Source organism: Notolepis coatsorum (assembly GCF_963971535.1).
Source record: "Notolepis coatsorum genome assembly, chromosome: 14".
Taxonomy (NCBI): domain Eukaryota; kingdom Metazoa; phylum Chordata; class Actinopteri; order Aulopiformes; family Paralepididae; genus Notolepis; species Notolepis coatsorum.
In genome coordinates, this window is record NC_140178.1 from 30,941,519 (window position 1) to 31,012,121 (window position 70,603).

Sequence of the window (70,603 nt, forward strand, 5' to 3'; positions counted from 1 at the left end):
TACAGTAATAACAACGACTTCTCACATCTCGCCTTGAAGTTACACTTGTGCTGAAAACGTGAAAAAAATCTCATTGTGAATCTAGCTTTGGGCTGCCATTTTCCAAAGGTAGATGGCCTTGAATGCTAGTTTCCGAGCTCACTGAAGCCAGATGTAAAGAGCTTAAGTTTTCATTGGTGTAAATGGAGCCAAAGCCAGATTAAATATATTCTTACTCGATTTGGAAATCTCTTTGGCTAGAGGTCTCTTCAAAGCCAGATGTGTGAAGCCACATTTATTTTTTCTTACCAGCGTCTTAACCCTTTCACAACCACACTACAGAAGGTTAACCCTTTCACCATCTGTAGTGTGGTAGTGAAACTTCTGTAGTGTGGTTGTGAAAGGGTTTGGTTAACCCTTCGTCATGTGGCAGTGAAAGGGATAACCTTCCGTATTGTCACAGTGAAAGGGTTAACCCTTTGGTAGTGTGGTAGTGAAAGGGTTAAGACAAGTGAAGCCAGTAATGATGGCAAAGGTTATTGCAGAATACATGAACATGGCAAAGCAATGGTAAACACACAGTGAACAGTATGGTAGCGTATTTCAAATAGATGGTTATTTTTATTCATCATCGAATTCCAAATAGACTAAAAACGCAAATTCATTTGTCGTTTTTATGCATCTACAAAACAAAACAAAAAAAAGGACAAAAATAACAGAAAAGAAAAACTATTTCACATCCATGATTGTGTTTTCAAATCATTGGTTTAAAAAAAGAAAAAAAAAAAAAAATTCTAACAAACCCATATACTTGAGGATCCATCTGCACATATCCAACCGGCGCCGCCAGTGTGTGGCACGTGCCGTTACTATTTGACCGTGCAACTTGACCCCCCCCCCCCCCCCACACGCACAAACCTCTCAAAACAGGATGTACAAAAAGCTTGTGTTTAGCATTAAAACAGTGCAGGGCCTTAACGTCAACAGTTAAGGCTCCTCTCTTCGCCCCTCCCCATCCTCCCCAGTGCCCAGGTGTGTATTTACATCACTGGGGGGGGGAAGGACCCATTTCATTTATTCTACAAAGTGAAAGGATAACAGAGCAGGGGGGGGTACAGGAGAAACATACACACGGAATACAACAAAACCCCTTTCTTTCAAGCTTTCACATTCACACACACACAAACATATAAACAGCCAAACAAACAGTTAAAAATAGGTTCAGAGAAAAAACAGGATTAAACCCTGGGTACTGTTTGCTTTGTTGCCGTTTGGTGGAGAAAGAAGTTGGGAGGTAGAGGAAGAGTATTGGGCCGACAGGGGTAGCTGGTTCTGGGCGGTGGACCCAGTGGGTGTTATTTCTTGGCTTTTGCACCCTTGGCTGAGTTTCGTGGCGGAGTGACCGGCCTTCCGGAGCCCATTCCACCACCTCCGCCGTAAGAATATAGCTTCTTATCTGCTGGCTTGAGAATCTGCGGAAACAAAAAAGCACTTTAGTTAAAAGAGACGTCTACAAATAAACATGCACCTACGTAGAGTTTTTTTTTTTAATACAATGCAAGACAGACAGGACAATGAAAGCAAATGCGTGGACTGTAGGCGGTGAACACCCTGCTCAACCAAGTTAAAATGCCATAGCAGACCATAGGTAGGATTAAATCACCATACATTTACAGTCTATGGTAAATGGTGCATTTATATATCGCTTTTATCCAAAATGCTTTACAATCTTTTGTTCCTCACTTTGTCACTCACAACGACCGCGGAGGCAACCATGCAAGGTGCCGACCTGCTCATCTGGGGTTTTAAGTGTCTTGCTCAAGGACACTTCGACACGCTGCCGGGAGGAGCGGGAATCTAAACGGTAACCTTCCGATTACCAGATGACTGCTCTACCTCCTGAGCCACTGTCGCCCCCCTTTTACTTGGTATGATCATCTTTACACTGCAAAGAAGATCCTGCGAGAATAAATATTCCTGCAACTATGCCTCATGGCATCCGCTTCGATTCTCCAGCTTTACTTTTACAGAACAAATAGCGGGTGAGCATATATTTTTTGTTTACAGTAGCTCATCGCCAGCATCAAACATCTCACGGTGCATTCAAATTACCGGCAACAAAGCAGCAGGAATTTTCCAACGGACGTCGGCGAAAGCAAAGTTGCAGACTTTTTACGCACAAACCTCCTTTCTCCCGTTTCTCATCCGTTGCGTTTCCAGAGGTCAGCATCTCCATTATATTTATATAAAAAAAAAATTATATATATATTTATAAAAAGAAAAAAAAAAAAACTTGCCAGAGACGTGCTACTTCTCGCTTCGGAGGCGCAGTGCGTCGGTGCAAGTTGATTAGGAATATAATGGAGATAACCGACGTCTGTGATTACAACAGACGAGAAGCAGAGAAAGGGGGCATAGGGGGGTAGATAAAGGCCACCAAACAAACAGTTCAGACCAGTGCCGTCTGATGCAACAAGCCCGTGGTAAAATTAGGTTGTGCGTCTACTATCTTTTTATAGATAGTAGCACTGAAGAGATGCTTGAGAAAGGTACTGGTCATCATGGCTGCTGCTGCTGCTGCTGCTGCTCCTCCTGCTGCTCTGTAGTGCAGTATACTTTCATGCGTGTAACATTTCCAACTGCTAGCGCTCGGGGGGCTCAGAGCACTGAAAACATGCCAAGCTCTCAGCGATGTTCCATCGAATAAAAAACGAGGTCACCCGAGGACACACCTTGAACTTCCCCCGAGGGGATTAATAAAGGAACGCTTGACCTGAGGAAAACGAAGCCAGCACTAAAAAGACACGTCCCCGGTGGCCATGCGGCCTCATGCCCACGTTATCCTTCAGCTTCTCTGGTCGGACGTCTTCATGAAAGAAATCAAAACCAGGGTCAGATCTACCTATAACCCCATAAAAATTCTAATGTTTTACACTGAATTTTTACAGGGTTATAGGTAGATCTGACCCTGGTTTTGATTTCTTTCATGAAGACGTCCGACCAGAGAAGCTGAAGGATAACGTGGGCATGAGGCCGCATGGCCACCGGGGACGTGTCTTTTTAGTGCTGGCTTCATTTTAATTTGTTTTTAAATGGGACGGTTTAAAGCTTAACAGATTCCCGGCCAACCACGTATATATACGTGATTCTGCGCCAGCGCTTGACGGCCAACCACGTATATATACATGGTAAACTCGTTTTTGCTTTTATTGCATTTTAATAACCTACTCAATGTCACGGAGCGGCACTGCAGATATACCCTACTCTTGAGATTCGGAAAAGTGCATTACCGGCCAGATCCTGGTAGTGGCGCTGTCTCGAGAATGGAGTACTCCTTGTTTTCAGACCAGATGTAATTTGTTTTTCATTCTGGCCTACTTTTTCTGTTAGCCTGAAGCTATGCCTTAATCAGATCGCATGGAATAGTTTTTGCGACACCAAATTCAGTATGCAATAAAGGAATATAGCATCAGCCAATGGACATATCGATCTACCAGATGGCGATCAATAACTGGGAAATCCTTTTTGGGATCCAACCGGCCAGAGGTAAGAGCTATTTCACGTAAATTACAGCCCGATCAGGCTCTTATAGCCAAGCCTCTCATCAGTGTATGAGGCTTCAATAACGAATGCCGTTATTGGTAATCAATAATCATAAACGACTTCCCCCACCCCCCGCTTTCATGGTGGACCATGATACCGATCATATGCATTTAGATTTTTATCTCTAGCTTGTGTAGGGCCGAAAAGCCAATCGATTTAACGTTATTAGCTTAGCGCCGTGTAACTCGTTTTGCAGGAATTAGCCTAGACCAATCAGATATAACGTTCATATTCATGACGCTATAAAATGGGAACGTATTGATGAAAAAATTATTTCTTTATGGCATATTGAAGGGAAGGTTTATAGTGTCAATTGACAATGAGAATGGACACATAGCAATAATTAAAAATATAGATTTAGCTCTACAAACACCCTCACGCATAGTTAAACCTTGTTATGATAAGCTGGCTTTATAGAGTGGGGCCCGTCTAATCCCTGTGGCAGTCAATGTGTTAAAAAGGAAAACTCCAACATTTTGGGAAATTAGCTTATTTGCCATCTTCCCTGGAGTTAGACAAGAAGATGCATACCTTTTTTGTCTCTGTGCATGCATTTAGCTTAGGGAACAGCCGCTCCGTTAGCGTAGCTTAGCTTCATCCCTGGAAGTGGGTCAGATTTGTAGCCTCAAGTTTCCTACAGTCACGAAATACACACCAAATACAACTCTAAAACGTTCCTGTAAACATGTTGTGACCGGTGTATTTACCACATGGAGAAATAAAAAATAATTGAATTAGACAATTACGTTTTCAAAGCAAATATACTCTGAACAATTTTTTGCCTAACCACTCGTCTCTGGGCGCAGTCAGTGATTTCAACGTGAAGCCGTGTTTGTTGACATTCTCATTCATTCAAAGGATCCGAACCGATTGAAGTTTATGGATACCATGATGACTTAAAATCCTCTTACCTTGACGATTAAAAGCCTCCCCAATTTAGAAAACAGTATTCCAATGGCTGGTCTTGATAGGCTGCTAGATAACGGAGCTAACCAACAAACGCAGAACCGGGCGGACACTAAAGTAGATAACGAGAGCAATGACTTCCTTTCTGGGGGGTTTCAAAATAAAAGAGCGACGTCTATAACAGCGGAATACGTTTATTTTGTACATTATCTAACGTTAACACGAACCTAAACTAACGTAACAACTAACCTAAAGTTAGTTTAGGTTCGTGTTAACGTTAGATAATGTACAAAATAAACGTATTCCGCTGCTATAGACGTCGCTCTTTTATTTTGAAACCCCCCAGAAAGGAAGTCATTGCTCTCGTTATCTACTTTAGTGTCCGCCCGGTTCTGCGTTTGTTGGTTAGCTCCGTTATCTAGCAGCCTATCAAGACCAGCCATTGGAATACTGTTTTCTAAATTGGGGAGGCTTTTAATCGTCAAGGTAAGAGGATTTTAAGTCATCATGGTATCCATAAACTTCAATCGGTTCGGATCCTTTGAATGAATGATAATGTCAACAAACACGGCTTCACGTTGAAATCACTGACTGCGCCCAGAGACGAGTGGTTAGGCAAAAAATTGTTCAGAGTATATTTGCTTAGAAAACGTAATTGTCTACCGGTAATTCAATTATTTTTTATTTCTCCATGTGGTAAATACACAGGTCACAACATGTTTACAGAAACGTTTTAGAGTTGTATTTGGAGTGTATTTCGTGACTGTAGGGAACTTGAGGCTACAAATCTGACCCACTTCCAGGGATGAAGCTAAGCTACGCTAACGGAGTGGCTGTTCCCTAAGCTAAATGCATGCACAGAGACAAAAAAGGTATGCATCTTCTTGTCTAACTCCAGGGAAGATGGCAAATAAGCTAATTTCCCAAAATGTTGAAGTTTTCCTTTAAAGGGAAAGTCAGCTTGTACAGACAGGAGCTGCCCTTGCGTTAGTTTGCGGTTAAAAAGCCAGAGCTAGTATGAGGACCAGCATGGATCTGAGAAACCACTCTACCGTTCAACAGCGCCATCGGTTAAGCAGGAAACCAGAGCTAGGGTTGCAAAAATCCAGAAATATCCCACTAAGACAGCGGCTCTCAAACTACGGGTCGCAACCTAAAGTGGGGTGGCGGATTGGCAACTTAAAAAAATTATATAATATTTATGTTCTGGCAACATATTTTAGCTAAATATGCCTAATTTTATAAAGGTGTATACAGAAACAATTTCGTTGCCTTTGTTGATAATATTCATTCCTTATTTTCACGTTGAAATTACACGATACAGTAAAAAGAAAATCCTAAATAAAATGGGGTTGTGGTATAAAAAAGTTTGAGAACCCCCGTCTAAGATAAGAAGGCAAGACACTGAACAGCAGGAGGATGGGGGGGGGGGGGGGGGGGTGATGTCGCAGTGTCTCATGTACCTGGAAGGAGCACATGAGGGTCTCGTCGACGCTCATCATGGCACCGGCGTTGTCAAACTCCCCGCAGTAGTTGGGGGCCGAGAACAGAGTAACAAGCTGTCTTTTCGCAAAGAACTCATAACCGTCCTCCACCACCTTTTAGACAAGAGATTTAGAGAGATGTCATAACTACATACAACAAAAATGTAAGACTTAAAATAAAACATTGACCCCCCCCCCCCCCCCCCTCCTCCAAAAGAAATAAATGTACAATTGGCCTCTCAAAACCCACCCTCCATTCCTGATCTTCTAATCACGATGTTGCTTCCCTCAGTGTTTTAGTTTGCCCGGAGGGAAACCACAGTTGTGATTGGAAAATGGAGAAACGAGCGCAGGGTTTGTGATGGGTACATTTTAAAATCTGTGTTCAATACGACTGTAAGGTACCTTTGATTTTAGGAAACTGAAATGTAAATGTAAAGCTGGAGTAGGCAACCTCGGAGAAATAGGCAAGCTCTGCATCACAAGAACTAGAATCCCAGAGGAACCAGCAGCTTTAAGCTGAATTAAAGAAAATATATATTTTATTTTATTAATATATATATATATATATATATATATACGGTGTATATATATATGTTGATTTTAAAAATGTGTATTTTTTATGAGGAATGCAATGGTTGTCTTGTTTTCTGATGAGATCCCTCGAACACCACTTGGCAGGCCAAAAACATCCGATTGTCCAAAAACAACAGCTCCCTGCACCAATAAGATGTTTTTGGGTCAAACCTGCCGATCATAGGCTGGTGCCTCGGAGTGGAAAACCTTTGTTTGAAAAGTGATGCATTTTTCTGCTGGGCAGGTAAACACTCACTCTTGCTAATATGTCCGAAGTTGCCTACTGCAGTTTAAAAAAGGTGCACTGTTTTGATTAGTTGAACAGAGGACCTTATAGACTCAACCACGCATAACATTTTGTGAAATAGGCATGGGATTTAGTGGTTGAATCTACACAATCCTCATTCAACACGGTCAAGCAAGGGCCGTGTAGACTAAAATAATGGCTTATTTCATGAAATTGTGTGGGTGGTTTCTACACTGAAAGAAAATGACAGCGTAAAAAAAATAAAAATACATTCTTTTTCTACTCCTATTATCAAGTGACCCACATGTATTATAATGTGTCTAATATCAAGGGTGCCATTGCTAAGTTTTTGGGGAAATCGGGTTGCACAGGGTAATAATACACAGGGAAAAGGCCATTGTAAAGTGTTAGCAATAATATTAATATTCTTAATGATATGACTAGCCTATATTCAACTGTCAACAGTTACATATATAGAGATATTATCACATTATTCAATGGTCAACCCCCACCCCCCAATTTTCAATTAATATAATAAACAACATAAGGAATATTAGCATTATTTTGAGTGGACTGAAGGAATGAGTCAGTGTTAATAGTTTAAAATACAGATTTATTAAAACATATATATTTAGTGTAGGGCTGTCCCAAATACCATTTTACAGGCTTTGAATACTCCTTGGTGTTTCTGAACACGTATTCGAATACTCTCTCAAATACACTATTAAAAACAATAAGATTAACATTTCATAATTAACCACAAATCAAGTGTTGGCTACCATTCTGTTCTATCCAGTAGCAACCCGAGACCGTCACGTCAAATTGCGTTGGCAACATGCATTCTGATCACAGTTGTACTACCAGTATGCTTCTGCGTGTATAGACAATTGTGTGTACGTACATCCACACAGGGAACCGATCTTTTTCGTTTTCATTTAAAAGAACGTTTCGGTGTTTTAGACTTCACTCTTTTATTTTGAAACACCCCGACTGGAAGTATTATTGTTGTCATCGCTAGCTAGCGGAACAGTCGTCCGGTTCTGTGCTTTTGCGCTAACGCTAGTTAAGCTAGCTAATATTTGTCTTCCTTTGACTTGTTGAAAATGTCTAGGATACAAATGTTGAGATTGTTGGTGAACAAGCGACTAACTGCAGCTATGTTGCAGTGTGCACACACACCGTCGAGTCTTGACTTTAGGCACAAAGCGGACATTTACGCATATAACGTAGAACATTTGCACATACTGCTCAGTTAAAAAATAGTTAATAAAAGTTGAGACGTATGTAGTACCTACTTACTGGTCACAGGAGTCTTCAATAACGTTTGTTGAAACAACATATTTGTTGGCAGACGACTCCTTATAAACACTGCTAACTGACGTTAGCAAGCTAAGCGCGCAGAGCTCGACCTGGCTGTGTAACGTTAAGTAACTTGTGAAAGGCTTGGGGAAGACCGTTCATCACTGCATACAATTTGAAGTAAGCGGTGAACTCCTCTCATGCTACGAACGGACACACACACGTCACGTATAGAAGCGACTGCTGACAAAGAAGCTATTTCTTTTATGAAAATTCAGAAAGTTGGCTCCCAATTTTTGTACACGCCTGGATGGCGCGTAGCCTCCGTAATTTACCAGCCAAAGAGTAAATCTACACGCCATTGGCGCTTGGCGGGTGCTTATTTTGTTCCCTGCGTCCGAACGAACACTCATCACCATGCGTCGGTGTCTACTGCGCATGGGCTTTGGGCGTGAACAGCTCCGTATCTGGCTCGCGCATATTACATGGCACTGTTGCAGGGGAGTTTTGAAAATGAAAACCCCCTTTGAGCGTTGCCGCTAGGAAAACAAAATTGCCTGCCAAAACGGCGTTGCCTTTTAACTTAGACATGCAAACAAAATAATTTGAAAATGAAACGTTAAGTGTAACCAGGGCCTGAGATGGGTCAGAATGTGCACATGTCTTTACCTGATGTGCTCTGCATATAAGGTCCATGTCATGCTTGTGCAAAAATTTGGCCACCACATCTGCCCCGAACGTGAAGGAGACACCGCGGTCGTTCTCTCCCCAGCCCAAGACATCCTTGTCTGGGTCGGCCCACAGCAAGTCACACAACAAGCCCTGGTCAGGCACATCTGTGGGTCGCATTACTCTGCGCACCTGCTCCATAGACTGGAGGTCCGGAGATAGACCTGGATAACGGGCACACGGAGGACAAGTGTGAGTGAAGAGGGTTGTTGAGGGACTTTGACAATACATCCATGCTTTCATCTCATCTCGTTCGGGTTACTCTAACCACTCTTCCCTACAGACTTTTACCGTACTAAAGACACAGGCCAATATAAGCCCTGTGTGTGTCAAGTCTTCTTTCTCTGGTTGGCAATTATTTTATCAACAATTATGCTGGTAATGTTCAAATAGAACAATATCGCTAACGTTCAATGCTCAATCTAGAGAAAGACTATTCCTCCTGCCTCTCCCCTGGCCCCCTCCCTCGATGAGCTCTCGGATGCAGCGACCTATTGGCCTGTTTGAACTACAATTTCCAGCCTTTCCTTCATCGTTAGCTGATCCCTCTTCTACCTACCCGACACTGTCCAAGGAGGGTGAAATCGAGGGGATATCACTAATTGTACCGTGTCAAACATAGTAAGAGACAATTTGGCCGCATTTCCATACAATTTTGTCCAGGAACACCAGCCCAACCATACATGCAACATACACCCATCTCATTGGACAGCTGACTTAGCCTACATTTATTAGCCTAGACTCCGCCCAGTGCGCCCACATAGGTTTGTACTAACCTATTGTATCCTGGTCTGACCACTTTGCTCCGCCCCTCCCCCTCTTCCCCACACCCGAGTGTATGTCATCAAGTACCAGTGAACAAACAATGACAACTACCGGTATATACACGCCACACGGACCTAGTGACCGAGCGCTTCAACTTGAATAAAACAAACACATTTGTAAAGGGAAAGAGTGTCGCGCTTCATCGCTTCTATTATTAAATCATGGCTAAAGGTGCTCTGGCTTTTGCCGTCACAGCCCCCAAGGTGTGGCCTTTTTTTCTCAGACAACTTTTGCATCCTTTTAGTTGCACTCTTGTTATTTTTTTTTTGTTGATCTTTTCCCCCCCTCCTTTTTGCCGTTTTTCTCCCATCCCAATGTTAGTCGTTATGCCAATTCCCAATCCCCTTCCTGGTCGTTGTGCACTCTAACCCTTCCGTATAAAAAAAAGAAATGTTATCCAAGAAACGTGTAATATCACAACCTACCTCCATGGCAGCAGAAGATCTTCTCATCTACAATGGCAGCCACCGGTAAACAGTTGAAGCAGTCTGTGAAGGTCTTCCACAGTTTAATGTTATACCGTCGCTTACCTAAGAATAGGAGATTGGGGGGGGGGGGGGGGGGGTTAGCAGTGGTTAAAACATTTGTGCTATTGCTTTGTATGCGTGTTAAATGTTAAAAAGTGTTGTTTGTTTGTCCAAGGCTTTCTCCGCCACTTACACTCATCATAAAAGCCGTAGATGCGGTTTATAGAGGCGCATTCATGGTTGCCACGCAGCAGGAAGAAGTTCTCTGGATATTTGACCTTGTAGGCTAGCAGCAGGCAGATGGTCTCCAGGGACTGCTTCCCTCTGTCCACATAGTCTCCCAAGAACAGGTAGTTGCTTTCTGGGGGGAAGCCTCCATATTCAAACAACCGCAGCAGGTCATAGTACTGACCGTGGACATCACCTGCAGGGGGCAGCAGAGAGATGCCATGTAAAAAAATAAAATAAAACACCGGACATGATGTAATAGTACTGTATGCACTGTGCAGACTAGACTACTGACTGAACAGACGGAACTGGCACTCCCAGATAAGCAGACTAGCACATACTGCTGTCGCAGAACTCAAAAGCGCTGCTTAATTTTCTCTTCATGTTGTACTGCGCAGCATTTCTGCTCAGATTAAAACATGTCACACCAAACTAAGCCACTGTGGACAGGACACACTTTGGTCCCATTCTTCAGGACTTACCGCAGATCTTGAGCGGCGCCTCCAGCTCCAGCAGTATCGGCTGGCTGAGGAAGATCTCGCGGGATTTCAGGCAAAGGCCACGGATCTCGTTCTCCGTCAGCTGGACATTCTTCCCAGGCCGAGAGCCCTTGACTGGAAGAGAGAGAGAGCTGCGATTAAGAGTTGACGGGACCACACGTAAACGTAATAGACATAAGCGGCGTGTCACGGAGACAAGGGAGAGACGTAGGCTCAGAATTTAAAGCATAAAAAATTAAGAAGAAAGACATTAGATGAAACGGGCAAGTGCGCAGGGATTAAAGCAAAAATCTCCTGACTGAACTTTTTTTCAGGCCAAGCCATATTCTTATTTTAACCTCCACTGTATTTATTTAATAGCGTTTTAAGGGAGCCTACTTGTTTCGGTTTCGTCGATAATCCAATGTACAGTTACCGCCCCCCCTCCACCCAACCTCCTCCAATGTACAGTTTCTTCGTCAAATGTATATACTCTTTTTTTAGACTCTTATTGTATCACAAACAATACTGTATTTGTAAATCTGGTATGTCATAAATGTATAGATGTAGCAGTATTGTCTATCTGTATGTCATGTATGTCATATATGTTATGATGAATTGAAAATGGGGGACCCTGATGTAAACAAGACGAAAGTCTCTCTCTGGTCTGCATCCCCTTAACAATTGTGTGTATTGAGCTGTACTGTTGTACCCATTCTGCAATCTGTTAATAACAATCAATCAATATTTAACAGATTGCATACACAAAATTGTTAAGGGGATGCAGACCAGAGAAAGACGTTTGTCTTGTTTACATCAGGGTCCCCCATTTTCAATTCATAGTGACATTTATGACATAGGGACATACTACAGGTATATAGTAATTAGGGCTGACCTTCGAAGCTTTTTTTGGCAATCGAAGCTTCGGGCCGAGCTTCGATTTTAATTCGAAGCTTCGATTTTTTTTTTTTTTTTTTTATAAATTTTTTTTTTTTTCTTCTTCTTATGTTGTGGGACTTGTACATCACTTTTGTAAACGTTGTTGTTTTTAAATGTGCTCTATAAATAAAGTGGGTTGGATTAATTAATTAAGTAGCCCCTTTCGTGACTGACGCATCCAACAAGGTTTCACTCGGCTGTGTGATTTAATTCAAGGTGGATCGCTGTTGTCGTTTGAACAACTTCAGATTTCATGGGAACTACCAATCCCCCAAATCAAGAATGTTTAAGATGAATGAAGTAAGATTTTGATTATTTGAAATATGGCCTGTGTAGACTAAACTATGCACAGAATTATGTCAGTCTACAAGGTCCGGATTCTACATGGTCCGGCAATGTAGACCTTGTAGACTCCACTACAGACCAATTATCAGTGAATGTTCATGCATTTTTAAGAAGGGCAACTTCCACAAAAAAACAAAGAACTCACCAAAACATCTCAGTAGCACCTTATCTAAATGTTATATTTCAGATTGAGATTCATATTTATTTATGTATTGCATGCATTTCTACATTTTATTTCCTATTTTGTTTATTCATCCCAGTATCTTTCTTTCTTATGTGTGGAATTCTACAAGGTGCGCGCACACACACACACACCTACACACACACACTTACATTTAGTCATTTAGCTGACGCTTTTATCCAAAGCGACTTACAAGTTCTGTACGACAAGACAGCAAGAAGGGTACAACTCTATCAGCTGAGTAACAATGTTCATCAAAGTGTTGCGTGTTACAGTGTAGGTTAGTTTATTAGGACAAGTGCATGACAGTAAGGTTAGTCACGGTTAGATTTTTTTTTTTTTTTTTTATCATTTCAGATAATGGTTGAAGAAGTGAGTCTTTAGTCGACGGCGAAAGATTGGACGGGATTCGGCTGTCCTAACTGGGATGGGTAGTTCACACACATCGAAGTAAATTTTTTATTTATATTTTTTTTTTTTTAACTTCGATTTTTTTTTAATGTTCGAAGCTTGTGCCATCGAATCGAACGTTCGAAGCTTCGAAGCATTTAAGACAGCCCTGATAGTAATGTTACATTTGTGACATATACGATATGCAAATATACAGTACTGTTACCCATAGATCCTAACAGAGATTATATACATATGGGGAGGAGACTGTACATTAGGAGGGGGTACTGTGAAGTAACACGACAATGACAAATGTGTTGCTTCCGTTTTTCTTTTTGACATAGTTGCGGCACAACTCACCACTACAGACAGCCCCCAGTAGCCTATGCTCTACCTAGCCAGTCTCTTCAAACTTCCTCTTGCAACTTTCTTTTATTAGGCAGGGCTGTACGCTAAGCTTTTTCACTAGGGGCACACTTGCCCCTAAATGAGAAATTTAGGGGCACAGAATATTTTTAGGGGCACATTTTTTAATAACAATTTTACCATTATAGTGCAAAAAAATATGTTCCTCCTGCCTCATTACTGTGGTCCTTTTATTTAACATTTAAGTGCGTTTGTTTTCAGGTTTGTATCTTTTATAATGAACCAACTGAGAAAGTGTGTAAATCACTAATAGAACAAGAACAAAAACAACAAACTGTGTGTGTGTGCGCACGCTTGTAGTGCTCCTTGAATGAGATCACCACAACACACACACACCATTGCATTAATCAGGAGGACAAGAAACTCTGCATACCTTTGTTTCACAATAAAAAGTGCTTTATAAATAAAATGAATTATTATTATTGTAAATAACCCCATGAAAGGTTTAATATTTTTATGGGTAATTACCCGCTTCATATTTGTGATGTTACTGGTTTCAGGGTGTGCCTAAAGTGATCAATGTGTTGGGCCGTTTATAGAGATATATGCCAATTAATGTTTATGCATATCCGGGACTTTTTTTATAAGAATCGAGAGGCCTACTACGGTATGTGTATATGTGACCTTTATTTTGAAAACCGTGTTGCAACGCAACCTTGTTTAAGTTTGCGCTTTTGACAGTGAAATGTTCAGTTCAACTTAGTTCGAAGGAAAGACTCTAATCAAAAAGGTTTAATGGACCTGTATGAGGCCATAGATCTTACGGTGGGACTTTATAGAAGAGGAATGTAATACTATGCAAAACGAGAAATAAACAGTGATTTTACCAGCAGTAAGTTGCAAGCCACTTTCATACGGGGAACCGTGACAATTATTAGTATTATCTTATTTGCCTATTGTCTCATTATTAGATATAGGTTGATACTTTATTGATCCCCGGAGGGAAATTTAAGTAGACAGTATTTAAGTATTGACAAATGTCCTAATAGTGGGCTACTCACCTAATACATGGCTGAACGCTAGAAGTGTCCGTGTCCCCGTCATTGTAATCATCACTGCCAGATCAGACTTAATTTAATCGGCTATGGTCTCTTATCATCTCCATATCGGACGTGGTTGTCATAAGATGGACTGATATCCGCTTCGTTCTTCTTGCAGAGCAAAATTAGCGGCTTAAACTTATTGAAAGGAAGTTCGGCGATGCCACATTCATTTTCGATTCGATTGTTCGCTAGGAATTATGGGATTTGGTGTTGGATGTATGGACTCTACGCAGACATGGTATTTAATCGCACTATAGACTACAACTACCAAGTTGAATAGCGTGGCACAGACTCACTTCACACGCAAATCTTTTTTTCACACAGGCTATGGCTGCTTGGCGCGGCAGGAAAAAAAAATTCCCTTTTTCATGATATTTGACGCCTCTGATTGGCTCAGGTTAAAAGCTGTCACGACTCCGAATCAAATGACGGAACTCCAAATCAAATGGACGGATATCGGTCTCAAGACGGAACGCTTTAATGCCCGAGTGTGTAAACCATCTTCAAAAGCACTCAGCGATTAACAAGTTCAAAAGTGTGCACCCGGAAGCCAGACCAGAGGTCAGAGGTCAGAGGAAAGGACTAAAAGCATGGCGTGTGTGAAGCTACAGTAGCAACGGCTGCAAAACTGTATATATAAATATAGCAATCCATCCGTCAGTACACGCCTGCACAAAACCCCTTTACATATCTGTAGGTACTGTATACATCCTTTACCTATTCTTACGCTGCTGGCCAGTACGACTACCATACATATTACCCACATTAATATTACAACTCTGTACACACATCTTATTAGTACTAACTACACCCAGTACAGTAGTATTCATTTATATATTTTATAACCTGTACATTGTATATTACTATTGCACTTTACTGTTACATTTGCATTGTGGTTGGATGCCAAATAAATGTTTGCTGTACTGTACATACAGTCTAATCTAAAAGCACATCTTTTCTGAAATGTACCTGCAGGAAGCGGCAGGGGATGAGGAAGACAAACAACTTGACGCCAGTGAACTAATTCACAAGACCATCGCGAGACTATGAAGAAGTCAACACTCTTCACACATTAGCTACAATAAGTAAATACAGTTAGAACTGTGAAGATGAGGGTTACGAGCCCCTCCTGCCCCCTTCCAAGATCCACTGACAGCGTCTCGAGGCATAAGCGGGTTTGTCAAGCTGCAGCTCCCTTGCTTTCATCAAACGAGACGCAACAAACGCGGAAGCTTCTTCTCTTTGTACGGTGCGATTAACCTGCTTGTCAAAAAGTGAAAGCGATGTGCTTTTCAAACAAATCACAACAAAACTGATATGGTTTGACTTAAATAAATACTTCCAACAAAATTGGGAAATAAATGAGGAAATTTAGAAAAACTATTTCTGTGTGCGCTCGCGAAGCACATCCCGCCTGGAGGTTTCCATTTGTTCTATTTAGACACATCTATTGAGCGCCTGGAGGTTTCTATTTAGACACATCTATTAAGCGCCTGGAGGTTTCTATTTGTTCTATTTAGACACATCTATCGAGCGCCTGGAGGTTTCTATTTGTTCTATTTAGACACATCTACTAAGCACCAGAAGGGCTCTCGAGGCCCAAGTACATACAGTACATATTTGTGCACAGTAATGAGCAGAGGGGGGGGATGTCCTTCTAGCTTACATACGGGGCATTCATTCTTCCGATTACTCACAACTTTCCTTTTCTCCAGAATTAACTTGCATCGCCACACTGTTGAATCATCAAACAGCGTTTGTTTCACTTGAACGCAATGACATTTTCAATGATGAAAAGAAAAAGTTTCTTAACCCTTTCACTACCACGCTACAGAAGGTTAACCTTTCACTACCACACTACCGCCTACAGGAAGAGGAGACAAACAACCGTGCATATGGGAACACTTTGAGAGACAGAGTATACTTTTACCAAAATGAAAAACGCATCATGACGGATCTTCCAAATGAGGGAAGATACGCATTTCCTTACGTATTCCTATCAATTATCAAATGATTGCGTTTTCTGTAGGGATGGGCGTCAGTAATCGATTACTTGAGTACTTGCCAGTTTCAACTGAACAAGTGGTTTTTGAGGGTGCTTGTTTTTTTTTTATATATATATATTTAAATAATAAATAAATAAAAATAAATAAATAAATAAAAAAACAAAAAAAACATGCCGTTCCATGAGCAGAGAGGCCTCTTTCAGACAGTGGAGGTAATGTAATTATTACAAATGGTAACAGACTGTTTTGACTGACAACATTAACACATTGGGTGCCATGCAGTATGCCCATCTTTACCACTCTCTGGTATAATATCAGACAGGGTCCAGCTGGCTCCCAGAGGCTTCCTGGATGAATTATGAATGCGAATAAAAGAAATAACGATCATAAAACTCAACGCATGGCGGCCAATAACGAGATATTGGCAATTAATGTGTTAAGCATCGGGTATATTGCTGTGCATCGTTATGTCCGCGGAGAGAGACATAATAAAACCGGTAGCGTGCGTTTGTTTCCGTGCAATATCGTTATTACTGCTGCCATGCGTTCTAAAAATAGATTCCCCTTAACAATTGCTCAAGCACCACTAAAGTAATTCATGAGTACTCGATCTGGAGCTGAAGGAGCTCTGCTTAGAGCGTTTGGACACGAGAGCCTTTCAAATGAGTTTACAGTGACTTCTCCATGAAAGCGCGCCAGGTTTACAAGGCACTACAAGTGGTTTTAATTTCTGCAGCCATGATGTCAGCCGCACCGCCGTTGCAAGGTGCATAATAAAGCCAGGAAACACTGGTGTGTGTGTGTGTGTGTTTTAAGTATATCCGACTCTGAGGTGCCAGCTAGGTGGATCACAGTACTTCAGAGAAAAAAACTGTTTTGTGTGACCTTCTTTCCGATTTAGCATTCCAGTCAGGGCTAGGCGATGAGGAATAAAATAAATAAGCATAAGCAGTATAATATTAAGGACATCTTTCAATAGATATACTGTATATATATCGCAATATATGTTTAGCAATTGTGGAGGAATCCCTTTAGCTTGAATCTCACACCTAGAGAGACAATGTCCCCAAACGTAACCCCTACCCTTCTCTATCCACAAGAGAGCTGGATCCCCTTCTCCACCTCAGTGTTCTCCCAGCTGGCCAGGATGAGAACACTCCTCTTAACCCAAGCTCATTTAACCTACATGTACTTTGTACTAAGTGTTTCACAATTAAATCTATATTGGTCATGAAGATCCGTCTTACAACCATAATTGATGAGTACGGTTCCACGACACTATGGAAAGTAGGCTACATGTTAAATAATTCAACGGATATATATATATATGACATGTGGCGCACCTGTATTGAACCCCGGTTCTCCTGCATGGTGATGGGAAGTGTGACACAAGTTTTGAATTCTCAATACAGGATATATTTAAGAAACAAGTGTGAGAAAAGTGACTTAATATTTATCATTAATTTCAAAAACTAAAACTAGTGTACACAATTCACACAAAAAAACAAGACTATAAATATCAATGTATTGCCAGCCCCAATTCGAGTATTGTTTTTAAAAACGGACCTACATCAACACAATAAAAGCCTACCGACGGGGACACATCATTAACGTTTTCTGTGTTCTCATTTCAAACATTTTAGTGGAACGGCTGTGTCTCTCAAGGTCATATCATGCAACACAAATCATAAGCGATGCTGCGTGCGTCACGGGGCTGTCACACTGCCTCCCTCTCCGACACAGAGGCGATGGAGGAAACCTGGATGCTTGTTACATGTGTGGTCGTCAAAACACAAGGATGTTGGTTTTTCAAAACGCTCACCATTTCATCATTCCAACATCTAATTTTGTTCTGTATTCGGTTCATTAAGAAGGGCGAATGCTGCCGATTTTCAACCATGAAAAGTGTCTTGTGCTTGGCGATAAGCAAAAATATAAGTCCGACTCTGTTCCAGAGCGGAGATCCAGAGTCAGGTCACATAAGCTGCTTATGTACCTGGGATGCTACTTTGTCACGCCTCCCCTCTCCCTGTTATGCAAAGTCAGGAGTTCAGAATCCAGATGCGAGCTGCGCAGTTTTCGAGGGCAAACTTATTTAACTTATTTGAGTGTTTCCTGGGCCACAGAAATCCAAAGACATAGGCCATGTGTCTTGCAAAAGTAAGTGTCAAAAGACCCACCGATATTTTGTCTTCACTCAAACAAGTAGGGATGCACCGATCCGATATTGGTACTATCGGATATCGGCCCCGATAAGACTAAAATAGCTGGACCGGGTATCGGCAAAAAACATATATAGGATTAATTTTTTTTTTAATGTTTAATAATAATAAATTACAAAGTACATTTATATCCATGTAATTTGTTACATTTTGTTTCACTAAGTTAGTTAAGTAATGTTTTAAGTCATGCCTGATGTTGCCTTGCACAAAAGAATGATCCCAGTCTCTTCCACACAGTGAGGCATACAGTTTATTAATTGAACAATGGGTATCAGATCGGTACTTGGTATCGGCCGATACCCAAAGCCCAGGTATCGGTATCGGGACTGAAAAAGTCGGATCGGTGCATCCCTACAAACAAGCTCCCGGTTTGCCCTCAGATCGCACAGCTCACTTCTGGATTCTAAACTCCCATTGATTTTGCATTGCAGTGAGGAGGAGGCGTGCCAAAATAACCGCCCGGGTACGTAAGCGCACCAAGCAACTCATGCAACCTGATTTGGTGGGCTAACGGCTCTCTTCCCTGGAACGGCCTCGAACTTTCCCCTTATCATAGTAGTAAAGTAAATACCTATTTTAAGTGTTGAAAAATGAAAACCTTTAAGATAAGATAGAACTGTATTGTTCCATGTATTGTGGATCACATCGAAGTCTCACAATTTAATAGCATCTGGGAATTGCTTGTGGATAATCTAGGCTCCTAATCACAGGAGATTAACCTGTGAGCCATCCACTCCACAACCACCCTTCTCTCCATCCCCCTCCTCATCCACTCCACAACCACCCTTCTCTCCATCCCCCTCCTCATCCACTATACAACCACCCTTCTCTCCATCCCCCTCCTCATCCACTCTACAACCCACCCTTCTCTCAATCCCCCTCATCCACTCCACAACCACCCTTCTCTCCATCCCCCTCCTCATCCACTCCACAACCACCCTTCTCTCCATCCCCCTCCTCATCCACTCTACAACCCCACCCTTCTCTCAATCCCCCTCCTCATCCACTCTACAACCCACCCTTCTCTCAATCCCCCTCCTCACCCCCTACTTTACTTACTCCCATCTCTGCCAACCCGCCCCGCCCTTTCCCTCGTCATGTGTATTCGTTGTTGTCCTTCATTGTCCTTAGTTGTAATTTGTTTGTCAATGTCTAGTCCGAGTTACCCCCCTCCGAGAGGGCAATGAAATGTCACTATTTTACTACACTTTTTACTTTGCACTGTAAATAGTTAAAACGTATAATAAGTAATAAAGTTGTCCCCCGAAGAGAGGGAGGGGGGGTGGAGTGCGCTCAAAAAAGGCAAAAAAGGAACAAAAAAAAAAAAAAAAAAAAAAAAAATGTTCCTGGGGGGGGGGGGGGGGGGGGGGTTGTGGCAGAATGTACATAGAGCTAAACAAAGAAGACAAAATTTACCTATTTCAAACCACGCCCTCTTTTCTTGATCCAACAATCGAGGAGGATCAAGGAAAGAGGTTATCTGCTAATAAAATAATGTATAAAATATAGAGACAGACGCAGGTTTAAGCGCTACAGCTAAAGATTCCACAGCAGGGCTCCACACACCCACTAACACTATTTGCGAGATAGACTCAAATGAAAGAAAGGTATATTGTTTAGGTATCCCGAGTTGTTTTAGCTGGCACGCAAGTAGGGCCAAGCCACATGCAGCTTCAGTCGCTGCCATGGTAGTCGACGTCAAAAGCACTATTCCAACACTTCCTTTTCTTTGTTTTCCTTTTACCCTCCAAACGTGCCGGTCAGCACAACAAAAAATCGTATAGGGGAAAAAATAATCCAGCGTTTCATGTTGAGAATCAGTTCCTCTCAGACAACGACATCATATGAGCTTTCAGAAAACCCGTCTACACCACAGCTCTGAGTCTACCCACTGCATTGAAACCGGTGTGTGAGAAGAAGAGGAGTATTCAATGACATTTACTACTGAAGCTTCCAAGCCCAAATAAAATGGTATTGACAGCCCTAGCAGCAACGATCAAATAACTACACCAGACGAGGAATAATGTGAGATTAATTCTACAGGTTCTTCCATATTTGGTCAGTAAGCTTTGTTAAGTCACCCAGTACGTTCAATCAGCTGTCAACACAGGATCCGGTGTCCTGCTTATAAGAGAGCTGGTTTATATCATGAAGAAACGCAGGGGGAAAGAGCTGCCTAAACTAAGAACATGAGTTTAGTTTATGATATTTATTTATAGACATGCTGCAGCCTCAACCCTTAAATCCTTGGACTCTGTACATCACTCTGCCCTCAGATTCATCACTAATGATAGATATGACACTCAACAGTAACACTGTGTCCTTTATGAGAAGGTTGGCCTCGCTGATGGAGAGGCGCAACAAACACTGGTATTTGTTCATTTTTAAGGCCCTTATATCATAATTGCAATTACATTTCGGAACCCGTTCTAATGACCTTAAGGTGCTTAAGGTACCTGGAGTTTGCACGGAACAGGGCAAATCTGCATTTTGCTATGATGCCCCTAACTCATGATGGAATTAACTCCAACAGTCCTTAAAGCTTGAGATTCTCCCTTAAACTAAGTATCCCTAGTTTAATACCTCGATCTACAACTTTTGTCAATCAAGTTGTACATGTTTTAAATTATTGTTATCCTTACTAGTCTTTTATTTTTTTTTATCTTTCCCCCCCTCCTTTTTCCTCCGATTTTTTCTCCCATCCCAATGTTAGTCGTTATGCCAATTCCCAATCCCCTTCCTGGTCGCGTGTTGCTTTCTAACAGCGGAGGAGTGCAAGAATGTGACAATTTGACCATGTGACCGCGGCAACGCGGGAGAGCGGCAGTGCGGAAATAGGCTGTCTATTGCCATTCTCTAAGACAAACGCTAACCTTAACCAGCTCGTTAACAGCGCCTAAACTTAACCGTTCTAACCTTAACCAACTCCGAAACAATGCCTAACCTTAACCATAGAAAGAATATTGCCATTCTCCAAGACAAACTCTAACCTTAACCAGCTCCTTCACAGCGCCTAAACTTAACCGTTCTAACCTTAACCAACTCCGAAACAATGCCTAACCTTAACCATGCCTAACCTTAACCGGCGAAAGACCTTAACCGGCGAAAGAACACACGGTAAAAATTTTTTTTTTATGAGATTCGAACTTGTCAACAACGGACCGCAGGACCGCTGCGCTGCCAGGTGAGCTGAGCTTCGAATGAAAATCATGGCGGATTAGGGCGGTTACATAATGCCGCAAGCTCTGCCGCGCCGCTCAGCTCCGCTGCTCTGCTCTGCTCTGCCGCGCGGCGTGTCGCAGCCAATCAGGGAAAACGCGGAAGCAACGGTAGCACTGCTCCGCTGTTATTAAGCAATAGGCTTCCTGGTCGCTGCGCACTTAACCCCCACTCGACTGTGGGGGGTATCACGTGCTTCCTCCGACACACGTCTAGCCAATCAACCGCTTCTTTTCACCTGGCAGCGCGGACTCTCACTGAGAGGGTGTAACGTGTGGAAGGATCACACTACCCCCCTTAGATCCTATCCGCGCTGAGCAGGCGCCCCGACCGAACTGTAGGAGTCGCTGTTTACAACGAGCCGGACCCACCCCGCCAGCTTTCCCACCCTCTAATACAGCCAATTGTATTAGTGTGAGGCCTAACAAAATTAATAGTTGGTTTCAGGTTGCCGACCGACCCTGCCGATTTAGGTGCGACCCAATATATTTTATGAGTTTTTATAAAAAAATATATATATATATATATATATATATATATATTAGAATAAAGTTTCATAGAAATCTTAGTCAAACATTTAGTATTATGGATATTAAACATGCTGGCAGAGTACATGCATCCATGTTGTTGTGAACATTTTAATTAAATAAAGAAATTCCCTATCCATAGTCGCCGTGGGAAAGAATAAAATAAAAAAATAAAATAAATTCCCTACCTACCCATGGCCAAACTGACAACCAACCTGAAACCAACTATTAATTTTGTTAGGCCTGAACGGCCAGCCAACGCCGGAGCTGTGAGCTGGATTCGAACAGGCGAATCCAGCGTCTCCGGTGTTGGTGACAAACGCAATCTCCGCTACGCCACCTGACCGCCCTCTTACTCGTCTTATTTTAATTATGTTTATATGGCGTGCGATTTTATGCCTTTTTTCTTTTCTTAATTCTGTATGTAAACTCGATTGGGAAAGAAATCCCAACCCGAGCATGGCATAAGAGCAAAATTTGGTCGATGCACTGCTATATATTGAAAACCTTTTGCTGCTTTAGTAGGTCAGACTGTTGGAACTTCCACTTAAAAACACTCATCCTAGAGCATTATGAAGCAGTCAACCCATTGTCAAATAAATCATCCCAAGACTATTATTTACTACAAAGGAAATGCCTACCATTTGGCATGACAAGCATGGGACATGGAAATACCAGTAGGCAATTATATGTCAATGACTAAGGGTGTACTAAGACTTACGACAAGCTTCAGAATGGAATTGGGGCTTGTTTGCATCATTTCAGAACCAATCCCGCCCCTTTTCCTCAGCCCAATCTTGCTTAAAAAGATGTAAATAAAGACCTTATCAAACACAGGAAAAGGGTACATAACCTAACGTATGTTATTGCTGTGTTTGTATCAGGGCAGGTGGCTTGGTTTAGTGGGGAGCGCACTCATCCCCCAGCACACACATAGATAGTTCGAGCCCGGTCGGGGGTGGTTTATTTTGGACTTTGGTCCAATTCGAAACGTAAATATATTATACGTATGGATAAGACATAAAAATGTTTCCTGTGGTCAAGATTAGTACTTTATATACATTTCCTGATGAGACCGTATTGCTTTCCTACATGTTCCGCAGGAAGCCAGAACCACTCCAAACAACACTAATGAGGGACTCATTTTTAGTTCACACCAGCATCCACATATCAGTTTAAAACCCCACCGCTGGAAGACTTGGAAGGAGCCGTATGTTAGCGATAGACATTGACCTTTACTACCATGTCGACTGGTACCGAGCAGAGCTCGCCCTAACAAACATGTGGGTGGGATTGATTGAACAGCTGTCAGACTATCAACAATTCATATGCAGCGGAACGCTGGCGGCAGAAAATGCCAAACAAAACACGGCAACGTAGACATTAAAACGGACGATAACACTGAGACTAGTCTGAAGGTGGTCTGTGGCGCTCTCGTTAGGGCCAATGCGCTCTCGTTAAGGCCAGCGCGTGGTCCGTGGTGCTCTCGTTAAGGCCAGCGCGTGGTCCGTGATGCTCTCGTTAAGGCCAGCGCGTGGTCCCTGGTGCTCTCGTTAAGGCCAGCGCGTGGTCCGTGGTGCTCTCGTTAAGGCCAGCGCGTGGTCCCTGGTGCTCTTGGTAAGGCCAGCGCGTGGTCCGTGGCGCTCTCGTTAAGGCCAGCGCGTGGTCCCTGGTGCTCTCGTTAAGGCCAGCGCGTGGTCCATGGCGCTCTCGTTAAGGCCAACGCAGGGGGGCCGCCATCTTGAAATGTAGGGGTGTGGGCCGGACTTTTGGCAGCGTCCAAGAAGAGCAGCCCTAACGAGGGAAACGTGGGTATAAATAGTGGAGCGCAGCTAGTCACTTTAAACCTGGATTATGAGCGGCTAAGCCCCGACAAAGCTTACTCTAAAGTTAGCCACGTAGCCAGTGGGCATTGGGCAACAGTGAGCTTAGAGCGGGAGCGTGGGAGAGGAGGAGGAGGGGGAGATTCGGACAAAGGGCCTTCCGCTTCGTCGATTAAGGGGCAGAAAAAAGAAAAAGTTGGGGCCAGCACAATAGAAAAGCCGCTGGGGAGAGCGCCGGAATCAACAGTAGGTTTTGGCCCGGGTACCTTCCATGCCGGGCGCACCGTAGGCCCGGCTGACATGATGTCATGCTCCCCCAGCACACACACACACGTGTGCCACGAGCAACACAGACTAGGGAGGGTACACGGAAGTGCGACGGCTCGGAGCTAATCTCGTTGGAAGTCCTCGCCGCTGTCCAAACACTTAATTGGCCCGGTCAGTCTACAAACACAAATCAACAGGCGGGTGGGTTGCCAATGCCATGCTATCTGGTTTAAAGCCGGCGTTGGACAACATCAATGTAACGATGTAGGAACCTGGAGTAAACCGGGCCGTATATATACCTCTAGCAATAAAACAAGCCTACGAAAAGGTGCATATCGTTTTGACAAAACAGCGTGTTTACAATGCAATTAGTTTTTTTTTTAAACGTATTAAGCGACGATTTGATGAGTGATTCTAGCCGCCGAACACTAATAATAAGGTGCCACTGTTGGGAAAGAGAAGAAAACTGTTGGGAAAGAGAAGAAAACTGTTGGGAAAGAGAAGAAAACTGTTGGGAAAGAGAAGAAAACTGTTGGGAAAGAGAAGAAAAAAAGGTCAGCCATGTTGCATAAGGGGATATAAATACTGCCATTATCGGGCTCGTTTGTTTTCTGCTGCACTCGGCAGACAACCTTATCACGGCCCAAGTAAAACAATCCCGTGTACAAAACACACTCCTGCAGCCCTTAGGACCCAAAGTCAAAGTCAAAGTCCCAGGGGCACCGGGTATTTGTGTATAGTCCCCATCATTTCCACCAACCGCACATGGGCCAACGATACAGGGCACTATATTTAGGAACGTAAACAAATAAAAGGCTTAGGCCAAATGTATTAAAAGCCAGAGGCTCAAGTTAAACCTCCATGCATGCACCCTACGGGATAAACTAAGGAAAGTATAGGAGGAACGGCGATTAAACCATCTTCCACCCATCTTAACAGCCTACGATCATTCATATAGACGTTTTGAACTAATGGGAGGCACAACTGTTCTAAATCGAGACTAAGAGAGACTGCTTTGAACATTAACCCCCCCCCCCCCCCCCAAACCCAGGTGAATGGTGCGTCTTCTTGTATGATGCAGGCAAGCGTAGACCGTCCCATGACAACAAGTCACAGAGGCATAGGCACGGCACAGGTACACGTGTAAAAGCAGGCTGGCGCGGCATCCGCTCTGCAGATTATGAAGAGGGGAAACTTAATTGAATGTACACCGCCGCCGTTCAGGACCTTGTTCCTCGTGCTCTTTATCGGTTTCCGAGTGATTAAGACCCAGGGCTCCTGTTACACAACCATCATGCTGATCTGAAGATAGAACAGCCACGGGTTCCCCCATAGACACAACTGCAACCATAACAAATCTGTGTGTCTCGTGTACTGCGGGCATCCAGACATGCAACACCTACTGGTACCTCTTGTGGCTGCTTCGACTGGGATTTTTTTGTAGCCAGTATAGAGAGCAAATCAATACCAATTCTTTAATATAGCCATAAATATGTTAAACCACCACACAATGGTGTTCTTGGTTTACTTTCAGAAGATATTTCTAGGCAAGTTGCCCAACGACAAGAGGAAAAGGACTCGTTCCTTAAAACAGATAGCTGCTCTCACGGCTGATAATGAATGACATGTGATATGGCCTAGCAGCAGCTGATGAATATTATGCAAATGGTTATTCGGTTTTCTACATGGACACAAATGAGATTAAGTCAACATCTGCCAATAGAAATAGGAGCATGGTCGATGTACTCAAGTTTTCTGTGAGCAACATGCTGTAGTTAAAGTGTAACAGATTTTGATTAGTGAAACTACACCACTGTAAGCAATAGTGTCCTGCTGGGAAAACAACAAATCTGAGGGATGACAAATTGGGGTGTAATAAAACAGATATTTCATTCACAAATTGCCCAATCTCTTCGTATTGCACAAACGTGCACTTCAACAATCATGATTCATCACGTCACGATATTATAACTGACACACTGGAGCAAATCAAACAAGAACGAATGACAGCAATCCTCTCGGATGGGGTAGACGAGCCACAAACTGATAAAAATGGAGGTCAGCAGCTTGGTTTGTACCAATTCCGGGGTCCTTGACAAGAAAAAGGTTGAGTCACTGACTCAACACTGTATGCCCTTGCTACCCCGTGGGCTAGGTAATGTTATTTAACACAAGAAAGTATTCTGCAAACACAAGAGGTAGGTGGGGTAAGCTATTACTTCACGCTACATCGCTGTGGACATATTTCCCAGTCGATCACAGCCAAGACAGAACGCGAACCATCACTTAATTATAATAAATGTTGTTCATTCCCGCCCCTTACTGTCGGGCTCATACTACTTCTGTGTACTGTAACTGTTCCGTTTCAAATTTGTGATTAAGGGTTCAGTTTTTCCATATTATATACTTTTGCTGCACGATGCTACGCTAATACGAGCTAGCTGGTGACATTGCACCCCGTGTACAGGCAGACCTGAACTGTCAAAATCTGAAAAGTTTGTAGATAACAGAAAACTGCAATTATCTACAAACATTCCTGATTCGACACTTGCCCTGCCCGTACATGGGGTGTAACGATACCCGATGGTCGAGAAGACGGAAATCTAATTTACATTTATAATAACACAATGTCCCGTTTGCGTGAATACTTTCCCTAAGGGGGTTGTACTTTTGCGCGATCCGATTGGCCACTGACGTTTCTGGTCATGTGACATGTGCGCCAATCGTGTGACGGCAAGTTCGGCGCCTATTTCCGGGTCTAACAGCCTGCAAACTACCTAACACCTAGTTTATCACTGGTTAAGCTTAGGCGACTCTTTCGAAGTTGAGTTTGGAAATGTGAGTTTGGAATCAGGGCTGGTGTTCTATCGCCCTGCTCTAAGACAAACTCTAACCTTAACCAACTTCGAAAGAGTGCCTAAGCTTAACCGGTGGCAGAACTTGCCGTCACACGATTGGTGCACATGTCCAGAAACGTCAGTGGCCAATCAGATCGCGCAAAAGTACAACCCCCTTAGGGAAAGTATTCACGCGTCCCGTTTGGAGAGTCCAGTCTCTTCCCAGATACCGTACTTGTAGTTTTTGAGCATGGAATAATTCTTCTCTTACAAGATGAGGTGGGGACCTTCAAAACGACCATCTAACTAATGGAGGATAGTGGTGAGTCTCCTTATTCTGTCTACATCAGTGAAACCACCAACACATCAGTGAACAAACTCCTCTACATGTGTGCAATACCACTCAAAAACGGACTTTCTGTCAGTACCCATCTGTGTAAAGGTAAGGATGTATATTATGCATGCCTATCTTGTGCCAGCTCATCTGCCCAATGAAAAGACATTTTCTGTGGCCGTCATGGAGTTGTTCGTCTCTGGCCACAGACCGTGTGAAGTTTGGAAATGATGTATGTGGCCATGTCTGTTGAGGATTAATAAAGTTGTCCTATTTGTGGTCTGCGCCTGCGGTGGCAGGTTGTAAGTCACATTTTATGAGTTATGCGTTTTCTGGCATCCCATAGGCGATTGGTTTTGGGCGGGTTTTATTGGAATGAGCTTGTTTTTAGGCTGAAAATAGTCAACCCGACTTGGCAACTACAATGTAACACTATTAAAGCCTCATGATCAGGGATAGTAACGCGTTACATGAGCACAGCTTAGCTAGGTTAGCTAGCCCAATGTGACTTGGATTGATTGAAAACTTTATTAACAGATTACAGAAAGGGTACAATACAGTACAGCTCAATACACACAATTTTTAAGGGGATGCAGACCAGAGAAAGACTTTAGTCTTGTTTACATCAGGGTCCCCCCTTTTCAATTAAGCAGGAATGGATAGCGAGTTAGCTCACGTTAATGTATCTGACGTTGTTAATGCTAGCTATTACAACTGCACTTAACTATAGTCGACACATTTATGTTGTAAGCTCAGTGAGCTGCATGCATGGTTGAGTCAGGGATGCGGCTCGTTATTCTCACCTTCCAAGAGACGTTGAATTATGGAGTCGATGTTTAATTTGTCCGGCTCCGCCATTTTCTTTATGTTCTGACGTGATCAGGCAGTCAAGACCTTGGTTTCGTGCTGCACCTTCAGTTGCAGGAATTAAAACAAACACAGCCAGTTAAAAGCATGGCATTCGGTAAAAAAAAACTATATTCCAGCGGTTAGCTAGCCATTATGTACATAACACACAGTCGAATAAGGTTAGCGGCGGACTAGGGCACCCAATGAGCTAACACGTTAGCCAGCTAGCTAACACACATTCAAATGAGCGGCACAGCAGCTAACCAGCCTAGCTAAGAGACATAAACAGATCAACTATTACAAACCTCGCCTTTGATTGGAAAACAATCCTCCTGTGGTATACAAGGTTATCGGATTTTTTCCTAAACTAAAATGTGTCCTCTTCCCTTCGTACTTGGTGCCCCCTTCCTCCCCCTCCACGGAACTTTAGAACGGGCCGTGTGTTTGTCAGGAGAGTCTTGAGCGAAGGAGGGCTGGTCCACGGTGCTTTAGAATCCCCCGGTCCCCATTGGACCACTGCTGGATTTACAATCCAAATAGTCGCCTCTGATAGGATACACACGGCGTCGGTCTCGTAGTTGTGTTCCGCCTCTAGTCGTGTACGATGACATCAATGGGGTTGTTTGTAAAAAAAAAAAAAAAAAAAACTCAAAGAGAGCCATCATGCGTTACAAGTTGAAATTGCAATTGAGATTCCCTTGCAATTACGTAAATGATGCGCGCGCGTATGTTGTAATGTTGTGGTTTATTATTGCTTTAGCCCCTTTCGTGACTGACCAGGGGCCCCGGGCCCTGGCTTGAATCGCAGTCACGAAAGGGGCTATTATTGGTTGTACTTAAAAAAAATTAGAATGCTAGTGAATGGTCATGCTGGACCTACAAAAGGCATTTGACACTGTCAATCACTCCATTCTGAGTGACAAGCTAAAAGCAATTGGTTTTGATAGTCTGGATCATGCAATCCTACCTGGAGGGGAGAGAACAGATGGTGGCGGTAAACGGACGCTTGAAGCCTTTCTCCAACGCTTTCGTGTTTCCGCTTCTCTGATTGGCCAGGTACGCCCAATCGTGGGACCGCAAGTTTTTACACTGGTTAAGCTTAGGCACTCTTTCGAAGTTGGTTAAGGTTAGAGTTTGTCTTAGAGCATGGCGATAGAACGCCTGCCCTGATTCCAAACTCTAACCTTAACCAACTTCGAAAGAGTCGCCTAAGCTTAACCAGTGATAAACTAGGCGTTAGGTAGTTTGCAGGCTGTTCGACCCGGAAATAGGCGCAGAACTTGCCGTCCCACGATTGGCGCACATGTCACATGACCTGGCCAATCAGAGCACAAAACGGGAACCCGGAAACACGGACGCGTTGGAGAAAAGCTACACGCAAACGGTACGGTACGTGTGTATATTTTCCCTAACGGAGTTGCACTTCCGCGTTCGGTTTGCGCGATCTGATTGCCCACTGACGTTTTTTTCAGCGCCAATCGTGTTACTCCTAACAATCGCGCCAGCAGGCTGTTACCCTAACCCTAACCTTAACCAACTAACCCTAACCCTAACCTTAACCAACTAACCCTGTAACTGAGGGGTACAATTCCCTGACTGTATTACTAGATATGATACTTACTACCACTACCTTTGTACTTAATATTCGGCCACCCAGTACACGGCATAAATATATTATCATAAACACTCTCACGTAGATGAAACGGATCCAACACAAATGTACGAAGTCGAAGTATGCGTTTATTACTACACAGCAATGGTGTGTAGAGCAAGCACTTAATCACTTAATTACATTTATGAATTGAAATAGTATGCACTTTTATGGCAAAGAGTATTCGTCGGTATATCAATAGAGAATGTCCAATCTCTAATGGCGCAGGTGGTAAATATACGACCTGGAATAGTTAAGGAATAACAGCAATGATACTTTAATGATTATAAGACTGGATACACTAAGGGGGGGTTAATCCGGTCGCTTGTAAGACAACAGGAGTAGGAGGGGGGGGGGGGTAGAATCCGGCTGCCTCGTCCGGCCAAGGGTATCCCAGGTGAACCCACTGTAGTGCCGTTCAATGCGCCGGCGATCCTTGGACCACAGATGAAAGCAGGTGGACTCTTTGTGGGCCGGCTCTCTCCGGTCCACGGGGGAGAGACGTGAAGCGACCTCGTCTTGCAGAGCGTCTCCTCACCTTGCGTCCTCTCCAGGGGGGGGGGGTTCCAACACACGGCAGTGTCGGGGGTCTTTATCCATGGAATAATCAAAGTATACAAAGCATAATCCGTGCCTGGGAAGGCGGGCTGTCGTCGGTAGAATAATCCGGTATACAGGTCCACTCGCTCGTCGGCTCTGGGGCTCCTCGGGTGCAGCTTCACATGGGGTCAACCACCCTGGGTAAGCAGCCAGTTCTCTGCCTGAAACGATGGGGTACTGACTACGGTAGTATTCTCACCGCACGAAGCACTATATATTAACAGACTATTATTAGCTTAATAGACTACGTCCAACTCGACGATATAGTGCCAAATATGACTATTCAAATATTAATATACACGATGTCTCAATACCGATGGTAGGCGAACTTGGCCTTACTCCCACACGTGGCGTCGCGGGGAGGCTTTACGTCTGTGACTCTATTGGAGGGTAAAAACTGGACTGAAAAGGAAGTCCTACTTTAGTAGCGCAGTATATATACGCACTATGAACAAATAGTCCCATTAGTGGTGCGGTAGCCAGATTCCTACGCGGAACTAGGACTTGTTCGTACATGTGGAGCGGTACGTTTGAACTGGGTCTGAGGGGTATGGCAGCCTGGCACCAAGGTCTCGACCAATAGTAGAATGGAGACTATTATGGGATGTTCAGTAGGCTAGAATGGATATTCAATGCATATTGTACAAGGAATATACAAGGGATATCAGGGAATATTAGAGAATATACAAATACAATTAAATATATATATATAAATAAATATATATATTCGGTTTAATCTGGCCCTTCACAACAGCCACCCCCTGAATAGGTCCCAGACCTAATCAGTTAAACAGAGACAGATTAATCGCGTTGTCTATTTACACATAAGGGTTTGCTGTAGGGGTCAGTCAACTTCACAAAGTCATAGGGTTGTAGGGTCATGGTCATCATCGATTGTGTCTGGGAGTCGAGGCAGTTCTATGAGCCTCGCCACGGGACGGGTGTAAGTGCGACCCTGGACGAGCACTTCAGCTGCTCGGACCTTGCCGTCGGCACCGGTGATCACTTTGCTTACGCGGCCGGCCGGCCACATAGCTCTGGGCAGTGATTGATCAATCATGACGACTGTTCCTTCTGTCAAATTGTCTCTCTCCTTTACCCACTTCTGGCGGGTCTGTAGAGACGGTAGGTAGTGCAGTAGGAAACTGTTCCAAAACTTGTCGGCTAATACTTGGCTGTACCTCCACATTCGTCGGCCGTTCGCTTCTTCAGGCCGGTACATTGTCTGGGGTAATGCAGGATCTAGCCGCCCCATCAGGAGTGTGTTGGGGGTAACTGGGTCGATATCCGCCACATCACTGGAGACATATCCGAGGGGCTTCGAGTTAAGTACTCCCTCAATCTCCGTGAGGACTGTCATTAGGACTTCTTCCGCCACAGTCTGGGCCCCAAGTACTGCGTACAGGGCTGTCTTTATGGAGCGCACTTCTCGTTCCCAAGTGCCACCGAAGTGGGGTGCGTTTGGGGGGTTGAATTGGAAATCAACCTGTGCTGGAGCGAGGTGGGTCTTAAGTTCTGGGCCCATAGCTTGGAAGCTCTCTCTCAGCTCTCTTTCGCCGCCTTTGAAGTTTGTCCCATGATCGGACAATAGGGTAGACGGTCTTCCTTTCCGTGATGTGAATCTTCGGAAGGCCATAAGGAATGAGTCTGTGCTCATGGTCGGGAGAAGCTCGATGTGTATCGCTCTGGTGGTCATGCATTTGAATACAATACCCCACCGCTTCTCGGTTCCTCTTCCTTTCTTTATGTGCAGCGGGCCAAAGCAGTCCATACCCGTTGAGTGGAATGGCTTGTCACCGATTCGGAGGCGACATGGAGGAAGGTCAGCCATCCTTGGTATGCTGGGCTGCGCGCGCCACTTGCGGCAGTCTAGACATGTTCGCTGGAAGCGTCGCACCGCCTCTCTTCCTTGTAGGATCCAGTAACGACGTCTGATTTCCGCGAAGACTCTTTCTGCTCCTGCGTGATGTACATCCTCATCGTATTTCTTTATAATCAGCTCTGTGACCTTGTGTCGGCTGTTCAATACGATCGGGTATTTAATGTCATCCGGTAGATTGGGGGCTCTGCGTAGGCGACCACCCACTCTGATGAGGGTATGAGCGTCGCTCTCGGGGGCCAGGTGAATTAATCTGCTGTCGGATGGGACGGGCTTTCCTCCCTGTAGACAGGCCAATTCATCGGGGAACGAGTCTCTCTGGGCTCGCTGCTGTAGAAGCAATTCTGCTTCCTCGTAGTTAGCTGCTGACATATCAGCGGGGGACTTGCACTCCGGGTGGTACCGCAGGAATGTTCTTTGTTGTGCACTCTCTATGGACATGCAATCGTCTATGTTAGGGTCGGTGGAGGCTACGGTGCTCAATCCACAGAACACAGACTTCTTATTTTCCACCTCCTCTGGACTTGCTTCCCTCGGGATAGGCATGGGCCACTGTCCTTCCGGGAGTCTTAGGAATGCGGGGCCGTCACTGTAGACATTGCGACGGGTGAGGTCATCCAGGGGCATCCCCCGGGTGATGACGTCAGCTGGGTTCTGTTTTGTATCAACGTAGCGCCACTCTGTTTCTCCGGTTAACTCTTCGGTTAAGTCTTGAATCTCGGTGACTCTGACTCCCACGAAGACTTTGTACTTGCATGAGTCCGATTTGATCCAGGCGAGTACCGTCGTGGAATCTGACCACAGGATTGTTCTAGACACCGGTATGGTGAGCTCACGTTGGATGAGCGTGGCTAGGTGCGCTCCGGCTAGGGCTGCGCAGAGCTCTAGACGTGGGATAGATTGTTGCTTGCGTGGGGCTATTCTCGAGCGGGCGAGGACAAATGCTGTGTAGATCTCTCCCCCCTGGTCTTGGGCCCGCAAGTAGGCTACTGATCCGTATGCGACCTCTGAGGCGTCACTGAAGACGTGTAAGTCCATTTTACATGTCTCTGGCCTCACCGTGGGTGGGAAGTAGCTTCGGCGCATATTAACGCCTGGGAGTGAGTGGAGCTCCATCTCCCACTCTCTCCAGGTGGATGCAAGGTGTGCGGGAATGGGGTCGTCCCAGCCCTGGTCCTTGTCCCACAATGCTCGTACAATCATTTTTGCCCTGGTGGTGTACGGTAGAATACATCCTAGCGGGTCATATTGTCGGGCGAGTGTTGTGTACACACTCCGTCTGGTGGTCGGCGCCGCCGCCGGCCTTCCCTGCTCCGTAGTCAGGGGCTTGTGTCTGTAGTGAAGCGAATCTGTTTTGAATCGCCACACCAATCCCAGGGTCATCTCCTGGGCTTCTCCCGGGATTGTAGCCATCCAGGTCTCGCTGCTGGCTGCCTTGTCCTCGGAGGAGAGGCTGCGCAGTACTTGCGGATCGCTGCTGGCCCACTGCCTGAGATCAAAGCCGCCTTTGATCAATGAGGCGCGGAGTTTAATCAGGAGAGCCTCGGCTTCTTCTTGGGTTGAAAGGCTTTGTAGACAGTTGTCTACGTAGAAGCTGTTCTTTACGCTGTGTCGGACCTCTTCGTCCGCTGCTGGGTCCTCTGCTACATGTTTCTGTAGTGCAAATGTAGCACAGCAGGGGCTGCACGTCGTTCCGAAGGGGAGAACTTCCCATTGGTAGATGGCTGGGTGCTCATCTCCTGGCTTCTCTCTCCATAGGAACCGTAACAGGGGCTTGTCCGCCTCTACTAATCTCACCTGCAGGAACATTCCTTTAATGTCCCCGCTGATGGCCACCTTTTCCTGGCGGAAGCGGAGTAGAACGCCGAGTAGGGAGGGGCCGAGTGTGGGACCGGGCAGTAACTCTTTATTCAGATTTTGGGATCCGATCTGGTAGCTGCAGTTAAATACTATGCGGTCTTTACCGTTGTGATGGACCTTGTGGTGAGGCACATACCACGATTCAGTGGTCTGGTCAGCCTCTTTAATGTCCATCTTTGTGACGTGTCCCGCTGTGATGAGCTTCTCAATCTCAGCGCGGTATACACTCTCTTGGGCGGGGTTCTTGGCTAGGCGCCGCTCCGTGTTCAGCAGGTACCGTTCTGTGGCGTCTGTCTTGGCGTGGAAAGTAGGCATTCCTTCTCGCCGCAGGAGTGGCGTGGCGTATCTCAACACGCCGTTGACCGGGACTCTCTTGGTCCCTGTCTCGAGGAGGTGAATGGCGTAAATGTCATCTTTAGAGCGAATGTCTTTCTTTCCGTTCTTAAAGGGCATTTGTTCCAAGGTCCATAGCCGCTCTACGTGTTGCAGGAGTGCGGTTTCTCCCTCTGTGACTCGGGAGTGGAGACAATTAGTGGCTGTACTTCGGTTGAGAGATTTGGCGAGCGGGCCTTGGAGAGTCCATCCCAAACGGGTCTCAACTGCTGCAGGACAGCCTCGGGGTCCGGTATGAACCCGGTCTATCGGGACAATGAGGTCTGCATGGTCGGAGCCTATCAACAGGGTCGGCATAGCATTGTCTATGAGCGGGATCGGTAACTTGCGCAGATGTGCATATTTCTCCATCAGCTTGGCGACGGGGTATGTGTACCGCGACAGTCCTATTTCTTGGCTGGTGAAAGCGTCTGTGATCTGGTACCGTCGCTCAGGCTGGCCGCTTGCTGCGATAGAGAATGAGACATTCTCGCCCTTTATCGTCTTCAAATCTCGTCTTATTGTCCGAATTGTCATTTGGGTTTCGCTTCCCCGCAGCCCTAGCTGGGCCGCAGCGGAGGCGAGCAGAAGGGTCTTCTCTGACCCGTCATCGAGGACGGCGTAAGTGTCCAGGACTTTATTCTGGTAGCTTAGTGTCACACGCACTACTTTCAGGAGTACTCGGGCTCCACTGCTGCTGGCGGGATCGATGTACATGACGCTCGCTTTGCGGCTGGATGGTGCAGGTGAAGGGCGCCGTCTGTTACTGTCGTGAAGTATGTCCAGATGGGCTCCATCGCACTTGGTGCACCTTTTCTTTAAGCGGCATTCGGCTGCCATGTGTGAGCGCGCACAGCGAAAACAGCGCTTGTTGGACTTTATCCATTGACCTGCTTCCTCCGCGTTCAGCTTGGGGAAGGAGTCACATTGCGCTAGCCAGTGTTCTTTCTCACAGTAGGGGCACACTATCTTCCACTTCTCCGTTCTGGAGGGGGTACTGTGGCTCCTGCTGCTCGGTACTGACTCCGATTGGTGCATCACAGTCACCGATCTTCTTCCATCATTTAGTCGTCTGGTTCCTTCTCTGGAGCCAGGGGTGCTCCGTCCGAATGTATCTAGCCGTAGGCTGCTGACTTCTCTCGCCAGGAAGTCTGCTAGATCGAGGAGGTTCGGTTCGGGGCCATTCGGGTCTCTGTGGTCCCTCTGCCGCCTAAAGCGCTCCTGACGAGCGGGCGGCAGCTTCTCCAGAATCCTTTCCACATTTGAGTTGGCGTAAAGTTCATGCCTCCCCTTCTCTCTTTGCGCTCCCAACATCCCTACCAGGGACTGCACTCTGATGGACAGGTCGTCCAGTGCTCGATTGTCTATTGCTGGGGGTAAGCGGTCGATGTGTCGGATCTCCTGGATCACGTGATCCCATATGCGCCCATACCTCTGGTCCAATGCTACCAGCGCTGCTGTGTATGGGGTGGTGGAAGTCGCGTAGGCGAGCGCTATATTATGTGCGCGGGGCACCTTTAAGTGCTTCAGTAGGATGGCGTATTTGTGGCGTTCATCCAATACATCCACCAACATGGTCTCCAGACACATGCGGAGTTCTGTATACTGGGCCCGGTTCTCTTGGGTGAAGTCGGGTACCATAGGCGTGCCAATGTATGACGCTGACTGTGGATACATCGGCGAGCGTTGGGGGAGAGGCCTCCTAGGCGAGTCTCCTCCCGCTCCTTGGTATGGGCTGGTACCGGCAGTGTACCATGGCCCGCTTGTCCAGGTGCTGTTCCTCGGTGCGGGTCGTGCGTCGTGCTCACCCGTGTATAGAGTCGGGGGTCTGTAGCGCAGCTCCGCGGGAGTATAGCCTGGGCTGTACCGGACCTCCTGGTCCGGTAGAGTACTGTGCTGTCTTCGGGCGTGGTTCTCCTCCTCTTCCTCTTCGTCTTCAGTTAGGTCATCCAGTGCTTGTAGTCTCTGGTTTAGCCTCTCCACAGGATATGCTGCTCCTTCCCGGTTGCTAGGTCTCGCTTGGACCGGTGGGGGGAGGTGGTCTGTGGGGGGTATAGACCTCGTCTGTTGGTCAAGTTCAGGGTTGTTTACTCGGCTAGGGGATGCCGCCCTGGAGGTGTGTCTAGACGAGTTCCTGGAGCCTCTGGCGGAGGGAGAGGGTGTTGTCCGTCTGATCAGCTGTTCTATTAGTTGCGACTGCTGTCTGTCGCGCGCTGCGTCCCGTTGAGCACCGGCTCGTTCTCGGGCCACATTCTCTTCCATCTGAATGCGTCTTATTTCTAGACGTATCTGCTCGTGTTCGCTTCGCTGCTGGATCTGCAGTCGGTCGCGTTCGGCAGCGGCGTTCAGGCTGATGAGGAAGGCCTGCTGTAGGGTCCTCTCTGCCTCGCTGGGAGAAGGCGGTTGTATAGGGGAGCCTTCCCTCGGGGTACTCCTTGCGGAGCCTTGGAGCTCTATCTCCACGGTGCTCTCCCCGTCTTCTTCCGTGCCGAGTTCTCTCTCGGTAGCGTTGTATTCCTCCCGGGACTCATCAGGGACTACTTCTTCAGTACTGGCGGGGTGTGAAGTCATGTCTGGTTCCCACTGGTCCCCACCGTGAACTTGGTCAGTTACATTAGAGCCCGTAGGGGCCTCTATGGTCGGGGTAGTCTGGGCGTTGGGGTTAGACATACTTTTACTTTCTAGTTTTACCGCGTTTACTGTTAGTAGAAGACTAGGTTGTTGACTGACAGCGTAAGCCTCTAAGTACTGAGGGAGCCGTCGTTCGCGCTGCGGGCGTTGGTTAGGAGGATCGTTTCGTGGAGTGTTCATCATAGGCCATTTCAATATTAATAACACTATATTAATATTACACTGATTATCCTCCGGCTCGAAGGACCAATTGTAACTGAGGGGTACAATTCCCTGACTGTATTACTAGATATGATACTTACTACCACTACCTTTGTACTTAATATTCGGCCACCCAGTACACGGCATAAATATATTATCATAAACACTCTCACGTAGATGAAACGGATCCAACACAAATGTACGAAGTCGAAGTATGCGTTTATTACTACACAGCAATGGTGTGTAGAGCAAGCACTTAATCACTTAATTACATTTATGAATTGAAATAGTATGCACTTTTATGGCAAAGAGTATTCGTCGGTATATCAATAGAGAATGTCCAATCTCTAATGGCGCAGGTGGTAAATATACGACCTGGAATAGTTAAGGAATAACAGCAATGATACTTTAATGATTATAAGACTGGATACACTAAGGGGGGGTTAATCCGGTCGCTTGTAAGACAACAGGAGTAGGAGGGGGGGGGGGTAGAATCCGGCTGCCTCGTCCGGCCAAGGGTATCCCAGGTGAACCCACTGTAGTGCCGTTCAATGCGCCGGCGATCCTTGGACCACAGATGAAAGCAGGTGGACTCTTTGTGGGCCGGCTCTCTCCGGTCCACGGGGGAGAGACGTGAAGCGACCTCGTCTTGCAGAGCGTCTCCTCACCTTGCGTCCTCTCCAGGGGGGGGGGTTCCAACACACGGCAGTGTCGGGGGTCTTTATCCATGGAATAATCAAAGTATACAAAGCATAATCCGTGCCTGGGAAGGCGGGCTGTCGTCGGTAGAATAATCCGGTATACAGGTCCACTCGCTCGTCGGCTCTGGGGCTCCTCGGGTGCAGCTTCACATGGGGTCAACCACCCTGGGTAAGCAGCCAGTTCTCTGCCCGAAACGATGGGGTACTGACTACGGTAGTATTCTCACCGCACGAAGCACTATATATTAACAGACTATTATTAGCTTAATAGACTACGTCCAACTCGACGATATAGTGCCAAATATGACTATTCAAATATTAATATACACGATGTCTCAATACCGATGGTAGGCGAACTTGGCCTTACTCCCACACGTGGCGTCGCGGGGAGGCTTTACGTCTGTGACTCTATTGGAGGGTAAGAAACTGGACTGAAAAGGAAGTCCTACTTTAGTAGCGCAGTATATATACGCACTATGAACAAATAGTCCCATTAGTGGTGCGGTAGCCAGATTCCTACGCGGAACTAGGACTTGTTCGTACATGTGGAGCGGTACGTTTGAGTACGTTTGGGTCTGAGGGGTATGGCAGCCTGGCACCAAGGTCTCGACCAATAGTAGAATGGAGACTATTATGGGATGTTCAGTAGGCTAGAATGGATATTCAATGCATATTGTACAAGGAATATACAAGGGATATCAGGGAATATTAGAGAATATACAAATACAATTAAATATATATATATAAATAAATATATATATTCGGTTTAATCTGGCCCTTCACAACAAACCCTAACCTTAACCCTAACCTTAACCAACTAACCCTAACCCTAATCTTAACCCTAACCTTAACCAACTTCGAAAGAGAGCGACTTCGAAAGAGTCGCCAAGCTTAACCAGTTTGTTAGGAGTAACGCGATTGGCGCTGAAAAAAACGTCAGTGGCCAATCAGATTGCGCAAACCGAATGCGGAAGTGCAACTCCGTTAGGGAAAATATACAGGCAAACGGTACCCTATCCCCCCCCCCCCCCCCCTCCCAGTGAGCTGTGGTGTTCCACAATGAAGCATACTAAGGACCGCTACTGTTCCTAATTTATGCAAATGACGCATCGTCAGCATGTGACTGCAACTTGTTCTTGTTCGCGGACGACTCAGCCATGCTGGTCTCTGACAAGAACAAGTTACAGGTTGAAAAAACCCTCAGCTCAGAACTCGACAGAATCTGCACCTGTAAATTTCTGATCTCTTCGGATCAAATAACAAACTCAGCAAGACAGACGGCTTCTCAGTTACAGTGGGTGACAATATTGTCACAAGGAAAGATGAAATTACATACCTAGGTTCCATCCTAGAGGCAAATCTTTCCTGTGACAAAATGGCATCCAATGTAATAAAAAAAAGTCAAGTCAAGATAGACCGCGCTCTCAATATTTAACACTGGGTGCTGCTGCAATCCCGGAGATTTAAGTAGAAGAAAGCAGGAAGCCGGACCAGCACTCTCAGGTTCAACAAGTTTTAATCGCAGCCGAATACAAACATGTTTCGGAACAGGTGTTCCTTCATCAGTGTTAATGGCTAGCCAAATTGAAGACTTTATTAACAGATTGCAGAATGGGTACAATACAGTACAGCTCAATACACACAATTGTTAAGGGGATGCAGACCAGAGAAAGACTTTCGTCTTGTTTACATCAAGTTTCAAGTTTCTTTAATAGTTGTCATACAGAAGTACAGAATACTTTTATACAAAATGCTTCTTACTGTTGCGCTCCAGAGACTGTGCAAGACAAGATAAGTATGAAATAAAATAACATAGTAAAATTAGAAGTAAAAAAAAATGAGGTCACAGTGTTCAGCTCAGACATATGTACAATGTTCGATGCAGAACAGACGCAGTTACCATACAATATACAATACTGTGCAGTGTACTAATATACAATACTATATAGTGCAAGGCAGAAACGGAGAAATGGGACGAGGTGCAATTTAGGTACAATTCACAGTAGGTGCACGAGTTGTAGTGCAAATCCTTTATCAATAAATATAAAGTGTAGTGTGTTTGTGTGATCTAAAGTGTGGAGAGTGGGTGCTGCAGTGTGTTGTTTGTTTGAGTGAGTGTGTGCGTGTGGGTGTGTGTGCTGTGTGCATTTGATGGTTGTTGCATAGTGATTATTGTTCGTTTAGCAGCCTGATGGCCTGGGGATAGAAGCTTCTTCTGAGTCTTTCTGTGCTCGCCTTAAGACTCCGGTATCGCTTGCCTGACCGCAGCAGTTCAAAGAGGCAGTTGTTCGGGTGGCTCGAGTCCTTAATAATTCTCTTAGCCTTCCCCTTGCACCGCTTGTTGTAAATGCTCTGGAGGGTGGGAAGCCCCCCTCCAATTGTGCGTTCGGCTGAACGTGTCACTCTTTGTAGTCTGCTACGGTCTTGTGCAGTGCTATTCCCAAACCAGGAGGTGATGTTGCCGGTCAGGATGCTCTCTATTGTACATGAGTAGAAGTTCCTAAGGATCTTCTGACTGACCTGGAACTTCCTCAGGCGCCTGAGGAAGTAGAGGCGTTGTCGTGCCTTCTTCACAACACTGTCAATGTGTGTGGTCCATGTCAAGTCCTCGGATATGTGGGCTCCGAGGTACTTGAAACTGTTCACTCTCTCAACCGGTGCCCCGTCGATGCTGAGGGGGCTGTAGTCCTTGACCCCCGACCTCCTGAAGTCCACAATCATCTATTTTGTTTTGCTGACGTTCAGGGAGAGGCAGTTCTCCTGACACCACTGTGACAGGTTCTCTACCTCTTCCAGGTAGGCCCTTTCGTCGTTGGCAGAGATCAGGCCCACCACTACTGTGTCATCAGCAAATTTGATGATGGTGTTGTTGTTCCGCTGTGCTACGCAGTCATGTGTGTACAGGGAGTAGAGGAGGGGGCTCAGAACACAGCCCTGGGGGGCCCCTATGTTGAGCGTGATGGATGAGGAGGTGCAGTTGCCGGCTCTTACCACCTGGGGTCTGCCCGTCAGGAAGTCCAAGACCCACTGGCAGAGGTCATAGTTCAAGCCCAGGTCCCTGAGCTTGGCTATGAGTTTGGAGGGGACTATGGTATTGAATGCTGAGCTGTAGTCGATGAACAGCATTCTCACATAGTTCCCCTGCCTCTTGTCCAGGTGTGATGCTGCTGTGTGCAGCACATGGGCTATGGCGTCCTCCGTGGACCTGTTGGGGCGATATGCAAATTGCAGAGGGTCCAGGTTGATGGGGAGGGAGGAACAGATGTAGCCCTTCACTAGCTTCTCAAAGCACTTCATGGCTATGGAGGTGAGGGCTACAGGGCGGTAGTCGTTGAGGCAAGCGGGCATAGATTTTTTGGGTACAGGGATGATGGTGGACTTCTTCAGACAGGTGGGGATGACAGCCTGTTCCAAGGACAGGTTGAAGATGTCAGTGAATACCGGGGCCAGTTGGTCGGCACAGACTTTTAGGACGCGGCCGGGGATGCCGTCCGGTCCTGCTGCCTTCCTGATATTCACTTTTTTAAAGATCCGTCTCACCTCATGCTCTGTTACCCTGAACACTGAGTCTCCATCAGCAGACCCCCCCCCCCCCATTGCCGTGGTTTGTAGGCTGGTGTTGTTATTCACAGCCTCAAACCTTGCATAGAAGGAATTGAGATCATTTGCTAAGGAGATGTCACTGTTCAGTTTGAGGGGGGTGCCTTTGTAGTCTGTCATTGTTCTGAGGCCCTGCCACATGCCTCTAGAGTCAGCCTGTTCAAACTGAAGTTCAACTTTATCCCTGTAATTCAAGGCATGGATCCGCACGTTCGAAAATTACCTGCTAGCCATGTCCGAGAAGGAGCTACCTGACACGCGAAAGCGTGCCCTGCTCGTCCATTGTTTGGGAGTGGAAGGACAGAGACTTTTCTATACAATGACGGTGGCAGATGATAAGTACACCACAGCTTTATCAGTTATTGGAAAGTTCTTTACACGGAAAGTTAATCGTTTTCGCCAACGTAGCCAACACAATGGCGAGAGCACGGACCAGTACGTTGCCTCTTTAAAAGAGCTAGCTACAATTTGTGAGTTCGGGGTGATGGAAGAGGAAATGATCCGGGACCAGCTGGTCGAAAAAACCAAGCTAAATTACTCCAAGTGCCACGTCAGGAAAACAGAACTGACTTTCCTGGGGCACACAGTGTCAGCAAAGGGACTACAACCTGACGCATCTCACACTGCTGCTGTGTCTGAGTTACCCCCACCTACAGATCTCATCAGGCTGAGGTCATTCCTGGGGCTCACAGGGTGGTATTCAAAATTCATCCCAGACTACGCCGTTGTCGTGGAGCCGCTGCGAGCGCTGCTCCGAGGGTCAGCAACATTCGACTGGACTCCTGAGGCTCAGCAGAGTTTTGAGGCAGTTAAAGGACTCATAGTTGATAGCCCTGCACTCTCACTCTTTGACCCTGAGCTGCCCACGGTCGTCACTACAGACGCATCGGACTACGGTCTGGGCGCAATCCTCACCCAGATGCATCCGGACGCCTCAGAAAGGACTGTGGCGTTCGCCTCCCGCACGCTGTCCCAGGCAGAGAGAAAATATTCGACTGTGGAAAAAGAGGCGCTGGGCTGTGTGGGGTGCACCGGAAAAGTGGAGGACATACCTGTGGGTTCAGTACAAGCCCGGCAGAGAAAACGTCACTGCGGACTGCCTGTCCCGTCTCCCACTACCCGGCTCAGAACCTAGCCAGGAGGAGGACGTGGAAGTGGTAGCCCTTGTCTCTAATCTCTCAGCCATCACAGCGGCGGAGTTCAAAGCTGCATGCACTGCGTGCCCGGTGCAACTGAAACTACGTGAGATACTCACCTTCAGATGGCCTAAATCCAAAAAGGATCTAGGCCCGGACCTACGGATGTTCTTCAAACTACAGAACGAACTCTCTCTACAGGATGACTGTGTCGTGCGAGGCACATATAGACTGCTCGTCCCAGAGAGTCTACAGCCCAAACTGATCTCCCTGGCTCACGACACTCACCAGGGAATCGTGAGGACAAAACAGAGACTCAGAGAAGTATACTGGTGGCCTGGCATGGATGCCCAGGTTGAGTCGGCTATCAAAGCATGCAACACATGCCAGTCACATGACAAGTCAGCAGTCACACGCACCTCTCCACTGCAGCCTGTGCCCTATCCTACTGGGGCTTGGGAGAAACTGGCAATGTATGTGGTGGGGCCCTTTGATAAAGCGCGCCTGGACTGTCGCTTTGCAATCACACTAATAGACTACTACAGTAAGTGGCCTGAGATAGCTTTTGTGCCACAGGTTACATCACGGACTGTGACAATATTCCTATCTACAGTTTTCAGCAGAGAGGGCAACCTGAAAGAGCTCGTCTCTGACAATGGCTCTCAGTTTGTGTCTCAGGAGTTTGAGGCGTTTCTCCAAGACAGGGGCATAGTGCACAGGAAGTCATCTGTGTATTATCCACTTGCAAATGGTGAAATAGAACGTTTTAACCGCAGTTTGAAAGACAGTTTGCAGACTGCCTCGCTGGAAGGCAAGCAATGGAAGGAGTTTACAACAGACTTCTTACAGGCCTACCGGTCTACTCCTCACTCTGCAACACAGCACTCACCAGCAGAACTGTTGCATGGTAGGCCTATGCGCACCAAACTCCATGTGGCTGGATTTCAGATTCCACAAGCCACACCACACTCGTCGGAGGACATAGCCGCCAGAGTAGCCGTGCAACAGGACAGAAGCAGGACAGTTTGAGGTGGTTGGTCGTCATCCAGGCGGAGATGTCGGACAGACAGGCCGAGATCCGCTCAGAGATGTGGATATCTGAGGAAGGGAAGGAGAGGAAGAGTTGAGTATCATCGGCATAACAATGATATGAGAAGCCATGAGACGTGATAATGTTACCCAGTGATTTAGTGTAGAGGGAGAAGAGAAGGGGTCCTAGGACCGAGCTCTGGGAGACACCCGTCCGCAGGGGGGCGGGTGGCCGACAGAGTCCCTCTCCATGACACTTGGTAGGAGCGGTCATTGAGGTATGATGTCAGCCATGTCAGCGCAGATCCAGCCACTCCCATTCCTGCGAGGGCCGCGAGGAGGATCTGATGGTTGACTGTGTCGAAGGCTACAGATAGATCTAGGAGAATCAGGACAGAGGAGAGGCCTTTCGCTTTTGCTAAGTGAAGTGCCTCTGTGACCGCAATGAGGGCCGTTTCTGTGGAGTGGCCAGTACGGAAGCCAGACTGATTAGGGTCTAGGAGGTCATTCTGTAAGAGATAAGCAGTAAGTTGGTTAGATACAGCATGTTCAAGTGTTTTAGAAAGGAAGGAGAGAAGAGAGACAGGACGATAGTTGCCTATGGCGGTGGGGTTCAGGTTTTTTTTTAATGAGGGGCGTGACTCTGGCTTGTTTTAGGGAGGTGGGGACCACCCCCGAGTTGAGTGAGGAGTTGATGGTTGCAGTTAGGAATGGGAGGATGTCCGGTGCTATGGTCTGGAGGAGTGGGGAGGGTAGCCGGTCCAGCTGGCATGTAGTCGGACGGTTCGACGTTACCAGTGTCAGGGTCTTGGCTTCTGTAATGGGAGAGAAAGATGACAGAGTGAAGGATGAGGTTCTCGATTCAGTGTTTGGAATGGGTGGGGGTTGGGAGAAGGAGCTGCGGATGTTCCCCACTTTTTCCTCAAAGAAGATCGCAAAGTCTTCGGCAGAAAAAGATGAGGGAGGAGGGGGTGGGGGGGGGGGAGTGAGGAGGGAGGACATGGTAGCATGCAGTTTGCGAAGATTCTTGGCAGAGGCCTCGATCCTATGAAATCCTGTGAAAGAAAGAAGCTTTGGCATTAGTAATGGTTTTGGAGAATGTTAACAGAGGTTGTGATATGTGTCGATGTCAGCAGTGAGGTGTGACTTTCTATACTTCCTCTCAGCCGCTCTCAGGACCAGTCTTTGTTCTCTCACTGCATCCATCAGCCATGGACTGGGTGGGGAACGGCGGGCAGGTTTCTCAATGAGGGGACAGAGCTTGTCGAAGGAGGTTGCAAGGGCTGAGAGGAGGGTGGAGGTTGCCATCTCTGTGGGGAGAGCAGAGAAGGTGTCACTCAAAGGTAGAGCGGATATTATGTCAGCGGAGAGGGTGGAGGGGGATAGGGAGGGCAGGTTGCGTCTGAGTGAGACGGTTTGAGTTGGGGTGAAGACCTTTCGGTTAAGCATGAGAGTTAGTGAGAAGGATATGAAGGAATGGTCAGATACATGTAGGGGAGTTACCGTAATGATGCTGGAGTTACGGGAAAATATGAGATCCAAGGAGTTGCCTGCTTTGTGGGTGGGAGGCATGGCAGTGGGAGTCAGGTCAAATTGTTGTAGGAGGGAGACCACTGGGACCGACTGAGATGAGTCAGGCAGGTTGAAGTCGCCCAATAGAAGGAGAGGGGTACCATCTTCCGGTAAGGAGCTTAGAAGCATGTCCAGCTCATCTAGACAGTACTGCTACATCTATACATTTATGACATACCAGATTTACAAATACAGTACTGTTTGTGATACAAAAAGAGTCTAAAAAAGAGAGTATATACATTTGACGTAGAAACTGTACATTGGAGGAGGTTGGGTAGGTGGGGTGGGGGGGGGGAACTGTACATTGGAGGTGGTTGGGTGGGTGGGGTGGGGGAAACTGTACAACTGTACAAGCAAAACTGTACATTGGAATATCGACAAAACCATTTTTGGTTCCAAGAAGAGGGTCTCGTGTATTATTGGGTTAGGACATTTACTGTACATTGGAGGGGGTTGGGTTAGGACATTTACAGGGGCCAGTTTCAAATTGCAGTCTCCCGTAGGTGCTCTTTGAGAGTGGTTTTGAAAGTCGGTAGTGATTCACATTCCTTTACAGCTTTGGGTAGGGCGTTCCACATTGATGTGGCATAATTGCGAAACGTGTTTAGTCCCTTGTTTGAGCCGAATCTGGGTTTAACATGATTTGTGGAGCTCCCTCTGGTGTTGTGGTCGTGGTATTCACTGACCTTTGGGAAGTATTTTGACATGTACATGGGTACCTTAGTCGTATAGTGTATCTTGTAAACCAGGCCCATTGCAAGTTGCTGTATTCTGTCGTCTACTCTAAGCCATCCTAGGTAGTCAAAGTGGGCAGGGGTGAGGTGGGTTCTAGGAGTAAGGTCAAGCAGTAGTCTGACCATGTTGTTTTGTAATGTTTGTAATTTAGTTTTAAGCGCCTTTGAGGTGCTTTGGTACCATGATGTGCAAGCATATAGTCGTAGTACCCTTGAATGAGTGCTCCTGCCAGTGTCTTCAGGGTATTCTTGTTTACCAGAGAAGAGATCCGGTACAAGAATCTAGTTCTGTATCGTAACGGCTCTCGCTCGGCGTCACTCACGCACTGCACCTCGCTTGTGCACGCGCACTGAATAAAATTCCACAATGTACCTTTATCCCAATATTCGTCTGACCACACCCCTCATCAGCTTACCTTCATAAGCAGGTGTGTGGCCACCTACTCGCCTCCTTCGCTTTCACCACAAGGAAGTGCCTTGGAGAGATCCCCACTTGACGTGTTGCTAGTTGAAGAGAGTTGAGACGTGTTTACATTGTGCTTATTTTTTTCTTCTCTCATAACTATTCAAAAGGAAAATCTAAGTCATAATGTCTACCTCGGAGAGTAGACCCACTCTTCACCAGCGGTTCTCCATTCCCGCCTCTGTCGTGCACGCTGGTGCGGGGCTGCTGCCACTTTCATGGTTACCAGCCCAGCCCAGGAGACAGCCGATGGGTAGTTTGCCGAGGAGCCGGTGCATCGGTGCCGCCGCCCCGGCGGTGGCCTGATCCCGACTCTGGTTCCGGGGAATCGTCCGTTCGTGAGCGGCCGGTTCCTTTGGTTCCGGAGGATTTGCGACGCAAACTTTTCGCGTCTGCCCGTTCACGTCGCAAGATGGTGTCCTGCAGGCGCGAACGGCCTGGGTTTGGGGAATTGCTGGAGACCAGCGAGGATGCGTCGGTCTCTGCATGCCCGATGGAAACTGAGGATTACATGGAAGAGTCGGACGGATTCTTGTTTGAAGGCCCTGTGGAGGCGAGTATCCCTCCTGTCCAGGTAACACTGGAGGGGGGAGAAATGTCTCCTTGGGGCGCCTTGTTCGAGGATGTCGGGGAACCACCTCGGCCTCATCGGCAGGATGCCCTGCTATCAGCCACATCAGACTGTGGCTCCTCAACCGGTCGAAGCCTGCTGCATGTGAGGGATGCAGGTTCGGTGGAGGAAGGTCAGCAGGGGGAACTGCGGGCTTTGTTCCCCGAGCTCATGGCGGTAGCTGCCACTGCAAACGGCGTGCCGCTGCCGCAGCCGTTGCCTGCTCCTGTCCCCGATGATCTCTGGCAGCGTCGCCCGGTGAGAGGGGTGGACGTTGTCTACCCATTTTTCCCCTCGATGGGGGCCTATGTTCGTCGGGGCCAGGTGGTGTCTCACATCATGGGAATTTCCCCCGCCTACGTACCAGTTACGCGGGTGGCGGGGTTGGTCAAAGGTATGAGAGAGGGCGTGCCACGGCTTGATAGGCCGATGGCCGCTCTCCTCTGTCCGGATGTGGTGTGGGAGCCGTTATGCAAGCCGGTTCTCCAAGGAAAATCGGCTAGGCGATTGGCATATTGGGGTGACCAGTCATTTATCGCTGGTACACAGTCGCTGGCTGCTGCTTCTAACATCGCGCAGCTGGTTAGATTTGTATCGGGGATAATGATGGGCGGCACGGATCTGACCGAGGTGCAACGCGATCAGATCACCCAGGCGGCAGGAGCTGTACTGCATCTTACCCAGGTGCAGGCCATAGCCTCTGGGAAAGTGCGCGCCCTGGCTACCCTGAACCAGCGCCACCTTTGGCTGGAGCAGGCTCGAGTGCCAGAGAAGAAGAGAGCCCCTCTTCTGACGGCCAACCTCTCCGATGCTGGACTATTCGGGAAGTCCCTGCAGCTGATGACCTCAACGTGCAGAGAGATGGCAGAGGAGAGATCCGTTCTCCAACCCCATTGGAGAACGGCTTCCACGACGTCGAGCTCCCTCCGCCGTGCCTACCACTGCCTCCGCCGCCACTGCTGGCCCGTCCAAGAAGGCCAGAAGGAGAGACGGTGGTTCTGCTGCCGCCGGCCCATCCACGACCGGAGGAGACGGTAGGGAACGACGAGACCAGCAGCCGATTAACTACCGTCCCTCCGGGGCTTCTCGGGGTGGCAAAACCCAAGCGGCTCGAGGCAGCAGACGCCGCTGAGTGACTTTTTCCCCCTGTGGTCCCCTCTATACCCTCCCCGGCCCTCATGATAATTGTGCCTAAAATAAATAAAAAGTCCCCTTAAAGGGGGACTATATTATTTGGCCAAACAAACTGTGTGTTTCTTCAACAATACATATGATGAGGTTGCGAAATGTGAATCTGCATTGTTTACATTGAGGGATGAGTTACGTTCGTGTTATGAGATTAAGCAAGGTCTGCAAGCATACACTCAGTCATAGAAAGGTTCTATCTTAGCCTGACGCTCCACATGCAGGTAGAAGCTGGTTGTATGATCTGTTGCTTAAGCAAAGTAATGTTGATCCACAACACTGTTGTGTTGGTTGCAGTAATACTCATATACACACGTTCCACGGCCTAGCCGTTATACTCTCTGTCAGTGTTTTTTCTATGTACAACATAGAAAGCGGGTGTAGGATTCACACACACACGACTTGGTTTTGTTATAAATCCGGTTCACAGTCTGTGGGTAGCGGGCATTGTATTAGCTTACGCTATACATTAGCGTTCTACCAAAGGTCTCAAAATGCTACAGTTGTTATTGTGTGTAGGGAAAAAGGGTTTTTTTGTGAGGGGGTGCAGAATAAACCCCTCCTTCCCACTTGATTGGTCAAGGGGATTTTTTCTCATTTCCTGTTGAGCCAGTCAGGGCAGAGTCGTTCAACGACTTGGCGGGGGAGGGGGGGGGGGGGGAGGGTTGTCCTGACACAGCTCTTATTTACAAACAGGAGTCGTGTGCGGGGTTTCCCCCCGTCATAGCATATACGTTGCTATGACGACGGCTTCCGTGAGTTAGATCTTTACGTAAGGTCTGTGGTGTTAAAGTGTCGGGTTAGAGCGTAGGACTTACGGGTCTGCTACGCTCGATTTTTTGTGTACAGTTGAGTCAGTTGGTCACGTGACTCACAGTTGACATGTCTTTTTCATACTACGACTCATGTGGGAAGGCTTTCTGGGGAATTTCGGTCTAAACCCTCTAAGTAAGGGGTGACTGGATGTAAAAATGTAAACAGTTTTTACTCCCGGCTGTGCAGCTTGGGTTTATGTTGTTGATGCTTCTTTCTTAGTTATTAAAAATAGTTGGGGTTAGGAAGCATCGCACCCCTCTTGTCGTTCCCCTGGGCGCCTTGGGGATTCAATGAAAGGTCTAAATAGCCTGTTATTGATGTGGATATGCCCCACGCACACATAGTGCTAGCTCGGGGTGTTCTGTTGAACATCAAGCAACTGACTGGCACGCCTTGCTTTTTTTATAAAGCAACTGGGATGGGGGTTTTTCCTCTTCCGACGACCTATGTTGGTTGTCGACGGATTCTCGTTCATATCGGGGGATGATGACGGAATGGATCTGAACATACGTAGAAGGGTCTCACGCCCTGGGGGTGGGTCACCAGGCGCGGTTCGCACCGAATGTCTGGGTGGCGCCTTCTTTTCATGTTTAGGATCAACACGCATATCTGCCCCTTCTCCTGGAGTTGGCATGTCGGCGTGGTTAGGGCACGGGACTGGTTCTGGTCACGCTGGTCCAGGTCAGTTAACCCGTTGTCCGCCGGGGATGCAGATCTGCTGTTCTGGTACCCTGAGGGACTTGGGCTTTTTTCCAGGGGGAGAAATGCCAGGTCGGTCCGGGTGTCACAGGGTTGGGCGCTATGGAGACCCTTGTAGGTACATAGTACTCTGCACTGTCGTAATGGCTTACGGCCGTGCCAACCTGTACACGCCCGATCTCGCCAGATCTCGGCCGCTACGCAGGTTGGTCTTGGTTAGTACTTGGTTGGGAGACCTCCTGGGAATACAGAGTACGGGGTGCTTGGGGCTGGTTCTCCATTCCTTTCGCTCTTCTCTTACGCATGGCGAAGAGGGGCCTGTTGGGGTGATCTTTGACCTCCTCGGGGGACCCTGTGCTCCCCGTATCGCCGGGCCCGGTCCGAAGTATTGTTTCGTCGACCCGTAGGCCTGGGATAACCCTGTTGGAAACTAAAACACTTGTACTGCGGTAGTGCCCGCAGGTACGTTTTGGAGTTTTTTCTTGGGACCAACCACAGCATAGGGTAACGTCTGGGTGGTTGGTTCTCTGGTGTGTTGGTGCAGTGTCAACTCCCGGGTTGCCCGGTTGAGTGTGCCCCTGCACGTTCATGACGTCTGCCAATCGTGTCAGCCTTCACTGCCTCATTGAGGGAGGCTTTGTCATGGTGGTCAACAACGCCAGCATACGCCCCTTCCGCCGGGGCGGCTGTTTCAGCTGACCCCTCTGGCGCCTGTCTCGTCCGCAGTACTCCAGGCTCGGGTTACAGCCTGTTGCCTGGTTTTTCCCCGGTGCGCTGCCTGCTTCCGTGGTAAGCCTTGGTTCTTACGGCCATGCTGGCTGCCTGTCCTGCAGGGTCAGTGTGCCAGGCGGTGTGCTATTGGGGGGACAGGGCCCACTCTTGTGAGGGGCCTTTGTCCGAATACGCTGGCGATGTGGGGGGCGGGGTCACTAGGTGACCACCTGGTGGGGTCTTGATGCTGGCATCATGGACTTCTCCGGGCCCCTGTTTCCAGGGGGTCCAGTCCCTTTGGTGGGTCTGGGTCTTCCTTCGCGCTCCGCTGCTACGGCCTTGCCACGGGGTTGGGTTTGCTCTTGACCCCGTGATTTCTGGGGGCAGTAACGAGGTCGTTCCTTCCGTTCGTTCCCGGCTGGCATGCGGGTTGTGCGTGTGGGTAGTCGTGGGGTCAGGCTCACCCTGTGCGTTGAGTTGCTTGAGTGCCTCTTCGCACGGTCGGGTCCGTCGCTCTCCCGTGATCCCCCAATAGGGGGGGTGCCCTCCATTAGGGGGGGTCGGGGGGGCTCGGTCCTCCCTGATCTGATGGTTGTGGGGGGCCTCAGCGGGGTGTATTTGTCGGCCGATGGCTCTCGCTCTGCCTCCCTTGTGCGTGAGTGACGCCGAGCGAGAGCCGTTACGATACAGAACGTTAGGTTATAACTATAACCAAGTTCTGTTAGTAATGATGACGCTCGGCGTCCGACGCCGCTGCAGCCCTTGATCTCACCTTGTGGTGAAAGCTTGGGAAGGAGGCGAGTAGGTGGCCACACACCTGCTTATGAAGGTAAGCTGATGAGGGGTGTGGTCAGACGAATATTGGGATAAAGGTACATTGTGGAATTTTATTCAGTGCGCGTGCACAAGCGAGATGCAGTGCGTGAGTGACGCAGAGCGTCACCATTATTAACAACTTGGTTATAGTTATAACCTAACGTTCGTTGATTGACTTTTTATTACATTGGATGCCATTTTGTCACAGAGATCAGTTCACAACTGAACTGACACTGAGTAAAGAGCTGTGTGCATCATTCACAGAGTTGGATATCTGGAACTGTTCTTACAGTCAAAATATTTTTTTTACTGATATTGTAATGTATCAAACCGCACAAATAATGCACAAAGCAAAACAATTATAAACTCCCAGGAAATATTCAAAAATGGTTCAATGTGCAAGATGGGGGTTACAATTTAAGGGGAACATTTCATTTTAAAAGATACAGTTTTCGAACGACCATGAAAAGTCTTTGTATTTCAATTTGCGGAGTAAAATGATGGAATGGTCTGATTGTGGAGACAGGCGCCCCCCAAAAGTGGCCATTCTTAAACTTGAACTTGAGGACTGCATACTTTTCTTGCAAACCAAAATACTATACTTTATACTATAGCACATGGATGAGCCTGGTCTCATTTGAAAGATACCAGTCTGAAGTTTCTGATACAATAAAGAAAATGAAATGTTAGTGCTAATGAAATAGAGTAACATAGGTCTGAACTTGAGTTGAACTTGAACTTGTGTACTCACGTTTTTCTGTAGTAGTTGCAAGTATATTTCCCAAAATAATTGTATGGCTGAAAAAACACCCTGGGTCCATAGCCTGAGGTGTTATGTAGTACATGTCCAGATTTCATAATAATACGTTCAGATGGCGGCCGGGTAGCGCAGCGGACTAAGCGTCTGTCTACCACCACAGAGCCAGTGGGATCGAATCCGGCTGTGGTGCCTCCGGCTTGGCCGACCATCCACACTAACACAATTGGCAGTGTTAGTGGGTGGGAAACCCAGCGAGGGTGGGTCCTGGTCGTTGTAAACAGCGACTCCTACAGTTCGGTGGGGGCGCCTGCACAGCAAGGGAAGGATCTGGGAGAGGTAGTGTGACCTTCCACACGTTACACTCTCCCAGTGAGAGTCCGCGCTGCCAGGTGAAAAGAAGCGGTGGGCTGGGTACACATGTGTCGGAGGAAGCATGTGATAGTCTCCGCCCTCCCAGACCGACGGTAGGGGGTAGAGTGCGCAACGACGAGGAAGGGGAGTGGGAATTGGCATAACGACTAACATTGGGAGTGTCTCTACTTTCCGTAGCTGCATTTCTGCAGACCCCTCTCTGATTGGTTGAGCGAAGCCCCTCTCTGATCGCTATAGTTTCCCAACCCAACAGGAGTAAAGTCTGGAACGCACCACAGCCTGTCACAAGCAGTAGAGATGTGTCGTAGCAATCCGAAGTGACATTGACCACCAGACTCTTTCTCTTAAGGCATTAACTGGGTTAATTAATATAAATGTTATATTGTAACTGTCTAGTTACACATTGGTTCCGAAACATGTATGTTCCAGGCTGCAATTAAAACTTTGAATCTGAGAGTGCTGGACCGGCTTCCTGCTTTCTTCTAACTGTCTAGTTAGGCATTAACTGTGTTAATCTAAATGTTACATTGTAACTGTCTAGTTAAGGCATTAACTGGGTTAATCTAAATGTTAGGTATTGTCACACCAGGATCAGTTGGTATGATGAAACGTTAGGTTATGGCTATAACCAAGTTCTGTGAGTATTGGTGACGCTCAGCGTCACTACTGCACTGTACCTCGCTCGTGCACGCGCACTGAATAAAAAATTCCACAATGTACCTTTACATCCCAACATCCGTCTGGCCACACCCCTATCAGCTTACCTACATAAGCAGGGGTGGGGCCACATACTCGCCTCCTTCCCAAGCTTTCACCACAAGGTGAGATCAAGGGCCGCAGTGGCGTCTGACGCCGAGCGTCACCAATACTCACAGAACTTGGTTATAGCCATAACCTAACATTCTGTATCGTATGGCTCCGCTCGGCGTCACTACTGCACAAGGGAGGCCGAGCGAGAGCCATCGGCCGACAAATGTACCCCCGCTGAGGCCCCCCACAACCATCAGATCAGGGAGGACCGAGCCCCCCCGACCCCCCTAATGGAGGGCACCCCCCCTATTGGAGGATCACGGGAGGGCGACGGATCCGACCGTGCGAAGAGGCACTCAAGCAACTCAACGCACAGGGTGAGCAGACCGTGGCTTGACCCCACGACTACACACACGCACAACCCGCATGCCACCCGGGAACGAACGGAAGGAACAACCTCGTTACTGCCCCCAGAATCACGGGGTCAAGAACAAACCCAACCCCGTGGCAAGGCCGTAGCAGCGGAGCGCGAAGGAAGACCCAGACCCACCGAAGGGACTGGATCCCCTGGAAAACGGGGGCCCGGAGAGGTCAATGACGCCAGGCATCAAGACCCCACCAGGCGGTCACTTAGTGACACCGCCCCCCACATCGCCAGCGTATTCGGATCAGGCCCCTCCAAGAGCGGGCCCTTTCCCCCCAATAGCACACCGCCTGGCATACTGACCCTGCAGAACAGGCAGTCAGCACGGCCGTAAACACTCAAAAGTTAACCAACGGAAGCAGGCAGCGTACCGGGGAAACCAGGCAACAGGCTGTAACCCGAGCCTGGAGCACTGCGGACGAGACAGGCGCCAAAGGAGTCAGCTGAAAACAGCCGCCCCGGCGGAAGGGGCGTATGCTGGCGTTGTTGATCACCATGACAAAGCCTCCTTTAAAAACCCCCACCCAGAGGGGTTGAGGCAGAGAAGGCTGACATGATTGGCAGACGTCATGAACGTGCAGGGGCACACTCAACCGGACAACCCGGGAGTTGACACTGCTCCAACACACCAGGGAACCAACCACCATGTCGTTACCCTATGCGGTGGTTGTTCCTATAACCCCTCAGGAAAAACTCCAAAACACACCTGCGGGTATCATACCGCAGTACAAGTGTTGCAGTTTTTCAAAAAAGGGTTATTCCAGGCCTACGGGTCGACGAACATTACTTCGGACCGGGCCTGGCGGCACGGGAAGCACAGAGTTGCCAAAGGAGGTCCAAGACCACCCCAACAGCCCCCTCCACGCCACGCGTGAGAGAGGAGCGAAAAGAATGGAGAACCAACCCCAAGCACACCGCCCTTGGTATTCCCAGGCAGTCTCCCAACCAAGTACTAACCAGGACCGAACCTGCGTAGCGGCCGAGATCTGACGAGATCGGGCGTGTACAGGTTGGCATGGCCGTAAGCCATTATGACAGTGCAGAGTACAATATGTACCCAACAAGGGTCTCCATAGCGCCTAACCCTGTGACACCCGGACCGACCTGGCATTTTTCCCCCCGAAAAAAGCACAAGTCCCTCAGGGTACCAGAACAGCAGATCTGCATCCCCGGCGGACAACGGATTAACTGACCTGGACCAGCGTGACCAGACCAGTCCCGCGTCCTAATCACGCCGACATGCCCACTCCAGGAGAGTGGGTAGGTATGCGTGTCGATCTAAAACATGAAAAGAGGGCGCCACCCAGACGGTCCCCATTTAGACCGTGCTCAGTGGCCCACCCCAAGGGCGTGAGACCCCTCTACATATGTTCAGATCTATTCCGTTAACATCCCCCAGATATGAACGAGAATTCATCGAGACAACCTAGTAAACTGGCGCTCGGAAGAGACAAAACTCCATCCCAGTTGCCCTATAAAAACGCTGTTTTAACAAGCAACCAAGGCACACTTAGCCCCTGTGTGATCCTGTAACAGAAACACACTGAGCCAGCACTATGTATGCGTCGAGACCCAAACACATCAATGGATAGTCTAGCCAGACACCAAACATTGTTCCTCCAAGTCGCCTGGGAGAACGACACAGAGCCGTCGTGCTTCATGTACCTTCCTCTTTTTATCCAAAAAAGAAAGAACACAGACTGACATGAATCCCAAGACAATTCACACACAACTCGCGTCGTATCCTAAATGTAGTGCAGCGACACTCGTTTTGGAAAACATCGTTATTTACAAAACAGGGAAGGAAGAAGACGCGTTTTAAGGTCTGGTCAGGACCTTCCTACCGAGAGCGCAGATCAAGCAAACTGCAGTCTCTAACAGGGCACCGATAGTAAACACAGCATCCTGTGTTTGACGACACGGGCAGCGTCGCTGCTCCATCCCGCCGCTACGGTTCTCCTTGTTGACGCAGTCCTCGCCGGCCGGCTCCGGGGACCGGGTAGGTTCGACTAACATCCTCTGTCAAAGATGACGTCGTAGTCAGAGTGTTTAAGGCATGTTATAGTCACAGAAAACGTTCAACAGTGTAGCATTAAGCTAACAGCCGTTCGGCTGATAGCAGCAAGCTAACGTGTACTAGCCTGGTAAACACAGCGAGCTAACACCGCAGCTAACAGCTGCGCAGCTAACAGCTGACTGGCTAACACAGTAGGCCACAACTAGCATGCAAGCTAAGCAGCTATCTGCTAAGCAGCTACCACCCGAACTTGTACACAAACGATATAACAAGCCACACTTCAGACAGGCCGCCGTTCTGAAACCCTCCTCACCTTTTAAGAGAGAAGAGAAAAAGAGATGTCAACACAGTTTACAACGGTGATTTTACCAGACATCCGGCGGAGCCAGCACAAGTCCCATCTGGGCTGTAGCCGACTTGAACATGGATCTCCCGATAACGAACATCCATGCCCACATTTCCTCGTTAGGGTATACTCTCATTTGTATATGAAAGATGGGGCCTACACGGTGACAGAGAAGCATCCACTCATCCAGAGAATCCTGGGATCACCAGTTACTGGTCGTGGCCCACTAGTTGACTATAATGGGCTTCAAACCAAGATCCTCCGCCGTCGCCTAAAAGGCTGAACAGAAGGACCCTAATCTGGGGCCAGTTTTCATAAACATTGTCAGCTAGCCCCCATAGCACTAACAGACAAGTGGTGCTCGCAAGCAAACATTACTCACAAAACCTGGGCCCTCATTTATCAATTTTTCTCGGAAAGTATTCTATTTTCATACGTAAGCACAGAATTTAGAATGTGTGCACGCACAAAAAAAACGGGACTTATCACACGTGCGTACACAGGTCCTACGCACACCTGTCTTGATAAATATGACTTTGATCCTACGTTTGAGCTCGTGCACTGTTTTAAGTATTTGCATACCAGAACCGCCCCGATTAACCATATACGGTAATGTGGAAAAGTGGACTAACCCGAGCGAACTCTGAGAGACTTCACTGAGAGCGATATTGATCACCGAGGTCCAACCAACAAATTGAACGTATACAGCATTTCCCGTTGTGAACAATCTTATTTGGAAACATGACACACAGAATAATAGTATTTAGCGTTTTATTTTAAACAATATTTAATCGTATGATTATAGATATTTTTAGAGAATAAATAAATCCAATGAAGTTGCCAAGTTCACAGACAACTCTGCGCTCTAATGCCTATTATGTGCGCTCGTCATGAGCCCGTTCTGGTCAGAGTCATATGGCTTCAGTGGATAACTATGATCTGCATTTAAGTGAATATGAATGAGACTCTGGCACAGGCACATTATCAGCCAAAATGCGCATGTCAGATTATCTGTACATTGACCAAGTGGAATCCCGTTCACATTACTGATTACTGATGGAGCAAACTCTGAGAGATTGTTCACAGAGGCGCTGCCGAACCAAGATATAATATGATGTGTATAATATAATGTGTGTAGAGGCATATGATACAATCTATTTTGTTGTTGGTATTAGGCAGCCTATATGAAGTACATATAATAGCAGCCAGCCCATAGCCTACATTATGCAACAGTAACTTGCGCATATAATAACACACAGCCCTGCGAAGCCTGCATACAGTAAACTAACTTGATCATTAATCTAGCTGTTGTATCTTTACGCTTATGAAAACATTAAATAATATGTATAGGCTATAGGCCGTCGCTTTAGCCTATATTCTCAAATTGCATTTAATGGCTGAATGAATGAATGAATGAAAACTTTATTTAACAGATTGCAGAATGGGTACAATACAGTACGGCTCAATACACACAATTGTTAAGGGGATGCAGACCAGAGAAAGACTTTTGTCTTGTTTACATCAGGGTCCCCCAACTCGAGTCCTCGATATCCTCGCGGACGGACCAGTATACCTTTATATCATATCATATTCATATCATAGTTTACTCTATCAGCCTACCAGCATGTAATACGTTCTTTGTTAGAACTCAACTCGTTATTATTTTGCGCATAGATTGCAGAAATACGGGGACGTTTTGATTTAGGCTTTGACACAGAATACAAGTCATGATATCACCCACACGATATATGCTCTGTGTCCAGAGCATGTATGCTTTTCATTCATTTAAGACACATTTATTGCAAGGGTTTTGTATACACATACACTCAACAAATAACCTCTGTCTGTTCTCGTTGCAATGCGTTTATATCGTGGGTGTTCATATGACTTGTATTCTGCTTACAGCTTCGGGGTTCCACTTATTACGTTTAACAATGGCAAACCTTTTAAATATAATCAAAACGTTCCCGTATTTCTGCAATATATGCGCAAAATAATAACGAGTTGAGTTACGCGGAGCGCAGTCAGTGCTTATTTCCGCGTTGTAAAAATATTCTACCACCGGGCGCCAACTACGCATGGTCCGACCTGTGCTTAAATATACGCACAAAGTCAAGCACAAGTTCAAATTGATAAATCCCACACTTTGCTTAGAAATGATCGTACGCACGGGTTACGCAAATATCTGTGCGTACGTCACGTTGATAAATGAGGGCCCTGGAACCCACCGCTTCTCACAACAGTCGGTGCATCCTACAGTCCAGCTGTGTTGCTGGAGGGTCTTACCCCATCCAGCCGCAGCAAGGAGGATTGTAGTTGGGAGGCATGTCAGCGGCGTGAACTCCTAATACGAAAAAACGGTGGAGGTGTAGAATGATCATCATCTTCCAGACACTCCAGTAACGAAGACAATATCGCCGTATTTTCTCGAAAATAGTGAGAGAGAAAATAAAGATATGATGTCAACGTATCTCTTGTTTTCCAACTTTCTTCTACTAACAACCTCGTCAAGTGGGGACCTACCGAAGGCACTTCCTTGTGGTGAAAGCGAAGAAGGAGGCGAGTATGTGGCCCCACCCCTGCTTATGTAGGTAAGCTGATAGGGGTGTGGCCAGACGGATGTTGGGATGTAAAGGTACATTGTGGAATTTTTTATTCAGTGCACGAGCGAGGTACAGTGCAGTAGTGACGCCGAGCGGAGCCATACGATACAGAACACATGTTATTATATGTTTGATTGAAATGTTGTGTCTTACTAATAATAACTAATTCCTTGGTCAATAGAAGTCTCTGTGATACTTTCTGAATATGATTTGGGAACATCAAATGGGCAGGGTTATAATAGAAGAAAGACAGTGTAAACAATATAATTAACTCTGAATATAATAATGAGGAAAAAGAAACAGGATACACAACAAGGTGCATGAGATGAGGTAATATGTAGAACATGGTGCAGTTACAGTAAGTGGGGAGTGCGTCATGGTACAGTTACAGTAAGTGGGGAGTGTAAACACTAAACAGTGATTCAAACCCATAAACGCGAAATAACATAACGTTATGTTATATACACGCGAAATGTGCATAACGTTATGAATAAACCGCGAAATAACATAACGTTATGTTATATAACGTTACAATGTACAGTTTCTGACAGCTGGCTGTGTTGTGAAATGTGCATAACGTTATGAATAAACCGCGAAGTCACGCGAAATAACGTTATACGCGAATCTGGTAGTACATTTCTTTTTATCTTCTTGATATGATAACATTATGCCCGCCTTTTGCTCAACCAATCAGAGAGGGGTCTGCAGAAATGGGCTCAACCAATCAGAGAGGGGTCTGCAGAAATGCAGCTATGGAAAGTAGAGACGCACATTGGGATGGGAGAAAAACGGGAAAAAGAAGGAGGAAAAAGATAATAAAAAAAAGAAAATCCGTTCAGAAACTAGTGATATAGAGCGATTTTGGTCAAATGTGATAAAAAATAAAAAGGTCTGCAGGTTTCCATTTTCTCATAGACTCGCTCATCCCCAAATGGGGTATCATTGGAAAGCCACACTCATTGGTTACAACCCTGTCCAATAATCTTCGAGATCGCCAAATGATTGACGGAGCTAGAGCGTCGGGAGTCGGGAGTGGTATTCGAAAAAATAAAAACACTTTGGCGCACGCCTCACATATCGGCATGTAACTGGAGAACTACTGAACAGAGTTTGTCGCCTGAAGTCGACAGGCAACAAATAGGGCTTTAATTCGATAAAAATATTGTATAAAAGAATATGCACACCCAAGCCGCTAGAGGTCGCCAAAGTTGCGTTGGGCGCCGGTGGGCAAATCGTCCTTAGGGCCCGTTAAGAGGTTTTAAGGTAACTCAATGTTGATGACCTCAATCGATTAGTTACAATTAACTATCAATCCCAGTGCCTAATTTATAAACTACTAGAGTCTGTAGAATAGATACAATTATTTACCCTGGTGGTCTTACATTAACACATTCCCCGCCAACAACGATTATACTCATTATTGGGCGCCATCGCTTGCACGCCAACACAGAGTATACTCGTTGTTTGATCGTTATTTCATTTATTCAATATTTCTATTCATTACAGGCACACGGACTCGGGGTTAACATGGGGAATCATCCTGAGAATGCCAAAGTGCAATACCGGCCCCATCCAGCTAGACGGCGGTATCGAGCACCCTTTGAAACCTTATATCTTGGCCTGTGGGTCGGGCCAGTTGAGCAATTCTCCCGGTTGCATTGAAGCGCATCAAATATCCCCGATCCATATGTTGTGGTGGGTTATGTCGTGGACCAAATGGACATTGGATGTACCACAAATGGCGATCAAACAATTGGAATATTATTTTTGGAATACAGGTAAGGACTATCTGACGTAAATTTTTGCTTGATCGTGCAATGCTTTTATACCGATCGGGCTGATAAGTGTTTTTAGTGTTCAATACCAATGCCATTACTGGCAATCAAATAATCAGAAACGACCCCCCCCCTTTCATGCATTCATGATGAAACGTAATACCTATTATATAGATTTGATTTGGGAATAGTAGCGTGTCCAGGCAAGAAACGGCAACGGTTATAGTAGGATTCAGGATAGTCTAATAGCTGGCGCTGAATTACTTAATAAATAATTAAGTTTATTTATATAGCACTTTTCTACATTAAAGGACCATACCAGACAGTTGTGGGTTTGTCATTCAAATTCAAGGCACCCTTCTTTTTTTCATAAACTTTTACCATTGGTGAACATTTTTGTCATTATTTTCTACCAATTCTCCACTGCCATTGGCTTCCGGTGTATATGAAAATGTGTAAACTGAATAAAGTCACCACATTTTATTAAAATGCCATGCTAACATCTAACATCAGAACACTTGTTTTCTGAAGAGCTTTGCCGTTGTGATATGATACGGTATCTAAAGAAGCAACTTTTCAGGGGGAAAAACTAAACATTTTCAGGAAAATAAATGCACCTGATGTTATCACATAATTTGAGTTTCATGGGTTTATGTTGTGTTTAAAGGAACACGCCAACATTTTGGGAAATTAGCTTATCGTCTTCTCCAGAGAGAGACAAGAAGGTACAGTAGATACCAGTTTCCTCTCTGTGTGTTCAGTAGAAAGCTATCTGGCTGCACGTTAGCCTAGCTTAGCACAATGAATGGAAGCGAACATGGCCGGTTAGCCTTCGGGAGAGGTGTTAGTTGGACAATGCCTAGGCTAACTGGCCATGTCGGCTTCCATTAATTGTGCTAAGCTAGGCTAACGTGCAGCCAGATAGCTTTCTACTGAACGCACAGAGATAAACTGGTATCTATCTTCTTGTCTCTCTCTGGAGAAGACTATAAGCTATTTTCCCCAAATGTTGGCGTGTTCCTTTAAGACACAATTTCAGATACAATGGAAGCCTATGGCAGTGGTGAATCAGCCAAATAAAAAGAAGGGCCCCTTGATTTTTGTATCAAGGCGAGAATGACTTGGAGCCCAAGAATGACAGAAAGACATGCAGCTATTAACATCGTTTAAGGTGCTGTACATAAAACAGATTACATCTGTGATCTGTATGTGATTGATTGATTGATTGATTGATTGATTGATTGATTGATTGATTGATTGATATTTTTAATTTTTGTGTCTTACATACAGATGTATGCCCAGCCCATATGGGCTTACAAGACACATACACAGTAAGTGATCATATGATGGCCATAAAAAGAAAACAAAATAAAACATAATAACAAGCTGTAAACAATGTACTTCAAAGAAACAAGAGGAATTCATATCAAATTATATAGGATATAATGTGTTTTGTCTTAAGTGCCATGCTTTCTCCAAAAATCCTGCAAAACTGAAAATCTCCTCCACAAAAAACCAACTCAACATACTCATACACATAGTCAGACTGCCGAAACAAATCTGGATTTATGAATTGAACTTTCTCAAATAAAACCCTCCTCAAGTCGGTGTACAAGGGGCAGTGAAAAACAAAAATGAAATTCATCCTCCACCACCCCCAGATCACAGAGAACACACAACCGCTCCTCCTCAGGTGTACCTTGGAATCTACCCACTTCCACAGCCAATGGCAGGGTGCCAGACCTTAACTGGGCACACAGAGATGTGAGTGCATGTGCGTACAAAGGAAAATATTGTGGTAAATTAGCTACCAAAATATTATGGTAAAAAAAAGTTCTGTAGTGTGTGTGTGTGTGTGTGTGTGTGTGTGTGTGTGTGTGTGTGAGGTGTGTGTGTATGTGGCTACAGAGTATCTATTTCACAACACAATATTATTATTTCATTCATCGTTATACCATCCCATGATCTCCACAAACCCATGAAACACAATCGCTGCGGTATTATTACTCAAGCCGTCATCCCACTGTCTCAGTTTCCAAATCTGTCTATGCCTTTCCGTTCGTCATTCCCAGTTTCGACAGAGGTAGGGGGGGGGGGGGGGGGGGGGGGTCTTAGTTGTGCTGGTATGGGGCACTGGGTGGGACGTATTTGTTCAGATACAGGTAGAGGGGGCAGGGCCGGGGAGAAGAATGGGCTGAATTCAGAGTGACTCAGAGTGTTTTTCTTTTCTCGTTACAAATATAGATACAGACCGCATTAGTCACTCATCATCATCATCATCATCATCATCATCATCATCATCATCATCATCATCATCACCATCATCACCATCATCACCATCATCACCATCATCATCATTGTCATCATCAACAATCCGTTCTAGAGTTGTTTTCAATCACCTTCAACCGAAATACTGTTAATCAATAGCAACGTCTTCATTACAGCATTCCTGAATAAACCTCACACGCAGAAACTGATATCTCTCGTTCATATCAAACTGAGATTCTCTGTGGTGCCTTTTTACACAAAGACAGTAGGGTCCCTAACTCGGAGATGGAAAAAGAGAGGGAACGAGAGGCAGGAGACAACAAGTCCAGTCTGGTCCTGGGCTACGCCCCCCTCCCCCCTCTCTTGTCCCTTCCCCTACAACCCCACCCTACACCTCACATTCTTCTACAAAAACCCCCCTTCCCATCACACAGCATCTACACAACACTGTTACTCGCGGGTCAAGAGTCAACACATATTGAACCGGGAGTGTAGCATTTCTTTTCCAAAGCAAGAGAAAACCACATTTTCAACACTCAAATCAAGACCGGAGGACACCCACACAAGAAAAGGTATGTGTTCTATTTTCACCACTGAGTTGAGTTTCTTTCCACTCACAACAATTTTGAGTTAACAATGTGTTCCATGCAGGGTTGAAAATAATCAATGTGTAGTAAGATAATGTCTGGAAATCAGTGCAGCTGAGATATCTTATTGAATATTAATTGGGTTTTCAATCACTCATTGTGTGAGCACCAATCAATATTCAGAATGCACAAATCAATGGAACTGCGATAGGAGAAGCCCAAATTGCACAGAGGCTTTCATGGTATGCATACCCTTTAATGTATGAAGCCTTGTTGGTATTCCTTGTTTGAAAGTGTGTTTTTGAATGAGACTTAAAGCCGTCATGTTAAAATGATTGATGATTCATGATTAATTTGTTCAACAAACATAACAAACATTATTAGTCACTTCAAGCATACCATGGCTGCTTTTAACAGGAACCAAAAGGTATATATATATATAATTTTAAACCAAAATACCCAAATGTGACACTTTCTCAAGTTTAACATGCAATTCAAATGTCAGATATGGCTTACATGTTGCTCAAATAGATTTTGTCCTCATGTAAGCCCAGCCTAGGTTACTCATCTATTCCCACAACTTATAGTTTCTTATACACTTGTTATTTCATGAGATTTGGTTTGCTACTCAAAGAAGTCTCATTGAACGAGAGAAAGAGTTGATAGAGGTTTGAAAGAGGCTTGGGGAGAGAGGGGAGGGTTGAGAGAGCATTAAGAGAGCATTGCGAGAGCATTGAAAGAGGATTGAGAGTGGTTTGAGAGAGGTTTGAGAGAGAATGGAGAGTGGTCAGGAAGACCAGGATCATGCGACACGTGACAGCGTCTGGGCCGCTCAGGTGGACAAGAGGAGCTAATTCGGATCATCTGCATGAAGAAATACCTGAGAGAGCGGTGATTCACCCCAGCAGGTAGTTGTTTCCAAGCGGACGGGTGAAGGCGGGAGATGTGAATTAGGAGACATTGAGGTTTCAGCCTATAGGCGTGGCCTGGCACCACACCACAGAGGCAGCAGCAGTAGGAGGGGTTGAGGCCTGTCAGTACATGACTCTGCCCTGCGGCTCTGCTTCTCCGAGACTGTTTTTAAATGTAGCCCTGAGCTACACTATCATGTAGAGGCCTGTCTAGGGGAATCAGTGTGTGTGTGTGTGTGTATGTGTGTGTGTGTGTGCCAACACTGCTACTACAAATCCAGGCCTATATGATTCTTTTAACACTCCTCCTCCTGTCCCTCTTTTCAACAACTCATATAAGTAGCATTAGTGCAATCTGTTCACATTAGGTACAGTATTTAGTTCAAATGAGTTACTTTCCACCTCGGCCTCTAACATGCTTCATCTGTGTGTTTGTTCCAGAATGGGGTCTGCCGGAGTACAGATCGTGTGTGTGGCCCTCGGGGTGCTTGGCCTGGTAGGGGCTATAGTGTGCTGCGCTGTTCCCAGATGGAAAGTGTCCTCGTTCACAGGATCCAACATTGTGACGGCAGTGGTAAGATACATCTCTGAGACTAATGGGAAATGTATGATGTATGTTATGATAACGGCTTCAAATGTAGTTTCAAATGCCAAGCCCGACAAGAGTACACACGCTCTAATATATGTGAACGTACAACATGAACATATCTCAAGCCCCGCCCTCTTTCCCTCAAGCCTCCAATCACAACGGTTGCTTCCTGCAACCGTTGTGATTGGAGGATCGAGGAAAAGAGGGCGGGGCTTGAGATAGGTCAATTGAAGATTTGGAAGTTGGAACAATAACGTAAAGTAGGCTACTTCTGGCTGAGGATATGATATAAATTAGACTGACTCAACTTGACAACATAAACGTTTTAAATGGACCCACCCACGTTCCCTGTTGCAATGTTCGCTAATGCAATAACTGACAGGAAATACAGTAACACAAATGGTCTCCGCTGGAAACAGAATTCCAGTGAAATCATCTTATTGAGAACATTCCGTGACATCTCTCCCCCCGCCTCTCTTTCTCTCTACAGAGCAGTCAAGAAGGCTTGTGGATGAACTGTGTGGTGCAGAGCACCGGTCAGCAGCAGTGCAAGAACTACGATTCCCTGCTGGTCCTGGCCTCTGACCTCCAGGCCGCTCGCGCCATGATCATCATCAGCTGCATGATCAGCTCCCTCAGCATCCTCGTCCTGTTCGCCGGCGCCGACTTCACCACCTGCGTGGAGAACGAAGACGCCAAGGCCAAGATCAGCCTGATGGCCGGGATCGCCCTGGTGGTGGCGGGCTTGTTGATGATCATCCCCGTCAGCTGGTCAGCCCACAACATAATCCGTGACTTCCACGACCCCTACACGGTCGCGTCCCAAAAGAGGGAGCTGGGAGCGTGCATCTTCGTGGGCTGGGGCGCAGGGGTGCTGCTGATTCTGGGCGGGGCCCTGCTGTGCTGCTTCAGCAGGCCCAAGTCTGGCTCAGGGGGAACCGCCAAGTACTACAGCAACAGCGCTTCGGCCCCCGCGAAAAACTACGTCTAGTGTTCATGTAATAGGGATTAGTGTTTAAAAGAGCTGGCGGGGGATAGATGGGGCGGGGCGGCGTGTGAAAGAAGGGATGGAAAGAAACCAAGTACGTGAGGGAGGGAGGATATAGAAATGGTCACTGTAAATATTTGATGCTGATAAGGACTGGTTCAGTTTTTGTAGTTCATAGGTGTGTTAGTGTCTTTTCAGTTGCAAATGTTAGTAGTGGGTGTTGGGTCTTGTCTAAGCAACCGCCATGTAAAAGAAACCGAAAAGCAAACAGAAAGTGGGAGATGAGTGTTGGATTTTTATTAGTGCTGTCAGGCGATTAAAAAAATGTATCTAATTAATTACAGAATTTGTAATTAATTAATCTAATTAATCGCATTTTAATCGCATAACCATTTTATGCCTGATATTCTATATTCTATAATCATATTTCAAATTGCATGTGTCCTCCGGATGGCAGAATTCAGTACTGTATCTACAAAACCTTCTGTTTAATCATCTTCCATCTATTAATTTGCTTAGATTTTTCAGGTCTGGTCAATTTGAGCATGGTGTTATTCACAGTCAAAGATAAAAAAAAATTATTGATATTCTCATTTGGTTCATTACAATTTACTCAAAATAAAATTTTCATTCAATCAATCACTGCGCAGATTGATTGATTGAATGAAAACTTTATTAACAGATTGCAGAATGGGTACAATACAGTACGGCTCAATACACACAATTGTTAAGGGGATGCAGACCAGAGAAAGACTTTCGTCTTGTTTACATCAGGGTCCCCCATTTTCAATTCATAATGAATTGTAAGTAAGGGTGCAACTTGCACCGTGCAATCCATTCTTTGTGGATCTAGCCCACAGTATTTCTGACACTGGGAATACATTCCCTGAGATTCATAGATGTCCCTAGAATCAGATACCAAGAACATGCAAATGGGCCCTATTAAAAAAAAATCTGTAAATGTGTATTCTACATTCTTATGGAATGAATGAGATACAAAAAGAAAATTATAAAAAAATATATATATATTTTTTTGTAATAAATTTTTAGTTCATTTTCATAACGCGATAATTTGCTGTGTAATTAATTAATCTAATTAACGCGATAAACTGACAGCCCTAATTTTTATAACATGAATTGTTGGTTTTATATGATAATGCATTTCCTGTACGTAAGGTGGTACATTACAGCATAATACTGTATAGTCAACTAAAGTCTAAGTTGAACGAGTCAGACAATATTTTGAAGCATATCTAGTAGCTTAGCCATAACATGTATTCACTATGTCACACGTTGTAATCATGCACTCAATCTGTCATTTGCCATCCTCTCTCTCTCCCAACTTTCTTGTCTCTCTCTCTCATCCGTTATTTGATAGTATGTGATATCAAATAAAGCAGAAATACCATAAACATAATCATTAAAACAGACACCTCAGATGTGCCTCAGGGAGTACTTGTATAAAATATATTTTCGTAGGAAAAGTCCTAGTAGCTAATGACTTGGTCTCAAAGGTCCACAACCCGTTTCAGAACATGCGGTAGGATTTTTCTACCTTTTCATTTAGTAGGTTAGCGGTCAATAAATGTCTTTACTTTAGAAGAATACAAATGGTAAATGGCTGCTTTTTTATATAGCGCTTTTATCCAAAGCGCTTTACAATTTTGTTACTCACATTTTTACCCATTCACTCACACATTCACACACCGACGGCGGAGGCAACCATGCAAGGTGCCAACCTGCTCATCGGGAGCAATTAGGGGTTAAGTGTCTTGCTCAAGGACACATCGACACGCTGCTCGGGAGGAGCGGGAATCGAACCGGGAACCTCTGGATTGCCAGACGACTGCTCTACCCCCCGAGCCACTGTCGCCCCTACAAGCAAGTGTTGTGTCTTTTCTGTGCCTCCTAGAATGCGTCAAGAAAAGAAAGTTGAGTATGTATTTTGAAAATAATGAAGACTTTATTACAAATGATGTAAAAGCATATATTAAAACACATTTTCTTTTTTATTATCATTATTATCATTACTGATCAAACATACCAAATAAACAAATCCAAGCTTCCTGCAAAAAAATAATATAATATAATTTGGCACCTGGAAAGTTTCCCATTGACCATATTCACACAGTGGCCATTTTGCTCTTATGTCATGCTCAGGTGGGAAAGGAATCCCAACTTGAGCATGACATAGAAGCAAAATGGCCGCCGTGTGAATAGTCAATTGTCGCCTCTCCCTTTGTCTCTTTCAAAATCTGAAACTTTATTAACTGTGACTCTACTCCCTGCTTCACATAATTTCTTCAGTGGCTTGTCTTGGACCAGACCTCTTTGTTCTAATGTTTGGTCTCCAGCTCGCTGACACGACTGGTCAGCTCCTCTACCACTTGTTTGAGTGCATTCACCTCATTCCGCAATGACTGGATCTCCTGAGAGACAGAGATGGAGAGAGACAGAGACAAAGAGAAAGAGATTAAAGAGAGGGGGAGAGAGAGAATGAGAGAGAGGGAGATAATTAGAGTGAGGGACAAATTAAGAGAAAGGGGGGAGAGAGAGAGTGAGCGACACAATAAGAGAGAGGAGGAGAGAGTGAGAGAAAGGGGGGGGGGAGATTTATTGAAGGAATCAGACCTGATACAGCCAACATATATGGGAAAAATACATATCACAATATTCTGAAGAACTATTTTGTATAAGGATATACAGTGTATGAGGATATCTGCTTAGGTAGTGGATATGCAAATATCAAATAATCAATCTTCATCACAGTATTGCCTTCATCATGGCAATGGAGACACAGTATAAAACTGAAACTGTAATTTTCAATTGCCATTCTCGAACATTTCCGAGATCTTTTTTGTGACTGACTTAATATTTGCTTTTTATTATTACTTTATAGACAGCTAAATTGCGTATCACGATTAGAAATATATCAAAACAATATATACCGGTATATATATATATATAATAACACAAACAACATGTGATAAATATTAACTTTATTTTCTTACCCCACTGGAAGAAACTGCAGAAGCTGTGGTCTTCAGAAGATTTTTGTGAACTTTGAACTCCTTGGCTATGGTGGTCGTTGCCAAACCGTCTTTCAGAGAGATCAGAATAGGTTGTCCATCTTTGCCACTGAACCATTCGTCAGCTTCGACCGAGGGCTCTGGCCCCACCGTGTCTGGGTATAGATCCTCCTGGAATAGATCCGACTGTGCAAGGAAGATTAGAGAGAGTGATTGGCATGGATGCAGCAGACTCAACCTTCGACGACAGCCCGCTGCCGTCACAACCAACCTTTTCATTGAATGAATGAAATAGCTTTTTGGCGCGAGCTCAGACGGTATTTACCTTGCGGGGAACCGTCATGACAATAGGTTCACACTTCCTCTCGTGAAGCTTGTAGAATCTGGAAGTTAAAAACATGCAGTATATCAGGGTCAGATTTGATGAAAGACAGATGGAGAGAATATACATATAAAACACTAACATACTACAAGTTGTTGTACATTTACATTTAGTCATTTAGCTGACACTTTTATCCAAAGCGACTTAAAAGTTCTGTACAACAAGTCATCAGGAAGGGCACAACTCTATCAGCTGAGTAACAATGTTCATCAAAGTGTTGAGTGCTACAGTGTAGGTTAGTATATTAGGACAAGTGCATGACAGTAAGGTTAGTTAGGATTAGATGTTTTTTAATAAAGAAAATGTAAAAAAAAAAAAGTCAGATAATGGTTGAAGAACTGCGTCTTTAGTTGACGGCGAAAGATTGGACGGGTTTCGGCTGTCCTAACTGTGGTGGGCAGTTTGTTCCACCATTGTGGGGCAAGGACTGAGAAAAGGCGACTTCTCCTTGATGACCCCCCCGGAGCTTGGATAGGAGTGGGTCTGAGACGGTATTCCCAGTGTCAGAAATATTGTGTCTGTTACTAGGCTTCAGTAAATTGTGATGAAACAAAGCATAATATAAATTATGATATCTTTTTTGCATCTTTTCCGGTGAATAACACCATGTTGTAATTGTGCCGCATCCGACTTCGCTCACTGAGCTCATTCAGCACCTTCTTGAGCTCAAGTGTACAAAAAATCTAAGCAAATGAATAAAGGGAAGATGATTAAACAGAAAGATTTGTAGATACAGTACTGAATTATAATCCATTTGAATTATACATACAAAATAGAATTATGAACTATAAATGACCTTATTATGGCCAATGGCAGTGTTAAATCTGGATTTAGTCATTTCCTCGCATTTTTACGATAAAAGAGAGATATAATTCGCATTTTTTTTCCGATAAATTCTTATTTTCGGAAAATCTTAAAAACATCGGTAAACAAACGTAGTGCTGAAAATATACACTTTGACTGCTGTTTTGATATGGTTAACGTCTTTACTCTTGGCTACATTTGAAAAAGAAACACAACATTAATTAATACGGTCTGTATTGATCGATTTATGATAAATAAATATTCCTACCTGGCGATCTCACACTTGTTGACCTCCAGGCCCCTCTTGGGCATGTAGCCCATCCCCTTCTGGCTCTCCTTGCCGCTGTACATGGAGAGGTAGTGGATGTAGGGAGCCTCGTCTGTCACCTCAAAGTAACGAATACTGGTGTCCCCCTATGGTGTGAAAACAGGCCGGTAAATTGTTTGTGTGTATGTGTGTGTGTGTGTGTGTGTGTGTGTGCATGTGCGTGTGTATATATGC

At 45.9% G+C, this 70,603-nt stretch overlaps 3 protein-coding genes across 3 annotated transcripts in view; 1 reads left to right on the forward strand and 2 right to left on the reverse strand.

The window, feature by feature from the left end:
- Positions 1-580: 580 nt before the first annotated feature.
- On the reverse strand, positions 581-28,678 carry ppp1caa (protein phosphatase 1, catalytic subunit, alpha isozyme a). Its single transcript, XM_084329869.1, has 8 exons — positions 28,536-28,678; positions 28,185-28,293; positions 10,826-10,957; positions 10,309-10,539; positions 10,074-10,178; positions 8,764-8,987; positions 5,952-6,086; positions 581-1,451 (listed from the first exon to the last, which is right to left on the reverse strand). The coding sequence occupies exons 2-8, from the start codon at positions 28,237-28,239 to the stop codon at positions 1,335-1,337; spliced, it is 999 nt and encodes a 332-aa protein (XP_084185995.1). The 5' UTR covers positions 28,240-28,293; positions 28,536-28,678; the 3' UTR covers positions 581-1,334.
- A 34,553-nt stretch (positions 28,679-63,231) lies between these two features.
- Positions 63,232-67,895, forward strand: cldni (claudin i). Its single transcript, XM_084329674.1, has 3 exons — positions 63,232-63,383; positions 64,751-64,883; positions 65,389-67,895. Exons 2-3 carry the CDS (start codon positions 64,752-64,754, stop codon positions 65,887-65,889), a joined length of 633 nt encoding a protein of 210 aa, XP_084185800.1. The 5' UTR covers positions 63,232-63,383; position 64,751; the 3' UTR covers positions 65,890-67,895.
- Positions 67,887-70,603, reverse strand: part of coro1a (coronin, actin binding protein, 1A) — a 16,278-nt gene continuing 13,561 nt past the window's right edge. Inside the window, exons 8-11 of the mRNA XM_084329673.1 lie at positions 70,370-70,515; positions 69,241-69,298; positions 68,898-69,101; positions 67,887-68,315 (exon numbers count right to left, since the gene is read on the reverse strand). Of these exons, the coding sequence (XP_084185799.1) occupies positions 68,223-68,315; positions 68,898-69,101; positions 69,241-69,298; positions 70,370-70,515 (501 nt within the window). The 3' untranslated portion in view covers positions 67,887-68,222. The remainder of the gene's footprint in view (positions 68,316-68,897; positions 69,102-69,240; positions 69,299-70,369; positions 70,516-70,603) is intronic.

What these genes read in the sequence shown, in the direction of transcription:
- ppp1caa (XM_084329869.1), bottom strand. Translation starts at nt 28,239, where the DNA reads ATGGCGGAGCCGGACAAATTAAACATCGACTCCATAATTCAACGTCTC. An exon ending in GATCTTCTGCTGCCATGGAG is followed by an intron (nt 8,988 to 10,073) that starts GTAGGTTGTGAT and finishes CCCGTTATCCAG; the next exon opens with GTCTATCTCCGGACCTCCAG. An exon ending in CCCTCATGTGCTCCTTCCAG is followed by an intron (nt 1,452 to 5,951) that starts GTACATGAGACA and finishes TTGTTTCCGCAG; the next exon opens with ATTCTCAAGCCAGCAGATAA.
- cldni (XM_084329674.1), top strand. Translation starts at nt 64,752, where the DNA reads ATGGGGTCTGCCGGAGTACAGATCGTGTGTGTGGCCCTCGGGGTGCTT. An exon ending in CCAACATTGTGACGGCAGTG is followed by an intron (nt 64,884 to 65,388) that starts GTAAGATACATC and finishes TTCTCTCTACAG; the next exon opens with AGCAGTCAAGAAGGCTTGTG.